The sequence below is a fragment of the Odocoileus virginianus genome, chromosome 11 (genome assembly GCF_023699985.2).
Source record: "Odocoileus virginianus isolate 20LAN1187 ecotype Illinois chromosome 11, Ovbor_1.2, whole genome shotgun sequence".
Lineage (NCBI taxonomy): Eukaryota > Metazoa > Chordata > Mammalia > Artiodactyla > Cervidae > Odocoileus > Odocoileus virginianus.
Window position 1 is genome coordinate 69,678,889 of NC_069684.1, and position 71,128 is coordinate 69,750,016.

General features: G+C 52.3%; 1 protein-coding gene and 1 long non-coding RNA gene across 2 annotated transcripts; one reads left to right on the forward strand and one right to left on the reverse strand.

Annotated features, from left to right (window-relative positions):
- Positions 1 to 7,638: 7,638 nt before the first annotated feature.
- On the reverse strand, positions 7,639 to 55,062 carry MAPKAPK2 (MAPK activated protein kinase 2). The gene is made up of 10 exons (XM_070474562.1): positions 54,407 to 55,062; positions 13,197 to 13,336; positions 12,943 to 13,007; positions 12,613 to 12,692; positions 12,020 to 12,146; positions 11,326 to 11,401; positions 10,841 to 10,965; positions 9,856 to 9,941; positions 9,675 to 9,755; positions 7,639 to 9,162 (listed from the first exon to the last, which is right to left on the reverse strand). The coding sequence occupies exons 1-10, from the start codon at positions 54,713 to 54,715 to the stop codon at positions 9,019 to 9,021; spliced, it is 1,233 nt and encodes a 410-aa protein (XP_070330663.1). The 5' UTR covers positions 54,716 to 55,062; the 3' UTR covers positions 7,639 to 9,018.
- A 123-nt stretch (positions 55,063 to 55,185) lies between these two features.
- Positions 55,186 to 59,613, forward strand: LOC139037547 (uncharacterized). Its single transcript, XR_011490430.1, has 2 exons — positions 55,186 to 57,292; positions 58,992 to 59,613. It is a non-coding gene; the product is annotated as an uncharacterized lncRNA (long non-coding RNA).
- The last annotated feature ends 11,515 nt before the right edge of the window (positions 59,614 to 71,128 follow it).

The window sequence follows — 71,128 nt, forward strand, 5'->3', positions numbered from 1 at the left end:
CACATCCAAAACCTATGCAAATAATCGTAATTGAGTGAGCAGAGCTGCTGTGGCAGGACGAGGTTTTAGGAATCCCCTTGCCCCTTCCAGATTTGATTTTTCCAGTCGCCCACAATGCAAGGTGGTAAGCATCTGTTTTTTGGAGAAGTGCTTCGAACGCTCTCTTATCAGCTGACTTACTCTAGCCCCAGATTGCTCCACTGCTGACAGCTAATTCTTTCATGGACTTCTCTTTCAGAAAGCAATGTGCCAAGTGCATTCATTCATAAATTGATACTGTCTTTTTGGCAGTGCTACCAAAACATAAAATGTGAATACCCACTGATGTAACTATTCCATTTCTAGGAATCTAGCCTATAGAACCCCTTACCATGTGCATATCGATATTGTACAATATATTTGCATCATTAATACTAACAGGTTTTTTTTTTAAAATAAGTTTTTTTTTAATCCATTAATAGCAGATAAATTATGGTACATCCACATTATGGAATAATCTCAGCTGTTAAAAATAAATATGATTGTTCTGAGTTCAGTCACAGGCACCCGCTAAGAGATGCTAAATTTAAAAAGCAAGTTGCATGATTAACGGGTATGAAAAAGTTCTGAAAAAAAATAAATAAATAAAATAAAGAAAAAGTTCTGGAGATGGGTTGCACAACAATGTGAATATACTTAACACTATTGAACTCTACACTTAAAGATGGTGGAAGCAGTAAATTTTATGTTATGTGTAGTGTATTGCACCACAATTTTTTTTTTTTTGGCAGCACTATGCGGCTTGTGGGATCTTAGTTCCCTGACCAAGGATCAAACTCGGGCCCCGCAGTGAAAGTGCTGAATCCTCACCACTGGACCACCAGGGAATTCCCTCACCGCAATTTTTCTTAAAAGGCAAATTGCTGAACAATATGCCTAGTGATTCCATTTTCAATTGCTATAGGCTTCATAGAAGTTTCTCACCTGTGTTTCTAAGCATATATATATGTAGACAAATAGACAAATCAAAATAAAATCAAGCCGTGGAAAGCAGCTACTTCAGGACTTCCCTGGTGGTCCCGTAGTTAAGACTTGGCGCTTCTACTGTGGTTCTGTCCCTGGTTGGCAAAACTTTACACACCAGGTGGTGCAGCCAAAAAAAAGGTAGAAAAAATAGTTATTTCTGAAGAGGGAGTTGGCATAGTTGGGTGAGACTATAAAGAGAAAACTTTCACATTTCACTCTGTATGTGTATGTAATTACATGTGTATATAATTTCTTTGGGCTTCCCAGGTGGTGCTAGTGATAAAGAACCCTCCTGCCAATGCAGGAGCTGTAAGAGATGTGGGTTCAGTCTCGCTGGGTCAGGAAGTTCCCCTGGAGGAGGAAATGACAACCCACTCCAGGATTCTTGCCTGGAGAATGCCATGGACAGAGGAGCCTGGCGGGCTACAGTCCATACAGTTGCAAAGAGTTGGACACGACTAAAGCGACTTAGCACACATAATTTATTTGAATGACTGGGCTTGCTTATGTTAATTGTTCTTTAGATGCACTCATCTGCACTGGGTGAGCTGCCATCCTCAGAACCTGGAATAGGAGGAAGAAACTTGATTCCTCATCTTCCTCTTCCTTGCAGACTCAGAAAATGGCCTGCCCTCGTCCGGCCGGCTGTGGCTGGGTGGGTGGAGTGAGAGGTCGTGTTAGAATCTCACTATGAGGACCGTTTCCGTAAAAGAGGTTTCTGATCGGAAAAAGAGACAGCTGAGTGCCAGAAAACGCTTGGCCGCTCTGGGTCTTACTACAGAAACCAGACCTCCTGCAGCACAGGCTCCAGTCACAACTAACCAAGGTCTGGTCTCAGAGTCAGATGAGATTGTGATTTCTTTGAAAAGTAAACCTCTGCCTGGCGAATTCAGAACCACAGGCCTCCAATCAGAGGCTAAGGGCTGGGAGAACTCAGCTCTTTCTGCTCTAACTATTTGAGGAACAAGAGACTAGCAGCTGCCGAAACTGAGGAAGGACCAGGATCACGTTTCACATAGTCCCAGACACCAGGGGCCTGAGCCAGCAACTTGGCCTGCGCTTGGGCCAGAGCCACCCAGTCTGACAGCTCATTTGCATGGCCTTCCAGTACTTTGCATCTCAGGGCCCAGGAACACTCCTCCCCTAGGATCAGAGAGGTCAAGACACACAGGACCCGGGGGACAGAAACTAAACTTGGGGGGGGTCGCTCACGAAGGAAGGGGGAAAGCCAGTCCCAGTATTTCACTTGCAAATCCTGGCAGGGGTGCTGGATAGGGTAGGAAACTTCACTGTCCCTTAGAGCAAGAAAGTTATGCAAATGAGTGCATTTGCATGGCAGCCTGCCCCCTAAAAATGACTTATCACATGCAGGTTCCCTGTTCTCAGGAGCAGTCACTCCCCCCAGAGTCCCACCAGAGATCCTGCAGGAAAAACAGACAAGACTTCCTGATTACCAGCTCTGACTTCCCTTCAGAGCAATCATTATTTCCTCCAAGGGGTGGATAGACATAAGGTAGACCCAGGCTCGAGATGCTGGTGTGTGCAAAATAAGAAGTATGGAAGCTTAGGTACATTAAACTGTGGATTTGTTACAAGGAAGCTCCTAAGGGCTTCAGGTTTAACATATCTGAAGCCCATGGTGTAGGGACGATGGTAAACAGGGATCGGAAAGACCTGAAAAGAACTCTAGATTTTCAGGGACACTCAGAGAGGCTTCCCAGGTGGCACTCGTGGGTAAAGACCCACCTGCCAGTGGGTCATAAGTGGGAAGACATAAGAGACATGGGTTCGATCCCTGGGTCAGAAAGATTCCCTGGAGAAGGAAATGGCTACCCACTCCAGTATTCTTGCCTGGAGAATCCCATGGACAGAGGAGCCTGGTGGGCTACAACCCATGGGGTCACACAGAGCCGGACGCAACTGAAGTGACTTCGCATGCAGCAGAGGGGAAAGAGCAGCGAAGCCCTTGAAAACCATTCACCCCAATTCTCCAGGGCCCCCCAGTCTCCTGTAACATTACCCTTTTCCATAATGATGTGTAGAATGCACAACTAAAAATGATCTAAGTTTAAGGTATAACCATGTAAGGATTATTGAAAAATTAAGGAACTTAAGAACAGGTGAGGTGGACCTCGCTAGTTGTCCAAGCTTTCACTGTGGGGCGGGGGGCACAAGCTCAATCCCTGGGAACTAAGATCCCGCACAAGGCACAGTGCAGCCAAACAAGAACAGATAAGGGCCTGGGTGGGGGTGAAGAGGGGGAAGGGCGTGGGGCAAGGTGGGGGATTAAGAGACACCAACTACTAAGTATAAAATAAGTCAGCGATATACTGCGCTGATAGAATAGAGCCAGAATTACTGTCGGAACAGAGCCGACATTATATAACTTACATGGAGCATAACATTTAACAAACACTGCACATCACTGTACTGTACGCCTGAAACATGGTACTGTAAACCACCTACATTGCAATTGCTTAAAAAATAAGTGGGGAAATCCCTGTCAGGCTATGTTTCCAAATTTGAGTTTGGGGGAGACAAATATGGTGAAGGAGGGGAATCCAAGTTGAAGGGGCTGAAACAAGAAAGCAGACAGAACACACGGAGGACGCCCCACTGTCGGGGCTAAGTCAGGTCTTCTGGGGCCACAGGTCCAGCTGAAGTGATGAGCAGACCAAAAGCCAGAGGGGTGAGCCCAGACTCGGGGAGAGGAAAAGCAGACTCTGACGATCAGAAACCAGAGCCAAAACCCGACGGGAACACCTCCACCGCGCCAGTCAAACCTGCCAGCTTCAGTGCTTCCGAGCCTGCAGGCAAGGCGCTCCCCCCTCCACCAGGGCCAGGGCGCTGACCATCCTTGACCGGCGCATGTTCACCCTCCCCTCCTCCAGGCCGAGCCAGGCTGGATGCCACCCCCCCCCCCCCCCCAAGTCAGCTGTGTCTCCCCAGGGCCCCAAGCACTGGGAGAGCCACAGGGCAGGGGGCGAGCTGCATCAGCACGTGGCCTTGCTGCTCCTGGAGGGAGTCTCCTCAGAGACTGGCTCCGAGCCTCTGAAGGGTGGCCCGGCCGGGGAGGGGCCGCCCCTGCAGCTGGTCAGCACTCCCCCACTCTTGAAGTCCGGGCTTGGCCATACTGCGCGCTCACGTGTCTAGGTCACGGAGGACCAACACCGTTCCCCCCCCCAGCGAGGCACGCAGGGAGAACTTCACCCAACAGAGGCTGAGGGTCCAGGCTCTTCCTTCTGACCTCACCCGTCCCGCCAGCCTCAAAACCTCAGGGGCCCACAGAGACCACTTGGGCTTGGGCTGCACCCCCTCACTGGGGCAGTCTTGACTGAACCGATTCAGACCACAAAGTTTGTGTGTCCGGGACTCCAGACGCAGAGAAAGGAAGGACAAGGTCTCTGAGGGTCGCACGCAGATTTTGTATCTTAAGGACTAGCAATCGGGCAGACACTGGGTCTTACACTTGGTTTTTGCACTAAAGCATCATGCAGGCAGGAAACGCCTGGGCATTCATTCAGTGGCTTAGCATGAAGACAAAGTCACTGAGAAGGCCCCGCCAGAGCCTGGGGCCCCTTCCAAAGAAAGACTACTCCCCAAGGCGGCCAGGCTCCCTCTGGGGGGCGGGGGGCGGGGGGTGGGCACTGCACGTGGGCTTCCAGAGACAGAGCCTGGGGGGGCTGTGCCCACAGGGCTGAGGGCACAGAGTGCCGTGTGTGCGCACGCTCAGTCATGTCCAACTCTTGGCAACCCTATGGGCTGCAGTCTGCCGGGGTCCTCGGTCCATGGGATTCTCCAGGCGAGAATACTGGAGTGGGTGGCCGTTTCTTCCTCCAAGGTATCTTCTTGCCCCAGGGATTGAACCTGTGTCTCCAGCATTACAGGCAGACTCTTGACCTCTGAGTCACTAGGGAAGTCTAGGGTTACAGAAGCCGCCCACCTAGGCTGCCTCCCGCCGCCTGGAGAAGGCCCAGCAGGTTTGCGGACATTCAGCTGGCGGGGGAGACAGCCACTTTCCCCGGCCTCACCAGCTCCACCCTCGTCCCTTGAATAGCTGTTTCCTCCACACCCTGAGCAGCCTGGGACCTGCTCAGCCCACCAGCTCTACCCACCCGTCGCTCACAGACCTCCGCGTTTCCTGTCTCCAACCCCTCAGAGGAAAACCCCACATTTTCTGTTATTGTTTACCAACCCAGCGGCCTCAAGCCGAGCAGGAACGTGGTCTCAGCCTAGACCACAGTCTCCGCTTCAAACCTGGGCTTTCCCAAGCCCTTCCGGCAGGGCAGCCCACCAGAGGGCGGGACACAGACGTGAGGAGAGCCGCCGGGCTGGATGAGACGTCCAAGTCCACTGTCTCATTGCACTCAATGCCCCCAAGGCCGAGGAGAGCCACCGCCATTCCCCAGAAACAGAAACGTGCCCGGGGGAGAGGAAGCCCGCTGTCTCCCTGCCTGACCTGGCTCTCCTGGCTCTCCCCTTATTTTGGTGGGGTTTTGTTTTTTTAAGAAGCTCTAAACTTGGAAGCAGGAGATCCAAATCAGATCGACCTCTGCTTAGTCATGAGGCCTTGGAGTCATTTCACTCCTCTGAGGCTGAGTTTTCTTCTTCATTTTACTCCTCTGAGGTCAGCTGGAGGCTAGACCAACTCCCCTGGAGGCCTTTTATGACAGTGAAGAGAGCCAGGGGATCGCCCAGCGCAGCACCAGGGCCTCCTAGGTGCCCAAGAGTGCCCACAGGCCTTCTCCACCTCTCACACCACTTGAGGGTGTTCGACAATAATATCCTATGTTGCTTCCTCCAACTCTGCCAGCCAGTATCTGCCTTTAGGTACAAAAGTTTCCCCACCACCCCACCTGGGAATTTAGCAGAAGGAGGTAACGTGCTTCCCAGAGGCAGAGAATCGCAGGGTGATGCCAGCATGGACCATCAGGGGCTTGGAGAGGGTAGAGAGGTGTGGTAAGGCCATTCTCATCAAGCCAGGCCCCTCCTGCCCTTCACCCTAGCCACCCTCCCCACATGTCAGGTCCAGTCTGTGAACCCGGCTGACCCGGGCGGAGGAGGAAGCAGAACGTGGGGCTAACGTGGGGCAGGTGGACAAGGTGACATGACACGGGCCTCAGGGACGGGGCAGCGGCCCCACGACGCTCACAGCCAACCCCGGGACCTGGGAACACGCCGCCTCACGGCAAAGGGGCTCTGCCGGTGGGACTGAGGCAAAGGGCCGCTGCAGTGTCTGCGGAGGCCTCCTCTGACTACACAGGTCCTTCAAAGCAGAAGCTCCTTCCTGGCGAGGTCAGAGCGATGGGACGTGGCTGGCTTTGAAGACGGAGGGAGAGGGCCTCAAGCCAAGAATGGAACCGTCTCTGGAAGCTGCAAAGGCTTCAGAGAGAAACGCAGCCCAGCCAGCCCCGTGTCGATCTCAGACAAGGGGACCATCATACTCCTGACCTCAGAAGTCTAACAATTAAACGTGTGGTATTAGAGCGGCAGCAGGAAACTAGCACGGCCTCCAAAGAGAGCAGCGCAGTGGGAAGCGTCCCCCTGCACCCCAACTCCCGCCCCATCACCCCTTAGTCTCTCTTTCCCTGGGTTCTTATCACCGCTGATACCCACTTTAAGTGCAGACAACATGACTGGAGTTCTCTGACAGGAAAACTTCCTGCTGGCTCATTTGAGCAGTGGTTCTAGGCATGGGCTGAGTTTCAAGGCAGGAGCCAACCACACTCAGGATTTCTGAGAGGTAGTTTGCGGGGGCCTTATCTCTGCCACGAGGCTGGGCAGAGGAGATGGGACCCCAGTGATGACTAGGGGTGAGCAGGCCTCTCCTCCAGGCAGGAGGAGGTCTTGGGACAAGAACACCCCAGGCCTCAGGATCCCTTCACTGTCTTTGCTTTTCTCACTCATAAAATAGGGATAGCCGTCCTGCCCTGCCCCTCTCCCTGACAGCTCTGAGGATCACATGAGAAAATGCAGGGAAACTCGGCAACAGCTCCTTTTCCACCTGACTGGGCGGGAGAGCAGTGAGGTCAGTAAGTCAATTTCTTCCTTAGGCGCTACCATGAGTCAATTCCCCGTGCGATCTCAAATACCCCGGGCCTCGGCCTTCGCATCTGCGGTCACGGGAGCGCTGAGGCCTCTTCCAGCCGATGGTTTGTTTTCTGCCTTCCGCCTGGCCCCCGGCACCCCCTACTGGAGCTTTCAGGAACTACGTCCACCTGCTCCTCCACACTCCCCGAGGATTTGGACCAATTCACCACCACCACCCTGTTTCTTCACAGTCCCCGAGCCAGCCCTGACCCCGACCCCGAACCCGATCCCGACCCCCGGATGACGGTGTCAGCGTCTGGGGTGGCTAAACAGGTCTAAGACCGGGCTGGAAGCGGCTGGGCTCCTGACTCAGTAACTGGCAAAGCGTGCGGGTTCATGCCCGCAGGGCCCATGCCCAGGCCAGAGACGTCCCCAAGGCCCCCGACAGGGCGGGCGCTGGCTCCCTTGGGCCGCAGGCTCGCCTCTCCGCCACAGGATACCCCGACTCTGCCCTCCCCACACACGGAACCCCTCAGCACACGTAGGAAGACGAGAGGTGGGGGGCGTCAAAGGGCTGAACCTCAGGAAGGAAGAGAGAAAGCCTTTCAACTATTAAATCTGTTTAGTAAAGACAATTTTGCTCATACAAAACGACAAGAGTTTACAACAGTCTGAGAGCTGGGCGCCGTCAGAGGCGGGGAGGCGCTGCGGGCATCGGCGCCCTGCCCTCGCACCCCGAGAAGGCCCCGGGCACCCCAGCCACGCCCGAGGGAGATGAGAGCTGGGGCATCACTGCCCCCTGCCCCGGGGCCCTCCCCACAGCGCTCCGGTTAACACGGGGCCTCCCCACCCCACACTGGCCTGGACACGTCGCTGAGTTGTTTGGGGCGGGGGGCGGGGGAGCGGCTGCTGGGAGAGGGGCAGAGTCGGGACATCTTTGGTGCGAAGCCTCCCCCACCCGCCTGCTGGGCCGCGCCACGGACACTTGCAGAGGCCACTGGGGGGCGCCCTCGCCCCCAAGGGGCTGCGGACTGACGCCCCGGAGCCCGGGAGGCACTCGCAAGCTCACCAACTTGGGCTGAGGGTGGGCCTGCTGCAAAACGGCTGCAGACGTGAGAGCGCACACCAGCAGGTTCAGGACGGCAGGAAGGGGGCGCAGAGGGGTAGCTAGGCGCCTCGGCGGAGGCCTAGGACCGGCACGAACGGGCGGAGGGTTCCGAGCAGGGCCCCCGTCTTCCTGGCGCTGCGCCAGTGGTTGGCGCGCCCTCGCCTGCGCCCGGAGCCGCCCACACAGGCGGCCGGGGCGGCCTGGCACAGGGCCCGGGCAGGCTCCCAGGCACTTGGGCAGGCCCAACGCGGGCAGGGTGGGCGCGGGGGCTCGGGGGTTCCGAGCACATCAGGGGCCCCTCGCGCACAGGCACTGATCCGGGCGCGCGCACACACACACGCACACACACACTCACTCCTATCCGCCTGGCACACCGGGAACATCCGAGGGCTCAGCAGAGCCTCCGGGGCCCGGCCCCCACGGCCTGCAGCTCCTGGCAGGCCTCAGCCAGTGGGGACCTGGGGCCGTAGTGGGGAAGTCAGGGTACCAGCGGGGCCACGCAGGGACACCCTCGACACACCCCAAACCCTTGCAGTCTCCAGACAGGACGGGGATTGGGGGACACGGGCGGGAGTAAGGGCAAGAATGATAAAAGAAGGTTCGTAAAAATTCTAAGTCAAATTACTGATAAAATTGCCAAATGAGCACAGGGTCGAGAGCATGGTGCTCCCTCTCCCCAGGGCCGCAGCCTCCCAGGCGCCCCCTCAGGCAGGTGGCCAGAACCGAAGGCAGAACGCTGCCTCTGAAGAGGTCCCGGCCCCACGCGGCGGAGGAGGATGCGGAGCGGGAGGAGGCGGCTCTGGGGTCTCTCTGTTTAAAAAATCCATCCCGGTCGAGAGTTATTGCTTGTCCTCCAGCGGAGCGGCAGGCCTGGCTCAGTGCGCGAGGGCCGCGGCCTCCAGGGCCCGCGCTTTCTTCCGCCTCTTCAGAAGCAGAGGGTTGGACGCATCTTCAATCTTTTTTATCTTGATCTGCTCATAGTCGACCCGCATCGTGGCCAAGGCACTGGTCATCTCCTCCTGGGGGTGGCGACCGGGAGAGACGTCAGAGACCACAGACAGGCGGGAATGGGGTGACGTACGGGAGCGGAGACCGAGGGCAAGCCGGCCGTGAGCTCGCAGCCGGCTCAGCAGAGCCCCTCTAGAGCCCAGAGCCCCCCAGCAAGCCTGGGGAAGCAAAACAGCACCAACTAGGAGCCGGGAGACCTGGACTCACATCTGCTCCAGCCAGTCATTAGCTGGGCATCCGTGAACAGGGCACCCCCCCACCCCAGGCCTCAGTTTCTCATCTGCAAAGTGAGGAGACTTTGCAGACGGCCTTGCAGGCCCTTTCAGAGGCAGAGTGTAACAACTGACAGGAAACAGCCACAGCCAATTTCAGACCACGCGGAAGCCTCTGCCCACAGACCGATCGGGGAAGCGGCTCAGAGCAGCCGTCCCTGCGGTACCAGACGACCCGGGGTGAGAGGACGCAGGGCCAGCCGCCTCCACGAGCGCCGCCGAGCCCCCCCGCCCGGCCAGGCGCCCCTCACCTTGACGTCCTCCCACCTCTCCTTGTCTTCCTTCAGGACCCGGCTGGTGTGCAGTGGGGTCTGAGGGACCTTCGTCGATTGCTGGGGGCAGAGGAAAGGGTCCGAGTGAAGACCTGGGGCGGGCTGGGGTCCGCAGGGACTGGCCCCATGGACCCAGGTGCCTCCAGCCCGCCGGGCTCACCATGATCCAGGGGTGGTTCATGAACTCGGTGATGGTCATCCTCTGGGTGGGCTCGGTCTTCAGCAGGTTCCGGATGAGCATCTTCACTGCGAGAGGAAAACAGGGTGCTCACAGGGGACAGAGACAGCTCAGGGGCCACCCTCCCCTCCTGCTCCTTCCCGTTTTCAGGGAGAAGCCAGACTCCAAGGGGGCGTGGACACAGACCACCCAAGATACTGGCCCCGAGACCATGACAGACAGTGCCACCAAGCCCTGGCCCTGCTGGGCCCTTCAGATAGGCTGGTGTGGGCTGGGTGAAGACCCACAGCCACATCACTGATGGGAGATCATCCCCACACACACACACAGAGGCAGGACATATCCAGCAGGTGCGGGCTTGGTGAAGACCCACAGCCACATCACTGATGGGAGATCATCTCTACACACACACACACACACACACACACACACACACACACACACACACACACGCTGGGTGAAGACCCACAGCCACATCACTGATGGGAGATCATCCCCACACACACACACAGAGGCAGGACATATCCAGCAGGTGCGGGCTTGGTGAAGACCCACAGCCACATCACTGATGGGAGATCATCTCTACACACACACACACACACACACACACACACACACACACACACACACACGCTGGGTGAAGACCCACAGCCACATCACTGATGGGAGATCATCCCCACACACACACACAGAGGCAGGACATATCCAGCAGGTGCGGGCTTGGTGAAGACCCACAGCCACATCACTGATGGGAGATCATCTCTACACACACACACACACACACACACACACACACGCTGGGTGAAGACCCACAGCCACGTCACTGAAGGGAGATCATCCCTACACACACACACACACACATACACACACACACACACAGAGGCAGGACATACCCAGCAGGTGCAGGCTCGGTGAAGACCCACAGCCACGTCCCTGATGGGGACACAGACACACACGGGCTCTTTACCTTCCTCTGATACTTCTGACCATTCTGGGTTGGGGAATTCATACTGGCCCATTCGGATGCGACTCTTCATGCCCGGAGAGATGGCAAGGCCGTGGTTGGAATAGAAGGGGGGGTACCCACATAGCCTGAGCCGAGAGGAAGTGGGAAGGGAAGAACAGAGCTGATGTTATTTAGGATCCTGCACCAGGATTTCTTGCGATGTTCACAGAGAAACCGGGACTCCCTGATTCAGGTACAAAGTCAGGGACAGGGCCTAGGAATCCAACATACTGAGTATCTAAACCACACATTTTCCTGCCCCTTAGCTAATCTATAGCACTGTGCTGTCAGAGTTCACTCAACACTGAGAGGGGACATGCAGGACCTCCAGGACACCCCCCATCCAGAAGGGGATGCTAACCGCGGCCTCCTCCTCTCTCCCCAGAGGTAGAGGCTTCCGTCCACGCCTGCCCAGCCCGCGTCCCCAGGCCCCTCCCCACACTCACAGGATGTACATGATGACACCCAAGGACCACATGTCACAGGACTTGTCGTACTTCTCTGGGCCCAGCACCTCTGGAGCTGTAAACAAAGACGGAGGCAGTGGGCCTGGTCCTCAGAACGCCAGGATCCACCCAGGCCCTCTGTGGGTGGTGTCTCCACCTGACCCTTCAGCCCCTCACAACGGGACCGCAGCGAGGCCCGGAACGAGGACAGTGGTAGCCCAGGCCCAGGGCTGGGTAAAGGAGACCCAAAGACGCTCCTCCTGGGGGAGCCCAAGGGCCAGAATATCAAGATAAAGCAAGTCTTGAACTGCAAGAGTCTTTCAGACTGCCTTTTGGTTTGACAAACACATTTTGAGAGTTTCCTCTGTGCAGTCGACTGGGGGTCCTGGACCAGAGGCACATCCCAGATCTCCCTGGGGGTCTGATGGGAACAGAGCTCTTCTCAGTCAAAGTGCACACATGCACAAAATTCCACCCGTAACCTCATGCACATAACTTCCTATACCACTTCAGGCCCAGCTGAGATCTGCTAAGCCTACTTCAGGTCAGGTCACCTCAGAACCGGGCTACAAAGGGCCAAGAGACACAACTCTCCTGGGCCCTGGGGCCCTGAGACCGAAAAGAGGAGGCTCTGGGAGAAGCTCCAGGCAAAGACAGGCTCTCCTAGGGCTCCGGAGGGTTTCTCCGGACTTACCCACGTAGTATGGTGTGTAACAAGGAGTGGTCAGAGAGTTGTGACTGGTGGTTTCCTTGGCAAAGCCAAAATCAGTGAGCTTGAGAATGGCGTTGGGCCTTTTGGAGGTGTATAAGAGGTTCTCAGGCTAGAGAGAGAGAGACAAGGAGCATCTCTGCTGAACTGGTGAGCGGCCGTCAGAAACCCGCAGAGAAACGACTCCTCCCTTCCTTCCCGCCCTCCTTCAGCAACCGTCTGTCCAGCCCCTCCTGTCCCATCAGCACACCATCGGGACCCCCAGACCCCGCCTCCTGAGGGCTCACAGTGGGCATGGGAGTGAGACACTGACGCAGAGACAGGGTGAGCACCACAGGGACACAGACCGGAGGAGGGGCTGTGGGGGTGACTGAGGAGCACGGCCTCAGAAGGCTTCCCGGCCGAGAGGGGGGTTTGCCCAGAGAGGGCACGGCCTGCGGGGCAGAGAGTGGCTCTCTGCCCACCCTCCCCCAGGAGCCAGGCCACGGGAACGCAGGATGACCCTGGGGACCCTGGCCTCCACGGCCTCCAGGCCCACTGGGTTGGGGGCTGGGGGCCGCAGTATAAATAGCTGGTACCTTGACATCCCGATGGGCAATGTTGATCGAGTGCAAATACTGGATGGCCTCGCCGATGCTCTTCATGATCTCTGAGGCCTCTGCAGAGGAGACGGGAGCAGGGAGACAGAGCAAGTCACAAGATGTGTCCTTAGGTTTGAAAAGCCAACACCAGAGCCCCCCGGGGAAGCTTAAGGCCCCCGACGCCCCCACCCACCCCAGAAGGCGAGGCGCAGGAGTGGGCAGAGCCCAGCAGTAGGCGGGGAGGCGGGCCTGAGCACCTCCCCAGAGCAGGCCCCTGGAGCCCTGCTGCCCCGCCGCCCGGCAGGGCCCACAACAGACCCTTTCTACCTCGTTCCGTGAAGGCCTGGTCTCCTCGGTCCTGGATTCGACTGAACAGTTCTCCGCCGTCCAAACTGAAACAAGGCCACAGTGAGACGGGGGCCGTGACATCGCACTAGCGCGCTCGCCACTGCCCCCCAAGAGGAACGAGGCGCTGGCGTTTTGAGTTTCAGCGCCCCCACCCGGCGGTCCTCAGGAGGAAAGGGGCGCAGGCAGGGAGCAGGGTCAGGCTGGGCAGGGAACCAGAGGGGAAGGCTGCTCACCACTCCATGACGATCAGCAGGCACTTCCGCCCCGCGTACAAGTTCTCGTAGACGTCCACGATGCGCACGATGTGCGGGCACTGTGAGGCGCGCCAGTGCAGCTCCACCTCGCGGCGGGCCTTGGGGCAGTCCTGCAGCATCTGCAAGCCAGACCTCCTGAGGGAGCGCGGGGGCATCCCCGCCTGGACCCCCCCTGGCCCGCCCGTGTGCCCGCCAGCCCCCACCGGCAGCTATCCACCCCCAACCCCCCGGCCCTTCCGCCCCCACCAACCCCGCCCCAGCCCAGCACCAGCCCTCTTGTCACGGCCCCGCACCCCCTCCCAAGCCTGACTTGGGGCTCTGCAGCTCTTATCTGCTCTAAAAGAAACGACAGGATGACCCCTTGTGAGGTCTCCACAGCCGACCAGAGACCACCCTTGACCACGCAGGGAAAGACGACTGGGCCTCTCCCCAGCTGAGGGCGTGAGGCCTACTCCAAAAGGCGGGCAGGGCTGAGCACTGGGAGGCAGAGGGTACAGGACACCTGGGTTGGAAGACAGACTGAGGAAAATCCAGACAACCATGGAAAGGGGCCTGGAGAGGGGAGCCTCCAGATCTGTTAGGGAAGGAAGCTCTAAGATGCCTAAAGCCAGCACACCAAATCCACAGCCATATATCCTCTCAACAGCAGACAGCCTAGGGAGCCAGCCAGTGTGATCTAACTCCTGGTTCTTAACAGATCCCCAATCTGGAGCAAGTCACTTACGTGAGGCCCATTCCTGTCCCCTCTTCTTTCGGGGACCAGGTGGCCAAGGTATTAAAGGAGCCCGGCTCCCTGACCTGCCTCAAAGGCCGAGACTTGACTAGTCTAAGCCGGTCTCATTAATCCCAAGGCCTTCAGTAAGACCTGACACTGGTCAGGTGGCACTGCAGGAGGCCGGCGCTCAGAGGGCACCACGTCCCCGCACATGGCTCCCAGCGCCAGGGCAGCCGCCCAAGGGGCCCCTCGCGGTGGGGGTGATACAGCGGAGCACTACGGCCCCTGCTGGGAAGCGCACGAGTCTGAGTGAGGATCAGATGGCCAGGAAGGAGCCAGATTACACAGGAAGGGAAGAGAAAACCAGGTACTTCCAACAGTAAGACTGACACTCAGTTACGCTGTGGTCTATGACATGCTGCGCTCTGCCTAACTGTGCAACAGCTGCCCTTTTACAGGCTCAGAGAAGCCTGTGTCCCAGGCTCATGTCCTGGGGAAAGCCAGGGTTGGAATCCAGGCCATGTGGATTCCGAAGCCTAAACCTTTTCCACAATACCATGCAACTTTTAGAGGAGGGGTGGGAGCCAAGACTTGTTAGTCTCAGATCACCAAATGCAAACTGGTTTCACAGACCCAACCCCCGACAGGTGCCCAGATAACTCGCTCTCCTAAGCAGTCACCGTGGGGTCACAGTGCCACCTGGTGGCAGTCTAGGCACACCACAGATCCTGAGTTTTGCTCCCCGCAACTTCATTCATTCAAAAAGGTTATTTTCCCCTCCCACACACTATGAAAAGCAGGAAGAGACGCTGGCCAATCTCATTTGCAAGTATTTCAATCCAACAACCATTTTTAGAGCTCCTACTATGGACCACACATTGTGCCAGATGTCAAAACCAAAAAGAAGAGTCCCAGTCTGAAAGAGACGGCTGGATGGCATCACTGGACATGAGTCTGACCAACTTCCGGGAGATGGTGAAGGACAGGGAAGCCTGATGGGCTGCAGTCCACAGGGCTGCAAAGAGTCAGACACAACAGACCGACTGAACAATACCTGAAAGAACTCAAACTGGGGGCGGGGGCTGCAGGGAGGTCGCCAGGTAGAAAATGCTGATAGCCCAGTGAGATAACCTGCCAGGAGACTGCGAGGTTCAAAGAGTTCAAGAGAAAAGTGCTCGGAACAGCCTAAAAAGAAAGACCTCTATCGCCCTCTACAGGCTCACCGTGCTGAAGCCCAAGCTGTCGCATTCAGTCAGAGGCAACAGGAGGTCAAGGATCTGCAGACAGGAGAGACTTGGGCCTGGGTCAGAAATCTGTCCATTTCCGGTTGCACAGCCTTGGAGAGGCCGTCACCTTTTGAGCCTACTCCACATCTACAAGTCAGGGGTTAGAATATCTGCCTCCCTCCTTCACAGAGCCACTGCAAGCTTCTAATGACCTCTGGGCACACTTTGTTATCAGGAAGGCGCTCCCCTCTGCAGACCATCAGCATAACTGCCACAGCACAGAGGCCCTCTCCGTCACCTCTAAGTGAGGCTGGAACACCCCGATATAACCGACAAACCCGGATGTTACCAGTCACCAGCAAGACCGTGGGCTGGGTTTGTGTCTGCAGCCCGGTGACCAGCGCCTAGAAACCAGCTCTGCTCAAACTTTCCACAGCTGTGCTAAGTGAGCACACTGCTGCTGCTGCTGCTAAGTCACTTCAGTCGTGTCCAACCCTGTGCGACCCCATGGACGGCAGCCCACCAGGCTCCTCCATCCACTTTCTAGGCAAGAACACTGGAGTGGGTTGCCATTTCCTTCTCCAAGTGAGCACCCACCGAGGCCCAAACCCACATGCACACCCCTCAGCCCCTCCTGAACTCAAAGCACACACCGCAGGTTCTGCCTGCTCTCTACCTTAGCACATCTGCGTGTGCGGCCAGGAAGCCTGGGTTCACATTCCACCTTCAGATGTGCACACAATTCATCCCCTATCTGGCAGAGGACCTGGACTGACGCAGGACAACAAACCTGGCTCTGCGAATCATACAATTTGCATCCCAGTTCTGCACTTCTCAGCTGGTCAAAACAAGAGAACTGGACAGAGCAGTGCTTTCAAATTCTAAGAGAAACAGCATAAGAATCCCCCATGAACACCAGTAACTGACAGCCAGGGATGTATTAGACATCCTTGAATGGATATAAATATCAGCCCACAGTGAAAGCAAGACCTGCGACCTGGTCAGGCTTCCAGGCTGGCTGATGTCACGGGGCAGAGCCGTGAAGAGCCAAAGAGGCCGTGTGGACAGCTGTGGGGTACAAGGCCGCGGAGAGGCAGGCAGGAATGTGCTAATCTGGAGGACTGGGCTAAGTAAAGACCCACAGGGGAGGTGCTGAGCTCTGGCCCCAGGAGCGTCGGGGAGAGAAAACAGGATTCTGGCGCACCGCCAGGGGCCACCAGCAGAGGAACGCAACGGGCTCGACCAGGAGCCAAGACAGTCACACGGGAAGGCTTCCACCTTCGGCCTGGACAAGGACAGGAGAGGCCAAGGGCCCAGGACCGCAGCCCCGAGGGCCCAGAGCTGAGGGAAGGAAGGGTCTTCCCACCAAAAAGCAGAGGCCCGAGACAAGGAATGCCTGAGGGGATCCTAAGGTATTTTAAGCCCATGCTAAGCCTGCAGTGGATACTGTGACTTGCTTCAGCCCCCTAGAGCTTGGCTCTGAAATCCCCTTCCCCGGTGGAGAAGGTTAACTATCACATGTGCTAAACCGCAATGCAACAGGCAAGGCCACCTGCCTATAGGTGTGCCAGGAGCCAGGGGCCAGCCCAGCACCCGCCACCTGGGGGGAGCCTCTCCCGAATGCCGGCCCATTACCACACAACCCAGAGATCCCCGTCTGGGTGTCTGTCCAGGAAAACCACAGTTCAAAAAGACACATGCATCCCAGTGTTCAGAGCAGCACTATTTACAACAGCCAAGACAGGGAAGATGTGGTGCATAAATACAATGGAATATTACTCAGCCATGAAAAGAATGACATAATGCCATTTGTAGCAACATGGATGGACAGAGAGATTATCACACTAAGTGAAGCAAAGACAAATATCATATGATATCATTTATATGTAGAATCTAAAAAAAATGATACAAATGAACTTATTTACAAAAGAGAAAAAGACTCACAGAAGACAAATTTATGATTACCAATGGGAAAAGGGGAAGGGGAGGGATAAATTAGGAATTTGGGATCAGCAGATATACACTGCTTTATATAAAGTAGATAATCAACAAGAACCCCCTGCATAGCACAGGGAACTCTACTCAATATTCTGGGATAAACAACGTGAGAGAAAAATCCACGAAGGAGTGAATACGCACACACCCAGAGCTGAGTCCCTCTGCTGTGCACCTGACACTACCACCACACTGTAAACCAACTATGTTCCAACTCAAAAAGCTTTAGTCCAAAACAAAACTGTTCCGTGCCTCTGTCTTTGCTGGACTCTGGAGGCAAAAAGGACAGTCTGCCTTACATCCCCCACCAAATAAATCTTCCACCGTGGGACCGCATGACAGTGCAGGGTGGTCAGCATCCTAAGCCTGAATGAGCCAGAGAAGCAGAAAGAAGCAGAGGCCGGGGCCTGAGCGCGGCTCACCAGCGAGGCCGAGCAGAGGAAGACAGCAAGAATGAGCCCGGGTGCCTGCAGACACTCCCGCAGAGGCTCCACCAGCCACCAAGCGCGCAAACTGTGCCTCAGGTTCCTTATCTATTAGCTCAGTTCAGTCGCTCCGTCGTGTCCGACTCTTTTCGACCCCATGAGCTGCAGCAGGCCAGGCCTCCCTGTCCATCACCAACTCCTGGAGCCTACCCAAACTCATGTCCATTAAATCAGTGATGCCATCCAACCATTTCATCCTCTGTCGTCCCCTTCTCCTTCTGCCCTCAATCTTTCCCAGCATCAGGGTCTTTTCCAATGAGTCGAGCTCTTCGCATCAGCTGGCCAAAGTATTGGAGTTTCAGCTTCAGCATTAGTCCTTCCAATGAACACCCAGGACAGATCTCCTTTAGGATGGACTGGCTGGATTCTCCTTGCAGTCCAAGGGACTCTCAAGAGTCTTCTCCAACACCACAGTTCAAAAGCATCAATTCTTTGGCACTCAGCTTTCTTCACAGTCCAACTCTCACATCCATACATGACCACTGGAAAAACCATAGCCTTGACTAGATGGACCTTTGTTGGCAAAGTAATGTCTCTGCTTTTTAACATGCTGTCCAGGCTTATCTACTAAATAGGATAATAGCAGTACCCACCTATACTAAGTAAATTAACAGGTGTACATTACGTGAATTACTGTACCAAGATTGGTGCTTGGCAGAGTAAGCACTGCATAGTGCCGCTATTATTGCTCTGCCCCAAACCTCTCCACAAGTCCCCCTGGGATGGGCAGCGGGGACCCCGCCCACATGCGTCTCATTTAAGGTGCTATTTATGGCTCCAGGCGCTGGGTAGAGTGGCACCCAGAACACCAGAAAGAAGTGGGCTTTGGCATGTTAGCCCCGGGTCGCCCTCTCCCTTCCCACCACCCAGACAGCTGGGGGCAGGGTGCACATGTCCAGAGAGAAGGAAGCCGTCCATCCTCCCCACGTCTGATTCGAGTGCCCAGAGGGAGGGATGAAAAAGCCTGACTCAGGCACAGAACGCGGTGCCCACGTGTGGGGCACCCTGGTGAGTAAGACCTTCTCTGCCCTCCCAGCAGAAGGGCGGCACCTCTGCCGTGGGCAGGCTCACCCACACGGAAGGAGGCTACCTGGGCGCTCAGCAGGCCAGAAGAAATGAGGAGGACTTGGGGAGAAAGACCGCTGTCACGGGCCGAGTCCCAGCAAGCACCTGAGCACAGAGCTGGCGGCCAGCAAGCAGCAGCCTCGGAGGAGCCGGGAAAGGGGAGCCCCCCGAGTCAGCAGGAGCCCACACACCCGCCCCACGAGGACGCATCCTGTTCTGTGAGTGAGAAAACAAGCGAGCAGAGAGACTAAGCTCCAGGTCGCAGTCTCTGAGCTGGCTGCTCCCAGCAGCGCTGGATTCTGAGCCCCATTCTCAATGCGCCCAGAGGCCCTTTCCCACCACCCTGAGGAAGGGCAAAGGGCAAAACATCTGCCCAAGAGTATCCATGATACCAACAGCCACCATCAGGAGCTGAAAACTACACAAGCCTGAAAGCGCAAAGCAACTCTTTAACCCTGAAATCCCAAAATTCAAGAATTTTACCTTATGGCACTAATCATAGGCGCTTTAACACTATATATATTCTAAGAATTGCTTACTTTAACCAGAAATGAGTAACAAACTGAATGCCCAGCAACACGCAACAGAGATGCTTTTTCAGGAGTTTATCTACATGATCTTCAATCATTAAAATAATGTTTCAGAAGAATATTTAAGGGGAAATGGATCTCTAAGTGCTTTAGTCACCTTGACACTGCCAACAGTAGCACTTTATTTTTTCTTTTGTAGCACAAATCTCCATCTGAAGTTTCCTTAAGTCTGTCTGACAGTCAGTGAAAAAAGCAATGACAACGAGGTGGGTGAACCGACAGCCTGTTATACAGAGTGAAGTTAAGTTAGAAAAAGAACAAGAAATATCGCCTAGTAAAGCACATATATGAAATCCAGAAAAACGGTGCCGATGAACCCTGCAGGACAGGAACGGAGTCGCAGACGTGAGAGCGGACCTGTGGCCACGGCGGGAACGGGACGGCGGGACGGGTGGAGGCTCAGGGCCGCGTGCGGTCAGAGCCGGTGGGGGCTGCAGCACAGGGCGCCCAGCCTGGGCTCCGCGTGTGGGTCAGAGCCGGTGGGGGCTGCAGCACAGGGCGCCCAGCCTGGGCTCCGCGTGTGGGTCAGAGCCGGTGGGGGCTGCAGCACAGGGCGCCCAGCCTGGGCTCCGCGTGCGGACAGAGCCGGTGGGGGCTGCAGCATAGGGCGCCCAGCCTGGGCTCCGTGGGAGGACAGAGCCGGTGGGGGCTGCAGCACAGGGCACCCAGCCTGGGCTCCGTGTGTGGGTCAGAGCCAGTGGGGGCTGCAGCACAGGGCGCCCAGCCTGGGCCCTGCAGTGAGCTGGGGAGGGCGCTCAGAGGGAGGGGCACCTGTGTGCTTTCAGCTGACTCGGCGTGCTATACACAGAAATCAACACGACACTGTAGGGCAGTGCTCCTCCAACTAAAAGCCTTAAAATGATCCTCTAAAAAAACTTTTAAGTGCAGTCCTATACGTATATTTATAAGTATAGTCCTATATGTATATTTGCATATGTATACATATGTATATTTATTTATATTTGTATGTATACATATCCAAATGTATAAATTAGCACACATATGTGTGTATATACACACATATACATGGAAAGGCAGTCACACTCAGTAAAACGTTAGTAACAATGTATCTGAAAGATATGATAACAGGTGCCTTAATTTTCTTTACTGTATCTTTATTCTCTAAGTGACTCATAAGTAGCATGTATACTTTTTAAGGAGCCAGAGAAGCTGAGTTGTCTGCATTTGACTTGGAGGCTGTCCCTCAAACCCCTGGGCCCGGTGGCCGGGGAACAGCGGCTGTGGGCGCCCAGGCGGCTCTGCCAGGGGCTGCGCTCTGGAGTCGTGAGCAAGGCAGTAGCTCATGCCCAGCGAGCACCCGCTGCCACGCAGGCCCCCGCGGAGAGGAGACAGCAGGCCTGCAGTGCGAGTCACCCGCTCCTGCTCACCCAGCATCCCCCTCGCCTCCCGAGCGTCCCGGCTGGGAGCGGGGCATCCGTGTCGGCTGAAAGATCACAGGACCGCTCCTCTCATTCAGCCTGAAACCGGGGGAACGGCCCCCACAGCCCTGGACGGCGAACAAGGAGGCCTGCGGAGTCACAAGGCTGCACGCTGTCCCAGTACCACGTGCGATCTCTGTGAAGAGCGGGGTCCCCCAGGGGCCCCCCTCCCTGGGTCTGCAGCCATCACGGGGGCGGGAGACACACGGCCCTCGCATCCCCTGACCGCCTCTCCCCCGGCGGCACGCGTCACATGCTGGCGTGGAAGCCGCTGGACACAACGGAGAACACGACAGCGTGAGCCTGTTCCCCACGGGGCTTACACCTAGTGCAGGAAGCACGCGAAGAACAAATGTTTTATTTTTTTTAAATTATACATTATGATTTGTGCTATAAAAGACATAAGTCATGTGCTGTCACAGAAGCAGCAGTGCTGCTGACCAGGAACCTCTTTTCCCCAGATTTCAGAGAGACAAAAGGCTGCAGAGGTGTCTCTAGTCTCTCTTCACTCAGCTCAGCTCAGGTCAGGAGACAGCAGACATGGACAAGTCTTGGGTGAAATGATGGTTTTCCTCTACATCCACAGAGGCAGAGAGTAGGATCCCCGTCTAGAACCTCTGCCCAGCTCAGAGAGGAGCAACTGATGGACCTCCCCTAGGAACTGATCGAAACAGAAATCGAACAGCACATTTTTTTTCAACCTTTGAAGGCGAGAAAGTCACTGAAATAAAAGACACATGGAAGGACATCATCAGGGTCCTACATGTTGGCACACATATTCCCAAACATTTGGTTGGGAGGTAAAAGTGATTTTCTATATTGTTTACTGATTTTCATTAATGTGATAGGGGAAAATCCCAACCCAAAGCAAAGCTAAAACTTACCGCGGGGAACCCAGGACCCAAAGCCTTCACAGCCCTGAGCCACTCTGCCTGGGAGGGCGTGACCTTCCCTGCGGTTCAGCCTCAGCCTCGCTCTTCCCTTCCTGGGCAGACAGAAAGGACCAGCCTCCAACCAAAAGGCAAGAGGCTTACAAGTTATGCTTATAAATGACACATTTTTAAAAATATCTGCAACACGTGCTAGCCAAAGGTTAACTTAACTCTGGCAAATCAATTGTAAAAGATTAACAATCCAACGTAAAATTGGCCAAAGAATAGACAGCTCAAAAGAAGAGAAAATCAAACGAAAGAAGGTTGCTGCAACTCATTGAAAGAGAAATATTTATAAAACATAACAATAATTTCACCAGAATGGCAAATTTTCTTTTTTTAATATTTGACCAATAACAAAACAAAAGAAGGAATTCTCTGGCAATCCAGTGGTTAGGACTCTGAGCTTCCACTGCAGACGGCGTAGGATCCGTGGCTGGTCAGGGAACTAAGACCCTGCAAGCCATCCAACGAAAAAACAAACTCCTGAACATGTGCAAAGATTCTTGAGGAAAAGGCACTCTCTCATACACACAACAGGGATATAAACCAGTATATTTTTGGCTATGTCTATCAAAATCGTAATGTTCAAACCTTAGGCCCATTAACTACTTAGCTAGGAAATCATTCAACAAATATGTTCCCAAAGCATCTTAATGGCAAAAAAACTGGTCATATCCTAAACTTCTACCACTAAGGAACTGATCAGAGAGATGGCACACAGGACCGAGGCAGGCACAGCCTGCTGCAGGGAGGGGCAGTGCCGCGTTCACCACTGGGAGGGGACTGAGTGTTAATGAGCCGGAAAGCAGAGGAGAACAGGAGGATCCTGTGTTTTCATCTATGTTCTATTTCTTTTTAATGGAGCTGAATTCACACTGCTTAGGTGACTTTTAATGCATGTTCACAAACACAAGCTGCGACCACACTGAAAGGTTCATCAGTGGCGGGCAGAGGAGCCGTCCTGAGCAGGGTGGATGCCATACTCGCCACCAATGGTCCCGCAAGCCAGAAGCATACATGGTGGTGCCACAGGCAACATTTTCTTTTTTGTGGTTTTTAAATTTCCAAAAATAAAAAAAGTTCTAAACAGAATATAAAATATACCACTTGGGTGGTTGTTTGCTTTGATTAATTAAGGCAGAGGGAGACGAGATACAGACTCGTGGATGTTTAACACCTTTCTGGAGGCTAAATAACCTCCCCCAAACACATCCACAGTGCTGACCAAAAGGGACAGGTTACTAGAAAGAAGCTTATATTTTTCCATCTTCCCCCCTTTTCATTTTATATTTTTCTGTATTGTTTGGATCTCTATCATCCGCATGTAGTTCTTCTTAAAAATTAAGTCTAGGCACTCTCAACAGGTGCAGTATGCTTTGGTCCTACATTTGACCACCAGCCTGAGTCCCCCAGAAGCAAGTCCACCCTCTTGTTAGAGCAGAGGAGCAGAGATGGGGACCCCTCGTGGACCACAGCCGGTGGGGGGAGCCCCGCTGGTACGCAGAGTCTGAGCGTACGCAGAGGGGAGCCCAGGTGATGAGACCTGCCGTCCTCTTGGAGAGCACATAACCCGAACATGGCTCTCCTGGTGGCTCAGCGGTGAAGAATCCGCTTGCCATTACAGGAGACGTAGGCTCAATTCCTGGAAGAGAAAATGGCAAACCGCTGCAGTATTCTTGCCTGGACAAGCACATGAACAGAGGAGCCTGGTGGGCTACAGTTCATAGGGTCGCAAAGAGTCGGACACGACTTGGCGACTAGAGAGCAACAACAATAACCCGAACATGATAAAGAGCAGGCGAGGCCCCGGACCACCACTGCTGGCCACTTCTGACTCATCTGGAAAAAAGCCCTGCAGCAGCGTGGGCGCCAACCACGAGGGGGTCTTGGGAAGGAACGGAAAAGCCACGGGACACAGAGAGTGCTGTTTCTTCCAGCAGACAGAAAGAGAAAGAAGAATCTTCATGGGCAGCGCACCGACCAGGCATCAGGTGTACTCTAACTACACAAAATACGCTGCATTTAAGCCTCCTCACACGCCTCTGCTGCTGCTGCTAGGTCACTTCAGTCGTGGCCGACTCTGTGCGACCCCATAGACGGCAGCCCACCAGGCTCCCGTCCCTGGGGTTCTCCAGGCAATAACACTGGAGTGGGTTGCCATCTCCTTCTCCAATGCATGAAAGTGAAAAGTGAAAGGGAAGTTGCTCAGTCGTGTCCGACTCTTAGACACCCCATGGACTGCAGCCCACCAGGCTCCTCCGTCCATGGGATTTTCCAGGCAAGAGTACTGGAGTGGGGTGCCATTGCCTTCTCCACACAGGCCTCTGGAAACAGTCAATTGCTGATTACATTTACAGGTGTGACAGGGCAGGTAAGGCAACTTGCCCCAGGTCACACAGCCAGTGACGACAGCCAGAATTCAACCCTATTCAGAGCCTAACCTCCAGGTCCCTGTTTTCCCGACACTTGAGGCTTTGACAAACAATACTAGTGCCTGTTCCCGTCTCCTTCCTCCCAAAGGCCTCCCCTCCCGGCTCATCTGGGGTCGACACTGGTCACGTCTGCGTCCCCCAGGCCCAGCACAGAGCTTGACGCCGAGGAGCTGCAACACTCACTCACCAACCAAACAAGGATCGCGGGTCCGGACGGCACACAGGCTGCGGCTTCCTGCACGAGGCACGGCATGCTTCCCCGGACACAGGTGGATGGGGCAGGGAGGCAACACATGGGACTATCCAAGTCTGCTGTAAGCTAAAGTCCGGGTGGCAGGGAGAGAAACGCCCTGTTCTTTGTAGTATGTAGGTATGATTTTACGAAATCCAGAGAAACTAAGACAAGAGGAGGTCGTGAACACCACTTCTGGTCCACACATGGCCCCCATCCGTCTGACCACACGCAGCTTAGAAAGCAAATATAAACCTTGAGTTGGAAGCAATAAATGCTGCTCATCTTCATCGTTAGCACGATTCAGCAGAATGAGATTCAAGGAATGTGTGCCTTAACCAACAGATCTGGGGGGACGTGGAGGGAGTTGAGAGAGAAAGTAGAAGAGAAGGGTCTTGTCAGACAGCTGGGTGAAGGCAGAACAAAAAAGAACAAGAAGTGGGCGCTGTGGTAACATGTGGGGCACGATGCGGTAAGAGATGTGAACTGCTCTTCCCTACACAGCTGAGGAAAATGGACCAGATGCAAGACAGAGCTCCAACCACCCACCACGAGTACCTGGACATCTGAGAGAGATGAAGTCCTTTTCTGCCAAGAGCAGGGTCCCTGACACATTCCTATCTTACCTCATTAAGGAGTTCACCTCTCACACAGCTGAAGATGCAAGAAGGGAACTGTTACCTAGAACTCGATTCTAACCAGAAAGCAAAGGCTACTAAACTACAATAAAAAAAAAAAAAAACCTCAATTAACAAAAACAATAACAACAACAAGAATACCACATTGGGGGATAACCTCATCAGTCTGGAGTTCAAAGGAGGGAACAAAAAGCCTGGAGACAAAAACAATTGTTTAGTCTAGACTTCCTGAAAAATCAATGTTTAGAAGTTGAGACAAAGGAACAGTATAAGCAGAGATCCCAGAAGGGAATGCAGCTGGAAAGACAAGTCCTGGTCTCCAACAAGTGGACTCTGAGCATCTACGGCATGATAATCCCCAGTTGCCAAAGGCAAGGTCGCAGCACAGGGCGCTGAGGAGGTGTCCAAAGACACGAGCAGCTGCCCGAACCCAGACAGCCCAACGAGAGCGGGATGAGCTCAAAGAGCAGATGAGCGGAGCTGATGAAAATGCAAGAGCTACTTGAAATAAGTCTTAAACCTACACACAAAGCTGCAAGAATCAGGGAGGAAGGGAGCCCCTCGTGGGGAGGGACAGAGGCTCTCATCCACCCAGGTGATAGCGGCTGTGCCCCCTCAGAATTTTCTGTCAAGGAGAAAGCTCTTCAAACTGGACCATATTTAAGGCAAACCTCAAATCCAAGCTCACCCAAGAACCAACTTATAAGCACCCAAAGATGACTGAGTTAAAAGACACGTCCCAGTCTCAGAAGAATCACCCCCCACGATCAGAAGGAGCCTGCAGGCGCGATGCCCACACCACCAGTGGCAATCACCGAGGGGCTGTGGGGAAAACGCGCAGTGCCCAGCTTTTTGGCAGCTGGCATTCCCCCAGTGCCCGCCCTGCTCCAGGCACCAGGGGGGTCAAGGAGTTCAGTCCAGTGAAGGAAACAGAGTCAAGGAGAAAGAAACAATATGCACCCATAATTGCTAATAAGAAGGACCATGTGACTTCACATCTGTCTCTGGCAAAGCTCTAGAGCAGGTGGTGAACTAGGCCGTCACAACCCGGGCTAGCTCCTGAGACGTCACGGCACACTAATCACGTCACCTTTTCCAGCAGGCTCACTAAATTACAGGCCAAACAAACAACAGATACTAATGCATGGGCCCTGGGCTTCTACAAAGGATGTGGACAAAGTCTCCTTCCAGACCTTTGGGATGATAAAGAGGCGGTGAGGTGACAAAGTACTTTGAGTTTATTTGTAATTGTTATCAATGACCAACACTAAAGTGTTATTTAGTGGATCTAGGACAGGCTAAGTGTCGTTGTTCAGTCGCTAAGTTGTGTCCGACTCTGCGACCCCATGAACTATAGCCCTCCAGGCTCCTCTGGAGTGGGCTTTCCTCCTCCAGGGGACCTTCCTGACCCAGGGATCGAACCCGTCCTTCCCGCATTAGCAGGCAGATTCTTTACTGCTGAGCCACTGGGGACAAGCTGAACATGCACCAAACTGAACTTGGCGCTCACTCTGTCTTGCTGCCCGGTCTCGGGCAATGACATGACATCACATGTAGCCAGGCTCCCCGATATAAATCCTGACTCAGTCATTGGCAGCGTCTCTCCACCCGCCCCCAGCAGAGCCATCCACCTTTGTCCACGCCAAGATCTCCCCAGTCCATCTTCTCTCTTCCGGTCTGCCTGCCACTTGCTTGGGCCCCTCTGCCCTTGTGTGCTCTCTAACCAGCTTCCAGACTTAGTCTGCTCTCCAACACATCCCACACCAACCTCTAAGAGGCAGATGTGAGAAGACACATGTTCTTCCTTCAAAGTCACCACTGGCTGAGAGGATAAAATCCCAGTTCCTTAGCTTGGTCCTCCCTAGCTCCTGCCCATAATACCTCTGTCTTCATCCTACGTAAGCTACGCTGAACCCCACGGTCCTCAAACACGCCACGCCTTGTCAGGATGCCACGTCTCCGCATCCTTCCAGCACCAGTGCAATGTCACCTCCTCTGTGCAGCCTCCCGAGTGACTTCCAGGCACAGTCAGCCCCTCTTTTCTCTCTGCTCCCACTAGATTCTTGTTAAATTCCTACTTCAACACACACAGTGGTGCTATTTACAAGACTGGTCCTCCTCCTGCTATACAGACCAGGTGCCTTTTGGAGACTAGGACCATGTCTTGTTCACTTTTTGATTCCTAATCCTGGGCCTAATACATGGATTCATGGATGTACTCAATAAATATTTGCTTGTTGACTAAACCCAGAGAACACCTCCAGTGACAAACCACAGAATGCCATCCTTGGCTTTGCCTACAATTTTACCAATACGCTGGCTAAAGACGTAGGAGACAGGAAGTTCATCAAACTTGCAGGTGACTCAAATATTGGGCACATGCTAGGTAACAGATTTTTTTAAAGATCACAATAAGTGAAAATACGGGCCAAAGTAACTCCCTGAAAATGTCATATGTAGGGGCTCAAAAAACATCTACTAAAATAACAGCACGTGATGAGAGACCTTTCTGAAGTCAGATCCACAAAACTCGATCAGTGAGAGTGAAGGCTCTGAAGGCGGGCTGCCTGTATGAGTCTCAGTTCTTACACCAACTAACCGTGAGATTCTGGAAGTTTCCTAACTTACACCTCCAGTTTCTTTCATTGCAATGCAGGGATAATAACAGTCCCTACTTCATAGGGCAATTCAATAAACTGTACTGTTGTTTCTTGATGACACTGCTGTTACTGTTGTTAAAAGCTACTTCTAAGAGAAACTATAAAGCATCGTTGTTAAAAGCAAGGGCCTTACAATTAGACTGTCCTAAATTCAAGCCAGCTCTGTTTAGTATTAATAGCTGCCTGACCTTAGGCAGTTATCTCACTTCCCTTTTTTTTTTTTAATGAGCTCCCTGACCAAGGATAGAACCTAGGTCCCCAGCAATGAAGTGCAGAGTCCTAAACACTGGACTGCCAGGAAATTCCCTTACTTTCTAATCTCCAAAGTTTCCATCCATTAAATGGGGCTAATGGCAGTTATCTGTCAGAGATATTCACTTTAGCATTACAATTAATTCTTGAACAACACGGGTTTAAACTGCACAGGCCCACTTACATGCGGGGTTTTATTAATAAATACATACTACAGGACAACAGCATCCCCAGTTGGCGGATTCCAAGGATACAGAACTGCAGGTGCAGAGGACCGACTGCAAAGTTATACGTGGATTTTTAACTGCACAAGGGTCCGTGCCCTGAACCTCACACTGTTCAAGAGTCAAGTGTATTAGTGTATTTCAAGTAGGTTAAAAAAAAATGATATAAACTAAATGCCCACTAATAGAAACTGGTCAAATAAATCATGGTATACCCATAATGGTACATTAAATAATAGGCGATTATAAAACAGGAGGTAGACCTAGATAAACTGAGATCAAAATTTCTCCAAAAAAAAATATTCTTCCATGAAAAAAGGCAAGCTGCAGATTGATACATACAGTCTGGTCCCAGTTTTGCAAAATGTTTTGAAAAAGAAAAGGCAGATGTGTGTGCGTATGTGTGTGTTTACCCACTTTCTTGTAAATATAGACAGCCTTTGCTTGTGTGTGTGTGTGTGTGTGTGTGTGTGTGTGTGTGTGTGTGTGTATGCTCAAGTCATGTCCAACTCTTTGCAACCCCATGGACTGCAGCCTGCCAGACTCCTCTGTCTATGGAATTTTCCAGGCAAGAATACTGAAATGGGTTGACATGCCCTCCTCCAGGGGATCTTCCAGACCCAGGGATTTGACCTGCATCTCTTGTGTCTCCTGAACTGGCAGGCGGATTCTTTAGCACTAGGGAAGTAATATGGAACCATACAAATGACCATACGAAATAATCTTAATCATCAATGGGAAAAACTGATTGTTCTATGACCTTTAGAAATTTTTGTCAAAACATTAAAAACTCTTTTACTGTCAGTTATAAATGAATAAAGAAGAAACTAGTATAAAACTAATATTGATTTAGCACACTGTAACTAAAAAATAGACACTGAGAAGGAGTGTTTTGTTTCTTTGTAAAAACTCATGCAGAGCAGGCTGAACAGGGCTTGCCTTCTCAAGGTTTAACACACAAGACAGAGCAAACATCTTTTCCAAGCCTTTACAAATTGCCACACTCTTTGTAAATTTGAATCAGTTTCCAACGTTTTATCCTTTGGGCTTTTAACGTTGCAAAATACCTCCAAGAGTCCCTTCCATGTGAAACTTTTTCCCAGTGTCACTTCCTCTGGCACTTCGGCCTCTGCGTCACAGTTGCTGGGTCAGGGAATCTGCCTTCACTTAACTCCTCGGGCCGCATACGCAGAGTCTAAAACCGTGGCAATGTCGACATCTCTGCAGTCAGCTGTTAATTCTATAATTCCACTTATGTTCAGTTATGGAATTTCACTTTCAGCATTACCATTTTTCATTTCTTTGCTGAAATTTCATCAATGTTGGGCAATTTCCTCTTTTGATTATCCATTTTTGTAAAACATCACATGAGTTTATTGCTAGGAGACAAGGAAGCAACACAACAGCTGCACACTTGCCCGTGCGAACTCAACAACAGATGGGCAGTGAACTCCACCAACAGAAGCAAAGAAGGGCTGTGACTGGTCAGTGAGCCTAACACACATCTGCTAGGTACACAGGGATCTGTGAACTGAAGAGCTAGCAGCAAAGCTTGTACTCTATACAATTACTCAGAGCCCACAGGTCACAACAACTCAGGCTGGAACTGTGTTGTTTTGGGACTGGTGCTATTTAACTAAGCTGTAGTAAATGAAATTCATGTATACTGGAACTGTGAAAAGCAAGGACTGCCTGCACAATGAATGAACATAATAGGGAAGTATACATGTAAAGAGCAACAGTGGTTACCTTTCAGGAAGAGCTCCATTATTTAAATTTTTTTCAATTACTAAGTTCTACACTGTGGGAATGGTTCTCAGCCTGACATGACTTTCCCCAAGAGACATATGAAAACTTCTGGAGACATTTCTGATTGCTGCAGCCCGTAACGGCAGGGAGGGCTGCATCTGGGATCTGGCAGGCAGAGCACCAGGATGCTAATTCCTAAGCAGCACCAGACAATTTCCACAACAGACTTATCTGGCCCAAAAAGTCAGCAGTACCCAAGCTGACAAATGCTGTTTTAAACCAGTTTTTATTAAGTTCGTTTTAATAGCACCTGTCTCATAAAGTGGTGGCAAAGATAAAAATGAGAAGATGGCAAGCAGAAGACACACGAGATGCTGTTACTATAAAAAGGTTCTAAATGACTTCAAGCTGCAGGAGTACCTTAACATCACCTTAGATTTGCGGTATTTTTTTTTTACAAATATCTGATCCTATGGCGTGATGTGGTCATGATGCAGCTGCCAAGGGTGAGCGTCGCCTTCAGCCCCTGGCAGACAAAGTACCTCGATCGAGACAGGCACGCAGACCCAGCCCCACTCGGCACGTCTCACATCACAAGAATCCACTGTCATGTCTAAGCAAAGGGAACCATTAAACTTCCAAAAAATAATGACCAGGGCGTAAAAGGTCTGAGAACAAAGTCACAGGACAATGGATCAATAAACTGGGACAATTATTCTGAGCAGTTGAGAGACTGGATGTGATAACAGTCCCAAAATTCTGTAGGGCTGTCACAGAGAAGAGGGCTATGTGACTCCCCATGGCAGAAATTACAAGGAGCCGTCCCCCAACAGTAGGGGCTTGCAAGGTGGTAAGCTCCTTACCCCGGAAACACTCAGGCAGAGGCTCTCAGGGGAATCGACAGAGTGAAAGAACAATGTAGATGAGCAACAAGGGGTTGTCTAATACTCACTATCTCGACTACAGAACACAGGGCATCATTTCAAGAACAAGAAGTAACTGCCTCCTTTGACCCAGCAATCCCACTCCTAGGTACTGACCCAAGAGAAATGAAGACATTATGCATTATGTCCACAAAAAGGCTTGTACAGGAACAATCACGGCCAAAAACTGGAAACGCTCCAGAGGAGGACGAGTAAGCAAGCTGTATCACATCCATACAATGGAAAACTACTCCGTATAAAAAGGAATAAGCTACCAATACAGGTAACCAGGTGGATGAACTTTACATGAGAGGTCATCGTGATTAATTTTCTTTTACATGACATTGTGGAACAGGCTAAACAAATCCCTAATGCAAAAACCACCAGAATTGTGATGGCCTGGGAAGGAGCATGAGGGAACTTATATATAGGGTAATAAAAATGTTTGTTCTCTATCTTGAAGGAGGTTTGGATTACATGGATGAAAGTCATCAAATGATACACTTAAAACCTGAGCACTTCACTGCTATATAAATTTTACCACAAAATAATTAGTTAAATGCATGAACAAATACTGAACTCCAGTGTGCATACATGCTAAAATGTTTAAGGGAAAAGGGTACTAATGTCTGCCACTTCCTATAAAATGCATTCCAAAATAAGACAGGCTGATAAACGAGTAGAGAGACAGACGAAAGGAAAGACAGAGAAAGCAAGTAGAGTCCAACGTTAAGGGTAGAATCTAGGTCGCTGGGTACACGGGTGCTCGCTGCACAATTCTCTCAAGTTCACCGCCTACTAAAGTGTTTCCTAATGGAGGGAGAATGCAGGAAGCAACAGCCAGTAAGACGCACGGGGGAAAGAAGAGTGGCCAGGAGGTCATGGCAGGACAGCAGCAAGGGGAAGGACAGGGACTGCTGCAGTCAACACAGGGGCCTCTCAAGGGCAGAACTGCAAAAGGCCCAGCCAACCTGGGGGCAGGACATCTCAGCCAAGATGGAGCATATGTAAGCGTGCTCAGACATTCACTGGCGTTACGTTCTTGTTACCATGCGACCGGCTCCATCGCTCTCTGACCCTAGCCCTGCTCCTCTCTGGCTGCAGTCCTTTCCCCTGGACAGTGAAGGAAGCAGTTCTGACAGTCAACTATTCACCCCATCTGTGCAAACCATGTTTCCAGACAGGAGCCAAGGAAGGCAGAGATGCAGTTACAGGTGCAGCGAGTGCCAGCCAGTTTCCTACAGCACAGAGATGGCTATCAAACCAGCATGTCCTCAAAAAAGGGACTGGTGCAACTAACTAGCTCTGTCTGCATGTGAGTTATCCACTTTGTAGACTATCCACAGCCAACACTCAACCAATACAAGAACCACTGTACCCTGCCCACAACACACGGCAGGTTTCTGGGACACAGAATATTATGGAAATTCAAGAGAATTAAGAAGATAAGATTTGCTGGAGCAAAAAATTAACTGATATTTTGAAAGGTCGAATTTCAACAATGTGAAAATTATCTACGTGACTATCCCTGTTGCCCCACCTGCAACAGCACAGACCATGTAAGCCTGACAGTACCCAAGACCGTCGGGTTTTCTGTGGTGTGATTTACCCACTGTGGCTCTCCACCCAAGGACACACGTCCTGGGGCTGGCCGAGAGGAAGGAGACGCCGGAAAGCTGGGCGGCCCGGTCCTCCTGGTCCTCGGCCCAGCTCTGGAGTCACCTTGCTGAGAACCTGAACTCGAGGCACCTGCGCCCAGCCTCCTCCTCTAGGATACGCCTAGACTACCTGAGACCAAGGTTTCTTCTGATGCTAAATTCTTCAACATGATTCTAAGTTAGGAAACACAACCCGAAAATGCGTTTAATTTTTATATATTCCATAGCCCTTTAAAGTCATAAACCATGTGCAGTGACATGATCTTCATTTCAAGTGCGTGGAAACTCGGGTGCAGAAAAACTAGGGTGCAGAGAGCTGAGCACATCCATCAGGGTCCACAGCCGGCTGCTGACCGAGTGAGGGCTACGACCCAGGGCGCCCTGAGGAGACCACTCACATTCCCAGAAAAGCACAGGAGAGCCCGGGAACCTCTCAGGAGTTCCAGTTCCCATAACCCATTCCTTCTTTCCCTGCCTGACCCATCTGGTTTCTCTGGAAACCAGAGAAGCTAGAGCTTCTGGCCTCAGATCTTCAAGGGGAGAGGTGTAAGTTCCATGCTTCTCAAGCCAAGGTTACCTCACAAACCAAAAACAACTTTGGGCAGGACTTCCTTCCTGCCATTCTCCTGAGGTGGGGCGTGAGGGCAGGCCGCTTAGAGGTCAAGACTCTCCCAGGAGACAGCATGCCTGCAGGTGGGGAAATCCCACTCCTCTCCTGGAATAACTGGCAGGTTTCCTAGGGGGAATCTGGAATCCTCATCAGGCCGGACAACAGGACACCCCGTCAAGGTCCAGAAGTGCCCCATCTACAAGGAGGGCCATGCAGGAGACACAGACCCAACAAGGCCAGCATGGGAGAGAGGACACGGGGGCGCGGGGCCACCTGCCCCCAACCCCTGCCTACTCCACCAGGCCAGAATCAAGCGGCGATGGGACAGGGGACGATGGGGCGGGGGTGGGCAACAGGGCAGGGGGCGACGGGAGTGGGGGCGACAGGGGGGGGGGACAATGGGAGAGGGGATGACAGGAGGGGACGACGGGGCTGGGGATGACGAGAGAGGGGACGACGGGGCAGGGGACGATGGGGTGGGGGACGACGACGGGGCGGGGGATGACGGGAGGGGGCATGACGCAGCGGGGGGGGACGACGGGGCAGGGGACAAAGGAGAGGGGACGACGGGATGGGACGAAGGGAGAGGGGACGACAGGACAGGGGATAAAGGGACAGGGGACGAAGGGAGAGGGGACGACGGGATGGGACGGGACGAAAGGAGAGAGGATGACAGGACGGGGGACAAAGGGAGAGGGGACAACAGGGCAGAGGACGACAGGGCGGGGGATGACGGGAGGGGGGCGACAGGAGAGGGGACGCGGCGGGGGACGACGACGGGGCGGGGGATGACGGGAGGGGGGCGACAGGAGAGGGGACGCGGCGGGGGGGGGACGACGACGGGGCGGGGGACGACGGGAGGGGGGCGACAGGGGCAGGGGACAATGGGAGAGGGGATGACGAGGAGGGGACGACGGGGCGGGGGATGACGAGAGAGGGGACGACGGGGCGGGGGACGAGGGGAGGGGGGCGACAGGAGAGGGGACGACGCAGCGGGGGATGACGACGGGGCAGGGGACGAAGGAGAGGGGACGACGGGGCAGGGGACGACGGGGTGGGGGACGACGACGGGGCGGGGGAGGGGGGCGACAGGAGAGGGGACGACACAGCGGGGGACGAAGGGAGAGGGGACGATGGGACGGGATGAAGGGAGAGAGGACGACAGGACGGGGGACAAAGGGAGAGGGGACAACAGGGCGGGGGACGACAGGGCGGGGGACGACAGGGCGGGGGACGACGGGACAGGTGAAGGGGAACCAGGGAGAAAGACCACAGGGTGGGGCTCAGACCCCGCCCTGCCTTCTAGCCTTGAGGGGGTCAACAGCTCTGTCCCTCAGTGCCAGGACCAGGAAAGAGCACAGCTGAAGGTTCTTCTAAATAAGGAAAGCTCCACCCCAAGGTCAGAAGAATTTCCATAATGACCGATTTGCCTACAAGTGGCCTGAGAGCATTCCCAGCAGCGGTGGTGATGCATTCCAGCTGCCGAGAGGGGGAGGGAGGAGTCACCCCTTCTCCCCTGCTGCCCAGCTCTCTGCGGCCCTTCTGGACGCCCACCTGGAGAAAGCTCAGAGCTTCCTGGCAAGGGCTCCCTTCCTAGGGGCCATCAGTCCTGGGGACTCAGAGTTACTGGTCCCTCTGGGGACACTGGAGCCTGGGAGTCTGCAAACACAGCCCCGGCTGGCGGCAGCACTAATGCTCCCGGCTTCCCGGGACTGGGGGGGCAGCTGCCCTTCCCCTCCTCCACTCACACAGCCGGGGGCTGGGCTGCCCCTCCCCACCTGAGCGGCAGGAAAGGCAGGGAGATGCCAGGGAAGCTGGTTGACGAGGGACAGGCACACTAGCTCCTGAGGACAGACTACCTCCCTTCCCTCTGGGAAGGTCAAAAGAGGAGACGTGACGCAAAAATACAAATACACAAACAGGAAGGAAGTCCGGGGCCTGCCTTCGGGACACAGAGCTCTACCTACATTGGCAGTGCACCATCTCCAGAAGTCACCAACATTTCCTTTGTCCCTCAGCTAGCCTCCTTGTAAACAACCATGACCCCCTAGCAAGCTGCCCCGGGAGGGCGCAGAGGCACGCAGCAGGCTCTGGTGTGGAGGGAGGCTCTTCTGTAAGAAGAGCCCGGCGGGGCCACCAAGGCCTTCCTCAGGAGCCGCCGCCAAGGAGACCGACCTTCACATCTGCCTCTGGTCACCAATGGTCTGAAAACAACCCTAGCTGGGACTCCTGAATTTTAAAATTCCACAAACTTTAGGAAGTCCACTTCCCAATCCTGAATCCTTAAAGCCAAAATGCCTTCACATCTCAGTTCCCCCAAGTGACGGAGGTTGCCTAGTGCCTTTCCACTCTGGCTGTGCGAAGGGAGAAAACACAGTCCATCTGCCTCTCCCACGACCCCCTCAAGGTGCAGAGACCCCATCAGACCAGGAGGGTGCGCAGAGGTAAGGGAGCCTCTCCCACGGCCCCCTCAAGGTGCAGAGACCCCATCAGACCAGGAGGGCGCGCAGAGGTAAGGGAGCCTCTCCCACGGCCCCCTCAAGGTGCAGAGACCCCATCAGACCAGGAGGGCGCGCAGAGGTAAGGGAGCCTCTCCCACGGCCCCCTCAAGGTGCAGAGACCCCTTCAGACCAGGAGGGTGCGCAGAGATAAGGGAGCCTCTCCCACGGCCCCCTCAAGGTGCAGAGACCCCTTCAGACCAGGAGGGCGCGCAGAGGTAAGGGAGCCTCTCCCACGGCCCCCTCAAGGTGCAGAGACCCCATCAGACCAGGAGGGCGCGCAGAGGTAAGGGAGCCTCTCCCACGGCCCCCTCAAGGTGCAGAGACCTCATCAGACCAGGAGGCCGCGCAGAGGTAAGGGAGCTAACTCTTGCGCCCCTGCACTTCAGACTTGGCAAGCAGCCGCCTCTGAATCACCAGGCCCTTTCTCCAAGGGCGAGGAGCTCTCAGTAGCCTGCGGCTCGAGCGGGGGTGACTGCCCACTGCTTGCTCCCCACCCCCCAACGCTGCACACTGCTGCTTCTCAGGCATGACAGATGTAACTGCTATTCACTGTGTTCAAGACAGGACAAAAGCCTTCTCCAGAAGCAGAAAGCCAGCAGGAATGCAGACAGGCCAACGTCAATGGAAGCCACCTGCCAGGGGGCCCTTCTCTGCCACACCCCCGGCATGCACACATACAATTTCTCAAGCCTCTCAAACGTGTGTGAACATACAGTCAGGTGAATTTTTCTCTGAATCACTGGACAGTTCTCCCGGAGCAGGGAGACCTCACCGCCGTTTCTCAAATAGTATTCTGCAGGATGTTAGTAAGTGACAGGTATCAAGAAAAAGGGGCCCAACATACGTCAGAAGCACCAGCTTATACAATGCAGAACAGAGTCTTCTACTATGGGACTTCTCAGCACCTTTAGAACATTAATGTGTGCTGAAGACTGTCTCCCAGCTTCACTTGATCACAGGTGTCTCAGGACCGGCGTCCACCACCACAATCCAAGATGTCTGGTGTCTGGGGAAATGGGTGTCTCAGGACCAGCATCCACCACCACAATCCAAGATGTCTGGTGTCTGGGGAGATGGGCGTCTCGGGACCGGCATCCACCACCACAACCCAGGCTGTCTGGTGTCTGGGGAGACAGGCGTCTCAGGGCTGGCGTCCACCACCACAACCCAAGATGTCTGGTGTCTGGAGAAATGGGCGACTCTGCTCCATGCTCTGTCCCCTCGTGCAGCGATTCTACTACGTGAAATACGAGAAATATTCTGCCACGTGCCTCCTTCTCAGTAAGCTGCCAGTGAGCAGATGAAGAGATCCACGAGCGTGCTGTGGCACCTTCCCAGTTCGCTTCAACCAGTGACGAAGCTTCCGCAAAGACCACTAAAACTTCATCCAAGACTGAACCTCTACATCCGCTCAAGCCAGCACTGGCTCCGAATCACCTGTGCTCATGCCACCAAGGACCAGAGTTCAGTTGCAGATGAACCGGCTGGTTTTACTCCCTGACCAAATCTCTCCCTAGACTTCCTCAGCTGTTTTGCAGTTGGTCATAAAAGTAACTGGGTGCCTGCACTGAACGTACACACCTGTGGTCAGTGAGATGCTGCCACCACAAGTATCACACGTGGTCGGGGGAACCTCAGCCTCTGGCACCACCGATCCCACTGGCAACAACGGAAAGGGACAGCGGGCTAACCAGGCTGGACCAGAAAGGTTCTCACCCAACCTTCCTCCCATCACACTCAGAAATGACAGGAACCGTCAACATCTCCCAGAAAGTTCAGTATTTTTATATTCAAACTATGTATTTCATGTTGTCTCTTGGATCTGGAAGTAGTCCCCCTACTAAAAAAAAACTTGTTTTTCAGACAGACCCTTCCTTCGGCTGGGAAAATTAGAGGCTGTGTGTGTCGGGGTAGCTTTGAAGAAAAGCCCCTTCGGGAGCCCTCTGGTACCCTGGTGCGGGCTTCCTGCTTCATTCACAGTAAAGCGCACCTTGGAGGGGCGCCTCCCGCTGACCTCCGCAGCTGAGCATCAGGCGGGGCCCTCAGCCCCCGCCCCGCACCCAGGAGACCTCTGCCTCTTACAGCCTCTGCCCTTGTTCTGAAGCCACAGGCTATTCCCGCCGTGCACATTTCTGAGAACACCTTCGGCAGAGATGGAGATTGTGGTTCTTCTCTGGGCAACACTAAGAGGTTGGGAAACTCTGAGGGCTCTGGTTCTGACCTAAGAAGGGGGGAGGCCCTATGTCAGCTGTCCCCTCCCAACCCTGGAAACATCAGAAGGAAAAATAAGGTAAGATCCCACGAGGTAACACTGAACAGTCTCCATTCATAACCAAATACAAAAGTGCATGTTTTATCACCTTAGAAAAAAGTTCAGTTTATTTCTATCCTATTTCCCCAAATTTCTCTTCTTGCCCCCCCAGCAAAACTAGTTCAACCTCTCTACAGTGGGAGTGAAGGGCACACTGACAGTCCTCTCCCGTGAAGCACCCCCCAATCTCCCCGAGCGACCCCAGACCCCAGGCCCCCGTTCCTCGAGAACAGAGGCAGAAAAGCGCCTTCCCAGCTCCTGCCAGCCCCCCAACCTTCCCACCGGGCCTCCTGCCCCTGGACTCCTGCTCAAGGCTACAGAGAACTCCTCGGCTCCATTATTCCACTTATCTTCTCTAACTGGGCGGGCTTGTGTTTGGATGTAGTTCTTCTGAAGCTGACACTTTAATTCTTGATCTTAGCAACTTTATTGTTTAAATACCAGTTTTGCCTCTAAGGCAGCCAAGGCTCCGCTCAGCTTGTTAATTATCAGCTGCTAAGCAGTAGTTTCTTCACTGAAGCTGATGTGGTCTGAGGACACCAGTGATAAAAAAGCAGGTTAGAAAAAGGGCCCCAACTCCCCGGTGACCACCTCATCAGAATCCAAATGAAGACAAACAGGTGAGAGGCTCAGCCATCCCCTGGGTCTGACGCAGCTCAGCCAAGTGCCGAGCACGGTGCTTACCCTGGGGGGACCGAACAGATGACACGTACCTTGTCCTAAGGCACTCAGAGGCCAGGACACGCGAGTGACTATCAGTCAAATCCAGAGCAGTAGTGAGTGTGAACTACCACTAATATAGGGCCGAAAGTTATTCTGCCTGGAACTGGGGGTGGGGGGGGCAGGTGAAATCTCAGCTTCCAAGTAGAAAGAAACTTCTACCAGGAGTGCAAGGGTGAAGAAGAGAAAGGCAGAGAAGACCAGGAAGCAGAAGAAACACGCTGCAGGGTGGGATGGAGTCCTCTCCTGGGAGGGAAAGACAATGAGTGTGTGCGCGCGTGCACGCATGGGTGTGCGTGCGTATGTGCACATGTGTGTGTGTCCGTGTGTGCACACGCTCACACAGGTGTGTTGGGGGTAGAAGTAGGGGAAGAAAGGTTGCCTGAACACCATATTTAGGAGTTTAAGTGTCACATTAGAGGTCTCTAAACAGACGTAATTGTGGTCATACCTGGCTAGATGGCTGTCCCTGAAAGCCTCTGAAGAACACAGAACAGTGGCCTCAAAAAGCAGGTGTGAACCATGCAGAGAAACATGGAGCAGGATGGAGAGTGGGGATGACCAGCTCGACGGCCCTTGGGACCCTCCACCATCAGGGTCCCCCGGGATGCGCACCTCTCCACGATCTCTCAGCAAGGCCTGACGATCGGCAGGATCCTAGGAATGACATCGCGGCCTGCATCTCTCGGGGGCCCTCGGCAGGTTGGGTACTCGGAAACCCTGCCGCGCCGAGGGGGTGGCAGACACAGCCGTGCACAGGTGTCTGCAGAAGGCCGGGTGGGGATGGGCTGATGCGTTCCATGCGGCTCTGGAAAACGCCACTAGCGCCAAGGGATAATGCACTTTCAGGGCACCAAACTTTCATAAAACTTTAAAAAAACATAAAACCAGAACGTTTTTAAGAGTAAGATTTTCTTCAAAAGAGGTAAGCTCCCCATCACTGGAGGAATTTAAGAAAAGGTTCAACAGGATGCCAAACAGAGGTATTGATCATAGACAAAAACACACATTCCTGAACACCACTCCACAATCTTAGACTCAGTAAAACACACAACGTGGGGCCCAGGAATCTGTCTTTTCAGATGTTACCCACACAGGTGACTTTGACAGTCGACTTGGCTGGGAGCCACTGAGCTAGACAACCATTTGCGGGGAGGCAGTCCTAAAAAAACAAACAGCAGCTCCCTTTCTAAAGAGCACCTTCTCTGTACTCTCTCCCCTGGACCCCAAAACCTCTCCTCATGTTCTTACACAAATTCCCTCCCAGCTCTGCTAAGTCTTTGCTGGGGTGCAGAACAATGACCTCAGAGTCTGGCACTGTACAAGAGCATCTGCAATGATGAAACGTCCTCTGTCTGCGCTGCCCAACACGGCAGCCACTAGCCCTGTGTGACTCTGGAGCACTTGACATGTGGCTGCTGCTGCGGTACGGAGAAACTAATTTTTAACTTTATTTAAGTATTTAAATTTAAATAGTCACATGTGGCTACTGCACCAGCAGTACAACGAGCTGTGTGAAACAGGGCTTATGCATTCACCCTGAGATCCACACAAACAAGTCAATTCTGACTGCTCCTTTCACCACCACCTTGTGGAGCTCAGCTCCAGCCCAAAGAGACCGACCTGTGACAGGGAGATGAAATTCAGAGAAAACAGCAGGAAAGGAGGAGCCCTGCGTCAGCTGCACCGCAGACAACAGGTACAAAGAACAAAAAGTCTGAACAACAATCCTCACCCTGCAGGGTTGTGCCCTTCTCTGCCCAAGAGAGCAATTAACACTAGCAGCCATCACCCCATCCAAGACAAGCCCCCAGCTCCCCCAGAGCAAGCGGACCCCGGTCTCAAGGATGACCTGGAACGTCCCTCAGCTGTCCGAAGCGTGAGTCTCAAATCTGATCTGTACTGGAACTTTTTGGCTATTCTAGAGTATAGATCTCCCGTAGTATATCAGCAGTATACTACAGGCATACAGGATAGCATACCTGGAGTATAGATACTGGGCATCTAATACACATGCTCAGTTCAATTCAGTCCAGTCGCTCAGTCGTGTCCGACTTAGTCACGTCCACCTCTTCGTGACCCCATGGACTGTGGAATTCTCCAGGCCAGAACACTGGAGCCCTTCCCTTCTCCAGGGGATCTTCCCAACCCAGGGATTGAGCCCAGGTCTCCCACTTTGCAGGCAGATTCTTTACCAGCTGAGCCACAAGGAAAGGCCAAGAATACTGGAGTGGGAAGCCTATCGGTTCTCCAGAGGATCTTCCTGACCCAGGAACTGAACTAGGGTCTCCTGCATTGAAGGCAGATACTTTCCCATCTGAGCTATCAGGGAAGCCCCACGGAAATCCAAGGGAAAAGAAATAAACCTCACCAAAAAAAAGTTGCACTACTTTTCCAGCCTCAATAGTCTTCATCAGGAATATGTATCAACTGCATACTAAAAAAGACAACCGGATTCCTGCCCAAGTACAGTTGCTGCTGCTGTTTAATCACTAAGTTGAGTCCAACTCCTTGTGACCCCATGGTTGTAGTCCGCCAGGCTCCTCTGTCCATAGGATTTCCCAGGCAAGAACACTGGAAAGGGTTGCCATTACCTTCTCCAGGGGATCTTCCCGACCCAGAGGTCGAACCTGCAACTTCGGCATTGGCAGGCAGATTCTTTACGACTGACCCACCTGGAAAGCCCCACCCAGGCGCAGCACAAAGGCCAGATTCAACCTGACCAAGGACTCCAGCTTCACATGTGCGGTCTTTCAGCTTGCTTCTTGCTCCCACGTTTGGGCCTCTTTCCCCAGCATCTGACTGGACATACACTCTATCAAAGCGGGTGGTTATCTGAGCCAAGAAACAGGTACCACCTCAACCTTCTGGGGCACCAAGTGAACACAGACCACAGCCGCACTGAGAGAGGCCAGGTGGGCGTCTGCAAACACCTGTCGTATTTAAATAATTCCCAGCATGTGGAGAGGACAATGGACATGACGCTCCCTCAAGGCTCCCGCAGACCAAGTTGCTGACTGTCTCCTCTTGGGAGAGGTACTTATCCTGCTTCAGGGACATGGGCCCTCAGAGAAGAGGGAGGCCGGCAGGGATGGAGGGAGGAGGCAGGATGGGAGAAAGACCACATACTAAAAAAGCACTGTGGGGGAGGGGAGAACCATCCAGCAAAGGCTAGATCTTTTTCTGAAGTTTACTGGAAGACTGTTTTTTTTCCCCTTCTTGTTCTATAAAAAGAAAGAAAGAAAGGAAAAAAAAAATGTTGCAACTTCCTTTGTCACAGCACATGCTCAGGAAGAAGCAACCGAGACCATTGCTTCACTTTCCCATCCGCACCAACGGCCCGTTCCATCCCGGGCCCGGACTTCCGCTCACCCAGCGCCTGAGAGGCAGGAGGCAAGGCGGCCAGACCGAGGGCACAGAAAGCCTCCTGGCACCCCGGTCCACCTGGAGGCCCCCGCAGGAAGGACGTGACTCCTCCGGGGAAGGGAGGAGCCCTGTGAGGGCCCAGAGGACCGCAGCCCGTTCTCATCACCCTGTCCTCCCAGCTCCGTGGATGGCCGGCCAGCGTGATCCCAAGCACCTCCTGTTACAGAAAGCCCAGGGGAGACCTCGGCCAGCGGAAGATGGGAGCCCCAGGGGAGTCCCAGCTGCAGCCTCGCACTCGCCCTCCTGCTGCCCCGCTGCCTGTGTGCACTGGTCCCTGGGAGGGTCACAGGTGCGAGTCTGCACCAGGCACAAAGGACCACCCCCCTCCACCCGCCGTCCTGGAGGAGCCCACCCGACTCTGTTTCCTTTGAGGCTCGGATCCTACCACTTTCCCCCCAGCCAGCTCCCTGAACCTCTTCTGTGTAAAACCTGGAATCGCACCACCTGGAGGCACTGCTTCTGTTGGAGAGCATCGAGAGGAAATACCTGTGAACGGGCACAGTAGAGTGCGGGGTCAGGCTATTCGCACGCCTTTATACACGTAGGCGTCCGCTCTTCCTCTAGACTCTAAGTTCCCAAAGGCAGGGCCCCCGTCTGATCACTGTAGCAGTTTGCACGCAATAAGCATTCCGTAAATATTTGATGAAGAAACAAAGCTGAATCAACTAAGTACTGAATCTCCGTGGAGTCAGAGCAGAACTGTCAAGGCAGTACTGGAAGCTCTACGGAGCCAGGTCTGAAGGCCAGACACACCCAGCATTAGTAGCCTAAGGGCTCCACGCTTGTATTCCTTCTGTCTTCCTCTCCCCCAAATATTTCTAGGGCTCACTCAAATGTCACTTTTGCAGTGAAGCCTTCTCTGAGCCCCTATTTGAAATTTCAACACCACACACACATTCCCAGCATTCCAGGGTCTCCTCCCCTCCTTTATTTTCTCCTTACTGCCATCTGACAAGCTGTGTCATTTATCTCACTGTATTTTGTCTGTCTCCCCATGCCAGAATGCAAGCTCCACACAAGCAGGATTTTGTTTCTTTTTTTCCCTTTGGTCTTTTTGGTACACTTAGGTATCCCTAGAGCCTGAAATAACATTAGCACTTAGTAAGTGCTCAATAAAGAACTGCTAGGGACTGAATGATTCTGAACATGTTTCCTCTTCTATAAAACGGGGACTCCTACTTTGCAATATTAAGGATTAACCAGAATGTAAGTGAAACACTTAATACAATGCCTGATATATAATATCTGCTCCATAAAGACTTGCTATTAATCTGGAAAACCTTCACAGTGTTGCTAAGCTTTGGACAGTGATCTGAAGGAGACAGAATACTGTTGTATGTATCACTCATTCTTCTGTTCTGATCTATCCTTAGCAGGATGGCAAAAGTCATCCGTGGCAGTGCTCATTTTCTTGAGTAGTGAGTTGCTTTGGATCTCAGAGGGCTAGAAGGTACCCTGGGGCAAATTCCACTTAGAAAGGAAGGGGTCCAGTCTAAGTTGCTAAAAAAGAATCAACCCTCCTTGTTCTAAACCCCTCTCTTCTCACATAGCAGAGGTATTAAAGGAGTCTAAACCCAAGAGGATGACCCAGAGTGGTGGCCCCTCCAGACTAATCCTGCCATCTGGGCCTCCTAATGGCCACTCAGCAGGGAAGACAGGAGGCAGGCACATTTACAAACATAAGCAGAACGGCTGATGAATATAACTACTACAGCCCGGGGAGGGATGAAAGAACAGTGGCCTGCAGAGCGTGAGGGCGGAGAGGGTGGCTCCCAATCCCTGGAGCCTGGGCTGACCACCTCTTTCCCAGCAGAGGGGCGTCAGCAGCAGTGACGAAGAGAGACCCCCAGGACAGGAGAGCCTGGATTTACGACGAAGAAGCTAAGCGAGGCCCCGACAGGCTGAAGAACTTGCCAAGACCCACACGGCCAGGTGGGTGCCGCAGAGGCCAGGCGGGCGCTTTTCTGCTTGCCTGGAGCTCAGGGGTTCCCTGAGGTTCAAACCTCTAACCCCAGTCCCGGCAGCATGGTGCCCAATGCTGGTCCCCTTGCAACACACAGGGCGAGGCCAGGAGACAGGAGACCGCCTCGGACTGCATCCAGGTGTCTCTGTGCGTCCGGCGCTGACTCGAAGACGCCAGGAACTGTGGGGGAGCTGGCAAGCTCCACACCTGTCCCTCCCTCAGCTAAAGGTCTCCAAAGGGCAGGAGGGTCATCTCCACAGCGCAACAGGAAACGGAGGAGCTCTGAAACAAGGAGGAGAGGCATCAGTGGGAAACTGTGGTCAGGGCCCTTACAAGAAAGAGAACTCCGTTAGCAGAAATGCCGGGCGCCAGCTTGAGTCAGCAGACCCCCGTGGGTGAGGGGAAGACCTCCCAGAGGCTGTCCTGAATGGCCTGTTAATAGACAGGAGGGAGAGCGGGGAGAGACCCTTAGGGAGACCCTCACCAGGCCCCCAACTCATTCTCAGAGCCCAGGCCAACCCTGCCCCTCACCCAGTCACCCCCTGAAACCCTGAGGACCACCGCCAGCACGTGACACTCGCACAGGCAGCACCCACTACTCCTCAGTAATCACGTCTCCGTGAGGCAGCTGGGCATAATGCACAAGGCCAAAATACTCTGAAACTTTTTAATGATGGTGTACAGTCACTATGTAGAAATAAGAGAATACGAAAATAATGGAGATGTAGATCTTCAAGGAACTTACAATCCAACATCTGCACTTTGCACATGGAGAATTACACTTAAAACCGGAAAGAAAAGGTAACAGCGTCTTGGCAAGTGTGCCGGGGAGGAATGGGAAGACCTGCTTCTGGCCTGAGAGGGGTCAGAAAGGAAGGAGCAGCGCGTGCACAGGGCGGAAGAGGCAGACCCAGACAAGGGCTGGGGCGAGGCGGGCTCCAGGGCGGCCAGGAGGCCAGGACCAGCGGGAGACAGACCCTGGGTAAAGGAGCGGGGGCTGGAAAGCAGGGTCCCGTGAGCAAACAGGAGACATACGTCCCTGAGGCTGAAGCGCAGCATACATTCAGAAAAAAACAGAGTGAGGTCAGATCTGAGAAGGATGTGGAAACCTCCTGAGCTCTGCAGTCAAAACGAATCCACCGTTTAAGCTGGGAATCGACACGATCAGAGCTGTGCTTCAGGCAAACTAATCCCCACGCACGCCAAAGAACCGAGGGGCCAAGACTTCATCCCACGGCCAGCCCTCTAACTACACCTCAAACTCATTTTTATTTTCCTTTTAAACATCTAAAGCAAGGAAACCAAACGAGCCTGTGACAGCAGCAGAGCTGAGCACAGGCGAAGGGCGCTCGCGGTCCCTCCTCCCCCCCACCGACAGCACCGGTGACCGAGGGCCACGGGGGCGGCACACAGAGGCGGGAAGTCCTAAGGACCCCGCTGAGGTCCAGCAGGAGGGATACGCTGCTGGGGAGCGGCAGCCAAGGGGAGGAACAAAACGGTGCTTCTGTAAGCCTGAGAGGTGATGCTCTTCCTCAAGAGCCGGGCGCCTGTGAGGAGCAAAGCACAGAAAAGATACAGACGGCCTCGCTCCCCACAGCCGGACTGCAGCAAGCTCCAGGGCACGAGAGCTCTTCCCCTGTCCACCTGCATTCCTCAGATGCTCTGAGTTCCATACACGTGGCTTTAAGTGCCCTGGGCTCCCCGTCTTCCTCCCCCCCCTCACCCTCCACCCTTTGAACTCTGCAGAAATCAGACAGGACAAGCAATCTACAGATTCCTCCCTCGGAAAGACCTCCCTCACCTAAGGCTCCTGGAAGCCTGCCTTTAAAATTCTTCCTCATCTTCCTCTAAGAATTACAGAAGCCATTCCTCTAAGAATTACAGAAGCCAGGCCCGGAGGCCCAGGATCGGGGGAGGAGAGGGAGGGCACGGCTCCCCCAAGGACAGGGACTCCTGTCAGAGTTAAAAATAAACCCTTAGCAATCTACACCCAGCTCCTCCCCTCCAGAGGCCAGTGGGCCTTGGCAGAGAAATCCCTCCCTGTGGAGCAAACCAGGCCCCAGAGGACAGCAGGAGCAGGCAGTCACGGAGACAGGCTCAGGATGGGACTCCAGCTGCAGGCGGAGGGTCCCCCAAGGCACCCTTCTCCCAAATAAGCCCCCACACCAGAAAACAGACACAGAAGCCCCCTATCCGATGGGGTCAGCACCGACACCCTCCAGGGATTCGGAAAAAGAAGAAAATGTCGAAGCTAGCTAAAGAGAACACTCTGCCCAGCATCTATCCTGTAACCAGGAACATCAGTTACCTGAGCCCACGTCCTCACACAGTTCTATGGTACTGGGGTACCAGGACCCACGGGCAGCAGGAGAAGAGGGGGCCTCGGTGGGCCTCAAGAGACGCAGATCACCAAGACCCCTGCCCCCCAGTCAGGAGGGAGAAGAGACCCAGCTCTCGGTGACATCCTGCAGGTGGCCCAGGGGGAGGCCGGGGGGGGGCGTGCCTGACTCAAGACAGAGGCTATTCTTGGAAGCCAAAGGGATGAGGTCACACTGTGGATGCGGTAACCCGAAGCCCCAGGCTGCCAAGCCCTGCAGGGGCAGGTAGCTGCTCAGTGCCAGGGCAGCTGGAGTGAGGGCCTGGCAGCTGCCCTGGTCTCTGCAACCCCCCACCCAGGGAAGCCCCCTGCAGACAAGGCTGGAGGAAGGCGGAGCTGGAGGCCAGCACACGGCACCTCAGCCCCCAGCACCTCAGCCCCTGCCCCGGCTGACGGACCCTCCCCCCGGCCCCACAGAGCCTCCGGACACACATCTCAACACCTGGAGACCAGCATCCGCAGCTCACTCTGGGCACTCGGCACTCCGCAAAGATGGCTGGCCCGAGCCACCCACCAAGCTCGGGCTGGAAGAAGGGAGCGAATGGGGAGGGGGCACCAGTGAGTGTGAGAAACAGCTCGGCGGTGCGGCAGGAAGACCGAGGCCGGCGGCAGGCCGAGCTGTGATGGGAGACGGCAGCAGGGCAGGTTTATTTTTAGCGCTGAGACAAGAGGGGCTGAGTGACAGTTCTGGGCCCCGGGTGGGACGCCAGGTGACAAACATCCAGTGCGGGCTGGGAGCCTCACGACAACATGAAGAATCAAAATGGCAGCAAAGCGGTCAACTCGATGACCTGCCTGGGTGGGGGGGTGTTGGGGGAAGCGGGGAGGAGCCCCCCAGGAACATGAGGGGGTAGGAGCTGGTGCGGGCGCATCAAGAGGTCCCCTCCCAGGTCCCCATACCTGGGACTAGAGAGATTTTGCTTTTGTTTCACGTTCCAAAGAACCACCCCAGAGATAAGCCACCCAGAGATGTTCCCGTCATCTTCTCTGAGACAGAAAAGGCTTCTGCCTTTGCTCACTGCTCGTCACCTCCCAGCAAGAGTGCTGGAAGGCCACTGACCACGGAGGGCCCTGCAAACATCCCTCAAGTGGAAGGTACCCTTTCATGTGACCCTTCTGGACAGCTCAGGTTCCGGGCGGAACACACACACACAGCCCGGCTGGTCCTAGAAGGGAACATCGCTTCCGATAAAGGGTGACCTTGGGGCCACGTCCCAGCCTCTCCTCCCTGCCAGATAGCACACAAAGGTGTTTACCAGGTCAGAGAAGAGAGACTCTCAAGAACTCTACACTGCCAGAGGCTGAGCACAACCATACCCCCCTTGATGCTGAGTCTTCCCTTCCTTCAACCGAATCGCCCGGCCTGGCACCGAGGACCCTGGTCCAAAGTTCGGGGCTGAAACCACTGCAGTAGCCCTGAGCGGGCGGGAAGAAGAGAAGAGAAAGCGCGTATCACCAGGCACCTCCCTCTCCGGTGGCCTCCTCAGCCCCTCACATTCCCACGGGTAAGAAGGGGTACCCAGGCGTACCTGGTATGTACCCTAACTTCCCATCAGCTCTGGAAGTCAGTTCCCAGTTCTCACCTCGGAACAGCCCCAAACCCACACCATCCCTTCAGGTGAACTAGAAGGTGCCCATCTGGATGGACACAGACACACACCACGGCAGAGCCTGCCAACTGCAGGCACGGCCAACCTCAGCGGCCGCATCAGGCCCCACAGCGTCGGACGGGAAGGAGGTTCAGAGTGAGAGTTCCCGGCTTTACCCTGAGCCACACAGCACTGGTTCTTCCAATTTCTAAGGAAGGAGAGGATTCACAGCCCACGGAGTTACAAAGCCCATCCTCTCCGCTGAGGCTGTTGCTGGAACACAGACCAAGTCTTCACGCGAGAGAAGGAACAGCTGGTCCATGATGGTTATTAATTAACTGGACGGGGCCTGCCCTGGAACCCAGCAGGGAGCCTGTCAAAAGGGCATCCACGTTAGATGGTACTGCTGATGGTCAGACGTGGAGCATGGCAGCCAGCTCTCCTGCCTCTTGCCTCCAGCACGGCCCACCTACCCTACACTGCTGTGCCCAGGAGCCACCGGTAGCCTGACCCTCCAACATGTACCCTAAGGCCTGGGAAGCTTAACTAACCTATTCAACATCACACAACTAGTTAGCAGGGCACCGACACTAGATCGATCTTTCCTTCTCTTTTGTTTCTAATCTAGCACATAACCCATGATAATAGGGTCATCCCTAGGTATTTGTATCCATACATATCTTAAAACACAAAGTATCAATACTTCCCGAAAGACTAGAAAAGGCACAAAATCTGATTTTGGTTTCATATCTGGTACACATCAAGATGCTCGGCGGCATGACCTTATCTCCTTACCAGCGTCCCCATTTCGAAGCCACCTGATGAAGACAGAGCCCAGTGACTGGCTAATGGAGACTGAGGTTGGCACTGCGAGGTCCACAGTCCCCACATTCCCTCCAGCAACCAAACAATACAGGAACCCAGACCCAGAGAAGGTCCCGGGGAACTGGGTCCCAAGACATGGCTCTGATGCTGACACCAGGTAAGATCCTGGATGTGTGGCTGAACCTTTCCAGAACGGCCCAGCCTCTTCCTCGGTGAGGTGGAAAAGGTCAGGAAAGAGGAACAGGGAGTGCTGTGAGCTCTAAGCTATGAACTGTGGGTCCCTTCAAGACAGGTCCCTGAGCCTTTCATCAGGACCAAGAGTAGCTGACGCCTCTTCAGACACAGAGGGCAGCTCTGCCCAGGTCACGGCAGCTACGAGACAGGTGCAGCACAGGGCAGAGGGGAAAGGAGCCCAGAGAAGGCCTGAAGCAGAGGAGGAGCAGGCAGTAAGGTACGAATCCGATGCCGCAGACATCAAACCGCCAGGCGCGTCCTGCACCAGGGCACAGAAGGGCCCTGGGAATCATGAAGGAACTCAGACGCAGAGGCTGACGCCCCGACCTTCCTCCAGGCTCTGTGAGTGGGGAGGATGGCCCAGCTCAGATTCCAAGCAACCAAGACACCTTAATCAGGAACACCAATACCCTCATCCCCTAAAAAGGAGCCCCGCCCCTAAGGGCTTCCTTGGTGGCTCAGTGGTAAAGAATCCACCTGCTAATGCAGGAGACACGGGTTTGCTCCCTGGTCTGGGAAGACCCCACATGCCGTGGAGCAACTAAGCCGGGGCCGCAGCTGCTGAGTTTGTGCCCTAGAGCCCGTGCTCAGCAAGAGAGGCCACGATGAGAGTCGGAGCAGGTCAACCAGAGCCCCCCACCCACCATCGGAGGAGAGCCCCGTGCTCAGCAAGAGAGAACCAGCCAAAAATAAAAAGTAAATAAGATCATAAAAATAAATAAATAAAAGCCACAACCATGATACAAACTGAAAAAAGAATCTGGTTGTATTTTAGTCTACCAGACAGTAAATTGATTTTTTAAAAAGGTGGGGGGAGCCCCTTTATTTCCCAGACACCCATCAATATTTGGTCCTAAGGCTGCCCTTCTCCCCGTTTCTGTCAGCCGCTGACCCCACATCTTAGCTGGAGATTATTTTCAAGCTCTGTCAGAGCCCAGAACTCTTAAATGAAAAAAAAACACGCGCTGGCCCAGCTCTGACCCTGTGTCAGTGGGTGTCAAGAGCCCTGTTGCAACAGGCAGAGCCCAAAGTAAGGCGCAGGGTCTCTGAACCCAGAAGCCAGACCTTCCCCCAAAAAACCACAGGCCCCAACCTCAGAGATTTGCAACTTTTCTTTATAACATCCTGTTAGTTTACTTCATGCTCCTCAAACAATTAACATCCGCTTTTAACACAAAGATCCCTTAGGCTCCACACTGAGCCCCCAGCCCCGCGTGCTCCTCACCAGCATGACCCCCATCCCCTCCCGCAGGTAGCTGCGTGCACCCCTCAGGAGCCAAGCAACACACTGTCCTCGGCACCTTCAGTCCTCACCAACGCCCTCTCCCAAGTTCCTCTAGTTCCAATCACACAGCTTAGCCCAGACCAGCAAAGCCCAGAGAATATTTTACCAGTTCAAAGACGTTCCTCTCCACTGTTCACTGCAGTAGCCATTAACCACATCTAGCTGCTGACACTTGACATGTGGCTAGCAGCTGGCTTTTAAATTTAACTTAGCTTAATTTAATTCATCAATTTTAACTAATTTTAATTTAAACAGCTCTGCATGGGCACTGGCTACCATAGTGGACAGTACCGCCTTAAGATTACATTTGTTAACTGCATAATTTCACCTTCTCCAAAAAAGTTTCTGGACCTCCAAACTTTAAGGCCACTTGCAATCCTCCATACAACACAAAGCATATGGGAGGATGCTCAGAGAACTGTTAACTACCTGTAATGACAGTGGAGATAAAAGAGGCTGGCCAGTCAGTGGACCTTGCATCACCCTGTGATTCCATGCAGCAAACCCCCACCTGGAACACTGCCCCTCACTCAGCTACGCTAACTCTGCTTGCTCCTCGACAGGCACACAGCAGAGGACGCTGCCTGCCGTGCGGGGATGAGGCGGCCCCGCTTTCTCTCTACCAGTGTCCAGACCAACCCTGAGAGGTTCTGATCCGCGGCCCTTAGTATCAGCAGACACCAAGGAAGCCTCCTGGCAGCAACACGAGTCACCTGGGGAGGCAGGACTGGAGAAAGGGAAGGAGAGGAGCAGGGCTTTGCTTCCTCTAATTCATACAATGGAAAGACAAACAGCGATAAGTGACGACAACATTCTATACTCTGTAAAGCAGTAACATGCTTCGCCGAATCAGTCACACAGCAGAGGGGGACAGCGGGTGCTGGCTTTAATTAAATTTGTTCAGCTAATACCTAGGAGTCACCATGACACCATGAAGCAGGAAGCAGCAGGGAACAGGACCAATTAATGCACGAGTGGGTTGAGACTAGGTGTCCCTACCAAAGAAAGAGTGAACAGAACTCTCATGTTCTTACACACAAAAAAACAGTAACAGTAAATAAGATTTCTAGCAAACACTTGCAAAAAGTGGAGGGGGTGGTATAAAAAAAAAAAAAACTTGTTACTCCAGATTTAAAACTTACGGAGCTGCTGAGTTGGTTTATAAGCTGCCCCTCCAACTCTGGGGATCACTGCTGGGAGTTGATAAACCGCCCCCCCCAGCAACCCCTGACCCAACAGTCAAGGAGGGGCCCGCAGTGGGAGTAGTTCCGGGGGCTTGAGGGGCTCTGGAGCAGCAGCCAGGACCAAGCCCGCCGATGTCACTGCAGTTACCAAGTGGGAAGAGGTCAGACATCCCGGGTTCTGATCCTGATTCAGCCAAGGGCATGGCTGTCTCACCTCAAGAAAGCCTTTACTCTGGGCCTTGGCTTTCTCATCTGCAAAATGAGAGAGATAGATGAGATGACCTCTACCGTCCTTCCAACTCAGAGTGAAGTATCAGTGTGACTCAGGCCTTAGCAAAAGCAGCCAGGAGAGACCATGAGCCACGGTCATCACACCGACCAAGAAGCATTTAAATGCTGCATCTCTCAGGAAGATGGAGAGAAACAGCAGGGTGGGTTGAGGCTATTTTTAAAAGCACTGATTACATTTAATAGGACTAAGAGGTCACCAGACCACAGACAGAGGAGCAGGCCATCACGGCAGCTGCCACCTCTCATCAAGTCGCAGGGCTGTGAGATAGCAGTGACTAGAACCCCGTCAGAGGCCCTGCAGCTCTCTGCCCTAAACCCCAGGAACGGCCTCACGCTCTACATGGAGCAGAGGCCTCCTCCCTTTCTCTTCAGGCACCTTTCCGATGAGGCAATCCCCACATCTTCCTCCCTTGCTTCATAATCAAAACACTCCTGGTTTTGAAAATCATTTCACTACTCAGCACCTACAGTTAGGTTAGTCAAGATTCAAGATCTGGAAATCTCTTTGGTATGTCTCTGGAACAGCTGTTTGAGGCAGGCGTCCCCCACAGCTGTAATTACGTCTTACCCAATATTGGACGTGGAGGCACTGTTGATACCGCTGTCAGTCTCTGAATGCCTCATCCCTTCTTTCTTCCTCTATTATTAAGTTTTTATTCAAAGATGTGTGGGAAATCTACAATTTAACAGTTGAGTCAACTTGTGAGATCTGGGAGCAGGTTGCCTGTCAAAACACACTCTGACTTCAATCATCACCTGCTTCTAACCTGAGAAGGGCAAACTAGGAGTGTTACTTAAAATACTGCCGGATCTTCCCTTTCAAAATTATTTAAAGGGGAAAAAAATCCAAATCTCTCTCCTATTAATTACAATAGAAATCTGAATTGCCACCCAAAAACATTTTAGGGGGTAGTTTTGAGTGTCTATCAAATAGAGTAAGGAGCAGAAATTGAGAGCTTTTGTTCTGAGTCTTTATACTATATTCCAACTATCCAAGAAAATGAGCAGCCAGTGTCCCCAAACTGCTGGTGGGTGAAGGCAGATGGCGTCTCAGAGGGGACAGAAAACTCTCCTGGAAAGAACATCTGTCACTTCCTCAATGGTACAGGTTAACTGTGGTCCACCAGTGTTCACTCAACTCCACTCCCCAAGGTCAGAGCAACGGTCAAACCACCACTCTCCCTCCCTTCCCCAGTTTTCAGTATGGAAAGAACAGTCTAAGGCACAAATATTAAAGAGTTCAGGATACTGATGCATTCCTTCTCCAAAAGTCCAAAGCAATAGCTTGTAGTAAAAAACCAAAGAAATCTGACAGTGTTGAGGCTAGCTGAAGTTCTCCTGGGAATGGAAGAATGAAAGCTGCAAGAAATCAGTTTTAGAGGTCTTAAAATCTATAAATCAAACATGCATGCCTTCTACAACCTCAAGTACCAGAGTTTTATTATATCTAATTATATATTCCAACAGTCCCACCCATGACACATATCTGAGTTGTGCTTTAATAGCTGAAACACAGCTAACCATAGGGGTTGAGGAGGAAGAGAAAATGTAACACAGGAAGTATTTTTCTCCTCCTCCAATCATTACAGACACCTCAAGGGAAACAGGCATTATGTGTCACCTTTAGAGATGTGGTTTGATCTGAAACCCCTCTTAGGGGAAAACCTTTTCAGTGACCCTAGACACTTGCTCACACTGCACTAGGGACTCATCAGACCTCCAAGTTCATTATTTTTAACTTCGAAGTAGATATTCCCACTGAAATCCCTCTTCTCCCCACAGCAGGCTCCTTAAAAAAAAAAAAAAAAAAAAAAAAAAATAAAAAGAGGTTGGCTTTTCCCAACTCCAGGAAAACGCTCCCTCCTACTGTCCACCAATCGTCCAAGTCCAAGACTCAAGTGGCCATCTCCGATTTGTGGATTCAGCCCGGATCCACGCCGTGGTTTTCCAGATCCTGTTTACCATGATCAATGGAACTATGGAAACAACAGACACCGCGCTGGAGCCTGCTGGCCTCCCATCTGGAGCTTCGCGGGCACCGAAGGTAGGAGGGGGCCAACTCCCGATCAAAACAATCCCTGCCCCCGCGCCCGGAATCTCCAGCCTTGCACCTCCTCAGCCGGCGCGCGCCCCGAGGCGGCACAGCCGCTCTCACGAGGCCCAGGGAAGTGAAATCACACATTCCGGCTCCCAAATAAGGAGCGAGGCTAAATAAACCTTTCGAGATCCGACTTCTCCAAACCAACCCACCAACCAGCTCAATGAGTAATGGGCCTTTTGTGCCCGCGGAAAGAAGAGAGGCGGGAGGAGAGGACCGGGAACCACAAGCCCCCCGAAAACCGCTTCCTGAGACGGAGAGACGAGCCCAAGTGGTCCCAGAAGCCAACCGGGGCGACTTGGATGGAGGGCGCTCAAACCCCAAACGCCCGAGTCCTCACGAGTCCCCGTGAGTCCCTGCAGGTGACCGGAAACCCGGCCCGCTCGGCCGCGACCCTCCCGCGGCGCCCGCAGCCCCCGCCGCCCGCGGGGCACACGCGGGACGAGCGGGGCGGGGAGGGCGGCCCGGCCGCGGCCACTGCTCAGCCGCCCGGACGCGGGTCCGGGGAGCGCGCCGGCGCCGCCCTGGGAGCCCCCCACCCGCCCCGCGCCACCTACTTTCAGGGCGAATTTCTCCTGCGTCCTCTTGCTGAAGATCTGCAGAACTTTGCCGTTGATGCCCAGCCCCAGGACCTGCGTGGTGACCTTGTAGTCGTCGATGATTGCATTCTTCTTGATCTGCAGGCTCGACCTGACGTGGAACTGGGGGAACTGCGGCGGCGGCGGCTGCGCCGGGGCGGGGGGCGGCGGCGGGCCGGGGCACAGCGCGGGCGGCGGGCCGGGGCACGGCGCGGGCGGCGGGCAGCACGGCGCGGCGGCCGCCGCGGCGGTGGCGGGCGGGGGCGCGGCGCCCGCGCCGGACAGCATGGTGCCCGCGGGCGCGGGCGCGGCGGCCGGCCCCGCCTCCGGCTCCGGACGCGGGCCCCGCCGCCCCCCGCCCGGCCGCGAAGTTTGCTCCGGGCGGGAGCCGGCTTCCCCGCCCCGGCCCGGCTCCAGGCTCGGCGGGTCGCGCGGCTCCGTGGGTCCCCGCTGCGCGCCGCTGGCGCCCGCCGGCCCTGCTGCCTGCCTGCCTGCCTGCCGCCCTCCCCCCGGGGGCCGGGCGCTCGGCGGGACGCGGGGGACGGCGCGCGGGGCCCGGCCGGGGGGGAAGCGGCCGCGCAACAGAGTACCCAGCCCGGGGGCCGGCGGCCGCGTCACAGCCGCGTCTGCGTCCGGGGCCGGGCCTTAAAGGGGAGGGCCGAGGGGGCGGGGCCGGGGCTGTGGGGGCGGGGGGGCGGGGCTGGCCTTAAAGGGGAGGGCGGCGGCGTCCCGAGAGCCGAGGGCCGCCGAGAGCTGGGAACCGGGCGTGAGGACCGAGAAGTCCTAGTTGTCCGTTAGTGAGGACCGCCGTACCGAGAAACCCTCAGATCAGTTCAGTCGCGCAGTTGTGTCCGACTCTTTGCGACCCCACGGAACGCAGCACGCCAAGCCTCCCTGTCCATCACCAACTCCCGGAGTTTACTCAAACTCATGTCCATCGAGTCGGGGATGCCATCCAACCATCTCCATCCAAAACTCTAGTTGTCCATTAGTGAGGGCCGCGCAAAGGGAAACAGGGGGTGCATGAAAGTGCATTATCAGAAAATCCACCTTCTCCAATTGTCTACCTCAAGACAGCAGCCGCTGCGGGTGTCTTTTCAAGGCGAGGCATGACTCGTGAGTATGAGCCAGGGTGAGACCGCCGGGGATGAGCTGGAATTACAGAAGCCGTTCATCCCCGGAATAGGGTGAGGCAAACACGGACTATTTTCTTAACTTGAACACTTTCCTCTGAGTTTTACATTTCTTTTCCCACAAATTTGTTTTTCAGTAAAGATCTGTAACTGTATGAACACTGGTAATTATACTTTTGAACATTTTTTTTTTCCAGGTCAATTAGATAAAAGGGGATACAGAGCAGGAAGAGGACGGAGTTCAGACTGCCTGAATTCAGGCGGCCTTTTCCTTTGGCTAGTCGGTGCACCGCTCCCAGCGGCAAAACAGGGTGTGGAGAGAATTCCCTGAGACAGTGTACCGAAAAGAGACAATGTACCTCATCTCCAACATGGAAAAGTTAGCCCCTGAACCTAGAGCCACAAGAAATGGGTGTTTTTAGACAGAAAAAGAGACACAGATGTTTAGAACAGACTTTTTGACTCTATGGGAGAAGGCGAGGGTGGGATGATCTGAGAGAATAGCATCGAAACATGTATATTATCAAGTGTGAAACAGATCGCCAGCCCAGGTTGGATGCATGAGACAAGTGCTCGGGGCTGGTGCACTGGAATGACCCAGAGGGATGGGGTGGGGAGGGAGGTGGAAGGGGGGTTCAGGATGGAGAACACATGTAAATCCATGGCTGATTCATGTCAATGTATGGCAAAAACCACTACAATATTGTAAAGTAATTAGCCTCCAACTAAAAAAAAAAAAAAAAGAATTGCATGGAAAAAGATAAAAAAAAGAAATGGGTGTTTTTGAAGAAGCCAAATTCTGGTCCAGTTTAGCCTCAAGTCTGAGGAAGACACCAAGGAAAGTGAAAGTCACTCACTCAGTCGTGTCCAACTCTTTGGGACCCCGTAGACTATACAGTCCATGGAATTCTCCAGGCCAGAATACTGGAGTGGGTAGCCTTTCCCTTCTCCAGGGGATCTTCCCAACCCAGGGATCCAACTCAGGTCTCTGGCATTGCAGGCGGATTCTTTACCAGCTGAGCCACAAGGGAAGCCCACCAAGGGTCTAGCTAGACCTAGACACGTGGCCCACATTAGGGGAGGAGGTTGGAGAGGCCCTAAATATACACTGACAGAGGGTCTCTGTACATATTCTGATGGAGGTTTGGGGATGATCATGAAATACATCCCTGCTGACCTCCTCCCCACTGACTGGTAAAACAGTTCAGAAATAAGATAAAGGAACCACACAGGTGAAGACAAAACCTCAGCTTAATAACTGAGAGGGCTGAATTAGAGAGAGTGACTTGACCTAGGGCCACACATGGCTCCTCACGTGTGCCCCCGACATTCTGGAGTCCCCTTGTCCAGGACGACCCTGCTTGGGGAGAAGCAGAGCAGAGCGGGAAACATCCTAAGGACAGGTGCCCTGGGGCCTGAGCCCGGGCAGGGAAGGTGTGAAGGGTAGCTGGGACAGGAGCACGGTCCCCTCCAGGACTCACTCCAGGGTCAAGGAGAAGTACGGTTCCCCTAACACCAATACCCGCTCTTTCTCAGCAGTTAATTTAGTGAACACCTTGACTTTGGACAAGATGCCATGCTCAGACCTGCAGTGGTGGATGGTGTTGAGCTGTGGGGAAGAAGCAGACAGCGTCAAGAGAGTGGCACTCACACAAGTCTTGGAGGGGAAGACGGAGGGATCCTCCTCTGTCTACGAGACTGGGAGCTTCCTCTCATGCTGGAGGGCAGACAGGTTAGACGTTTCCCCATTCCTCTAACTCCTCAAAGACGGGCACAGAGGTTGGAAGACACCTCACCCATTCTGCAGTACCGCTGTCCCCTCCCTGGGGCACACGAGGAAGATGCCCACAGACCAAGAGAAGGATGCAGGCATGGGGAGGTGGAAACACCAGCTTCTTGGTCTCATCTCAGCTGGGGCTGGGGCTGTGCAGGGCTGGGAGTTGGTCTTTCTCCCTCTGCAGAGAGTCACTGGGGCCTTCCTACTGCCTGGCACTGAGTTTTTACCTGCTTCTCTCCACAAAGCTAGAAAGAGGATAAGCTCTTTATGCTCTTTCAGAGACAGAGGCACAGTGGAAAGAGAATAGAATTTAGAGACAAATGACCTAAATTCAAGTCTCTCCTCTTTGTATCTGGAAAAAAAAAAGAGAAAAATAATACATTCGAATATCAAGGTTGAATGAGAATTAAATGAGATAGTGTTCATGAAAACTCCCCATAAACTAGAAATGATCGTGAAATAGTGAATCTTATCACGGCTGAAGCTTTGTTGACTTGCTTTTCTGCTCTGTGCCCACTACCTGGGGATCTGTCCCTGATACGAGAGCTACCTTCCTATCTAGCTGGGACTCTAGGGAGATGCTGCAGCCCAGTGACCTAGGAATAACTAGACAACTGAAACCCCAGCTGGGGCTTCCTCCTGGAATTACAAAGACCAGTTAGGCATAAGGGGCACACAAGAACTCAGTTCATAGAAATTACATAAAGTGCACACACAGCATGCAGAAAACAGACACATGTATGAACGCAAACACATAAGTGCAATGTGCCTGGCATGTAGCGGAAACAGAAAAAATGCCTGATGGATGGAGAGTAACTAGGGAGAGAGATGGGCTAAGAGAAGAACCTTAGATGGGCAAGAGATGCAGTGCATTAAGTTCCAGTCCAGTCCTAACCAGTTGTGTAATCTCATGCAGGTCCCATGCCTCTCAGTTCTGTCTTTCTCATCTGTCAAACAGTGATTATAAGATCTGCCCTGCCTCCCTTTAGAGCTACTGGAAGAATAAAATATTTTTTTAGGACATAGAAACCCAGAGTTCAACCATCTGTAATGAACTACTTAGACAATTTTTATGGCTATGTAGAAGCACATAAAAAGTTAAAAGTCTCTGCAAATAGAAAGTACTACTTTTGTTGACATGCAAACACATATGCCATGCAATACTGTATACACAAAGACCATTTAAAGACCTCAGGTACAAAGAATTGGGTTAATTATAATCCTTGATTCATGGCACATCCTCATCATTGAATCATTGTTCCTTGAATCTCTGCTTTTATTTAATTAGTTATTAGGTTTTTGTCTTTTTGGTTTTGGGGGGTGGGGGGAGGTTGGGGCCTCGTCTTGTAGCTTACAGGACCTTAGTTCCTTGACCAGAAATTGAATCCAGGCCATGGTGGTGAAAGTGTCAAATCCTACCCACTGGACCACCAGGTAATTCCCTAGTTGTTTTTAATAATGCAGTCGGCACCTGTGAATCCACTACCCAAAGTGAAAACTAGGACTTTGACAAAAAGCACGCATCTAACTAGGTGGTTGCTCTATTCACCCCCAACCCAACTCTGTTTTCTCTGGACAAAATAACCATTATCTTGAATCCAATGTTCGTCATTCTTTGGCTTTCCATTTATGTAGTTTTGCTTCATCCGTTCAGCTCAGTCGTGTCCGACTCCTTGTGACCCCATGGACTGCAGCACCCAGGCCTCCCGGTCCATCACCAACTCCCGGAGCTTGCTCAAACTCATGTCCATCGAGTGGATGATGCCATGCAGCCATCTCATCCTCTGTCATCCCTTTCTCCTCCCTCCTTCAATCTTTCCCAGCATCAGGGTCTTTTCCAATGAGTCAGCTCTTTGCATCAGGTGACCAGAGTATTGGAGCTTCAGTTTCAGCATCACTCCTTCTGGTGAATATTCAGGACAGGTGTCTGACCTTCAAAAAAGGTGAAGCTCATTGTGTCTTAAAAGGGAGATGGATATGGTGACTTTATCAGAAAGATGAGGTTAAAATAAGGAAACATCTTGTCATAGTTCCAGAGTATTCCCCACCTCCTCATGGTGAGATGGTGATGGTGATGGTGATTAATGAATGCATACTGTATGTCCAAGACTGTGCTCAACCCTCCAGCGTTTCATTCAAATCTCAGGAGGATCTGTGGTAGAGACTGCTGGTTGTCTCTGCCAGTATCCATTTCCCCCTCTTTGATAGTAAAGAATCTTGAATATTTAGTGAAGCACATGACTGCCTGGAATAAAAACTACACTTCCTAGCCTCCATTACAGCTGGTTGTGTTCATGACTTGTAAATGAAAGCTATTAAGGGAAGCAGCAGCCTCCTTTCCTCCTTCTCCTCCTCTTTCCTCCTCTTCCTCTTTCCTCCTTCCTGGTGGTTAGAATAAAAATGTAATGGCTAGGGCTTCCCTAGTGGCCCAGTGGTTAAGAATTCACCTGCCAGTGCAGGGGACACAGGTTTGATCCCCGGTCCAGGAAGATCCAACATGACTGGAGCAACTAAGCCCATGCATCATAACCGCTGAGCCTGTGTGCTTAGAACCGGGTGCCCTGCAACAGGAGAAGCCCCTGAAACCCCGTGCACCACAACTAGACAAAGCCTGCTGGTCGAGATGAAGACCAAGCACAGCCAAAATTAAATAAATAGTAAATAATTTTCTAAAGTAATTGCTGGAGTTTGAGCAGCTGCCTTGAATCACAAAGTGGAGGCTACAGTTGAGGATGACAGAGTAAAAAGATCGAAGGGGCCTGGCTGGAAGATGGAGTCTGGATCTGTTGTATCAACCCTGAACAACTCACCCAGCCCTCACAGGAGATAGAAGTAGGTGTCCTTCTGATCACAGTAACTGGTGTTCTAAGTCTTCTTCCACTGACATTCTAATCCCATTCTATTACATGGCTCTCTGAGGTATGTGCTGTTGTCCTCATGTATCTGTTTTAAAATGAGGAAATTGAGTCCTTGAGAAATTGAATAATTTTCCAAGGGTTTTTCTAACCCAAAGTCCATTTTCACAGCCCCCACTGTAAATCCTGAGAAGACACACACCCACACATCTTTCTCCATCTCAGAAATATGATATCTGCCATTTCCGGGCAGAAATGGACTAAAGAGGTATGACCTATACTTTCCATTTTAGATTAACTTTAAGTCTCCCACACCTCAATTTCCTTCCATGTTGGCCTAATCTGTTTCAGAGTGTAGGTCTGTGTTAATTTGCATGGCTGGGTTATTATCATAGGATTAATCATGATTCTGTGACAGTCTGTCTTCTCCAGCTTCCCCTGCCATGCCTTCGCACCATCAGAGAGTAAAAATTTCCTATTTTACTGTGATGTGGCATTATGAATGGATGACAGGGGGTGAAAATCTATGGCTGTGAACTTCCTGCAGATTTTCAGATGACACGCTTTTGATGAGATAGGATTATCCACAAGCTGTTGGACAGATATATGCACACGGATATGGATCTTTGTGTCTACTGCTGGGACAAACAAACTACTTCAGAGGGAGCATGATTCACGGGAAAAGGTCTCTTCATTGAAAACTCTCTCTTGGAAAAGAAATGACTTGAGGCCAGGGAGAGAGAAAGCAGTCTTCATGTTGTAGTCCAGTCTTTCTTTGAGAAACTGAGAAATTCTCCAAAGCAAAAATGACAGATATATAAGAATCATTAGTCACAAAAATTTCCGAACTCTCTGAAAGTGCTAGGGACTGACCCACAGAAATTTTACCCAAAGCAAATGTTGTGGGCATTGCCCTCTGTGAGGACATCTCAGACGGGAAGAAATGCTCTGCTCCCCCACCCCAATGCCCTTATCTGCACCCCATCCTTTGAGTGTTTCATGCCACAGCAGGGAACAGCAGGAGCCGAGGTGGGGAATGGGAACGGGAAGAGAAAGAAGGAAGTACCCAAGGGGGAATAGAAACTTGGCTTCTGCACATCAGCAAACAAAACCTGGTCCAAGGGGACTGCAGATGGGACTACTTAAGACTACAGGATGCCTAATTGTAAATTCTGTGCCTTAGTATAGGAAATGAAGAGGAAAGAGGGAATTCTTCCACCATAGTCAAGACAGCCCAAGGCTGTTGTCCTGTATTAAAAGCTGTGCCCCTCCAGTCTAGTCTATGTCTGGTGTGTCAGTTGCAATTCAGATGCTCATTCAGCCTGGAGAGTGAAATGGGGAAGGGAGAGGGGTAAAGGGGATTTGTCATCCAGGAACACAACCAGGGTGTGTCAACCCAAAGGGTCACTAGTCTTCGTCTGGTGACCTGCTAACCCTTGGGATTTTTCTCCATCCCTCACTTAAGATGAGTAAATGCAGGTGGGCAAGGAGGAAAGGTAGGAAGAGATGTGAGTGTGTGTGTGTGTGTGTGTGTGTGTGCGTGTGTGTATTGGGTAGTGATCTTCAAAAGGTATAAAAATAAGCAGCTTCCCACAAGACCATAATTTTGAGGCCAGTGGAGCATGGTAGAATGAAGTCTGGGTTCAAATTCTACCTCCACCACTTACCACTACAGTAACTGTGGCTCTGCATTCTTTTTGTATAATGCCAGGGGTGAGAATATCCCTTAGATTAAATACCCAGGCAACATTTTGAGCTGTTACTGACACTCACTAATTGGCCTCTATAAATGGGACCTGTTATTATGCAGCGGGTGCCTTCAACACCCATCATCTCCTTCAGTCCTCTCAACAAGGCTGTACTTAGGATTGTTTCCGCTATTTCAGTCACTGAAAACTGAAGTCACCACACGAGACAGGAAAATTGGAGTTCAGGCCCTTGCTTTTTCCACACATCAGGGTCCATGTTACTAAATGCTCCCATAGGTGGTCCAGCCCCCTGACACCTGCAAGGCCACTCTGGGGAAGCCATCCCAGGCTGTGTTCATGGCTCACAAGAAGGAAACAGTCTGCAATCATCAGATTCCAGAGACTCTCTGCCTCCAAGACCAAGAGTTAAAGGCAATGAAGAAAGTCATTTAAACAGCAATGAATTTGGGGTCTTGGGATATACAAGCTTTTGAGAAAGGACCTAAATGTATGAAGTATGTGGTATATCCCACATTTCATTTTGTTTTTTGCTTCTTAAGTGACAGAGGTAGGAGCTAACCTTTCTCCCCACATTTCTCTTTAGGTTACAAAAACGATAATATTGTAGAGAGGAAAAGGACCTGATCTGTCAGCTTTCAGATTGTCTACACCTGTGTGTAGACAAGTAGGGGTGTGACCCGAGAAACTCTAGGCTCAGAACTTCCGGTGCCTCTCTGTACCACAAGAGGAAGTTCTTTCTTCTGCATGACCTATATAGTATACATTGTGGGCAAGTCCCTCTCATTCCTGGAAGCTCACTCACTGATGCTGGTGAGGGGTCTCCCTACACCTCTGGACAGAGGTCCAGAGCCCCTGCCCCTTCTTTGGAGCGGTGGGTGCAAGAGAAAATTGGATATGCTGAAAGAGAGAAGTTGGCGTGTGGGCTGTCCTGACACCTGCCCCTGCCCTCACCATCAGTTCTGCAGCCCCTTTCATAGCCACGAACACTGACAGAGCACCACTCAGGACCAAGTATTGTACTAGACGTAGGAATGCCCAGGACCCCGACAGACCTTGAGTGCCTTGAAAAGTTACATGCATATACACACGTGTATATACATATGATGGTTATACATACGTAATGTAAAATTTGTCATTTTAACTAGTTCAGAGGCATTAAGTACATTCATGTTGTGCAGCCATCACCGTCATCCACCTCTAGAACTCTTCAGCTTCCCAAGTTGTTTCTCTGTTCCGATTAAATAATAACTCCCCACTCCCATCCTCCTCCCGGCCCCTGGCGACCACTACTCTACTTGCTGTCTCTATGGATTTGACTATTCTAGGAAACTCATATATGTGAAATCATGTAGTATTTCTCTTCTTGAATGGCTTGTTTTACTTACCACAAAGTATTTAAATTCATGTTGTAGCATGTGTCAGAATGTCTTTTTTTTTTTTTTTTTTTTTGGCAGGGCTGTGCCATCATATACATTGGGCTTCCCTGGTGGCTCAGATGGTGAAGAATCTGCCTGCAATGTGGGAGACCCGGGTTCAATTCCTAGGTTGGGAAGATCCCCTGGAGAAGGAACTATCAACCCACTCCAGTATTCTTGCCTGGAGAATCCCATGGACAGAGGAACTTTGTGCATCCTGGGGTCACAAAGAGTCAGACACAACTGAGTGACTAGATGATTTGAGTATATATATATACACCAACTTTTATTTATTTGTTCATCCCTCTTGATAGACACTCAGTTTGCTTTCACCCTTTGGATAGCGTGAACAATAATGCAATGAACATCAACATCACTGCTCATTCGCTCAGTTGTGTCTGATTCTCTGTGACCCCGTGGACCACAGCCCGCCAGCCCTCCCTGTCCATCACCAACTCCCAGAGCCTGCTTAAACTCATGTGCATTGAGTCCAGGATGCCGTCCAACCATCTCATCTTCTGTTGTCCCTTCTCCTGTTACCTTCAATCTTGCCCAGCATCAAGGTCTTTTCCAGTGAGCTGGCTCTTCACCCCAGGTGGCCAAAGTATTGGCACTTCAGCTTCAGCATCAGTCCTTCCAATGAATATTCAGGACTGATTTCCTTTAGGATAGACTGGTTGGATCTCCTTGCAGTCCAAGGGACTCTCAAGAGTCTTCTCCAACACCACAGTTCAAAAACATCAGTTTCTTGGCGCTCAGGCTTCTTTATAGTCCAACTCTCACATCCATACATGAGCACTGGAAAACTATAGCTCTAACTGTATGGACCTTTGTCAGCAAAGTAATGTCACTGCTTTTTAATACATTGTCTAGATTTGTCATAGTTTTTCTTCCAAGGAGCAAGCGTCTTTTAATTTCATGACTGCAGTCACTGTCCACAGTGATTTTGCAGCCTAAGAAAATAAAGTCTGTCACTATTTCCATTGTTTCCCTATCTATTTGCCATGAAATGATGGGACTGGATGCCATGATCTTAGTTTTCTGAATGTTGAGCTTTAAGCCAGCTTTTTCACCCTCCTCTTTTACTTTCATCAAGAAGCACTTTAGTTCCTTTTTGCTTTCTGCCATAAGGGTGGTGTCATCTGCATATCTGAGGTTATTGATATTTCTCTAGGCAACCTTGATTCCAGCTTGTGCTCCATCCAGCTTGGCACTTCTCATGATGTACTCTGCATGTAAGTTAAATAAGCAGGGTGACAATATACAACCTTGACGTACTCCTTTCCTTATTTGGAACCTGTCCGTTGTATCATGTCTGGTTCTGACTGTTGCTTCCTGACCTACGTACAGGTTTCTCAAGAGGCAGGTAAGGTGGTCTGGTATTCCCATCTCTCTAACAATTTTCCATAGTTTGTTGTGATCCACACAGTTGAAGGCTTTAGCGTAGTCAATGAAGCAGAAGTAGGTGTTTTACTGAAATTCTCTTGCTTTTTCTATGATCCAATGGATGAGGAAGTGGCAACCCACTCCAGTATTCTTTTTTTTTTTCATTTATTTTTATTAGTTGGAGGCTAAGTACTTTACAATATTGTAGTGGTTTTTGTCATAAGTTGACATGAATCAGCCATGGATTTACATGTATTCCCCATCCTGATCCCCCATCCCGATCCCCGCTCCCACCTCCCTCTCCACCCGATTCCTCTGGGTCTTTCCAGTACACCAGGCCCGAGCACTTGTCTCATGCATCCAGCCTGGGCTGGTGATCTGTTTTACCCTGGATAATATACATGTTTCAATGCTGTTCTCTCTAAACATCCCACCCTCACCTTCTCCCACAGAGTCCAAAATTCTGTTCTGTACATCTGTGTCTCTTTTCCTGTTTTGCATATAGGGTTATCATTACCATCTTTCTAAATTCCATATATATGCGTTAGTATACTGTATTGGTCTTTATCTTTCTGGCTTACTTCACTCTGTATAATGGGCTCCAGTTTCATCCATCTCATTGGAACTGATTCAAATGAATTCTTTTTAATGGCTGAGTGATATTCCATTGTGTATATGTACCATAGCTTCCTTATCCATTCGTCTGCTGATGGGCATCTAGGTTGCTTCCATGTCCTGGCTATTATAGATAGTGCTGCGATGAACATTGGGGTGCACGTGTCTCTTTCAGATCTGGTTTCCTCAGTGTGTATGCCCAGAAGTGGGATTGCTGGGTCATATGGCAGTTCTATTTCCAGTTTTTTAAGGAATCTCCACACTGTTCTCCATAGTGGCTATACTAGTTTGCATTCCCACCAACAGTATAAGAGGGCTCCCTTTTCTCCACGCCCTCTCCAGCATTTGTTGCTTGTAGACTTTTGGATAGCAGCCATCCTGACTGGCGTGTAATGGTACCTCATTGTGGTTTTGATTTGCATTTCTCTGATGAGTGATGTTGAGCATCTTTTCATGTGTATGTTAGCCATCTGTATGTCTTCTTTGGAGAAATGTCTGTTTAGTTCTTTGGCCCATTTTTTGATTGGGTCATTTATTTTTCTGGAATTGAGCTGCAGGAGTTGCTTGTATATTTTTGAGATTAATCATTTGTCTGTTTCTTCATTTGCTATTATTTTCTCCCATTCTGAGGGCTGTCTTTTCACCTTGCTTATAGTTTCCTTTGTTGTGCAAAAGCTTTTAAGTTTCATTAGATCCCATTTGTTTATTTTTGCTTTTATTTCCAATATTCTGGGAGGTGGGTCATAGAGGATCCTGCTGTGATTTATGTCGGAGAGTGTTTTGCCTATGTTCTCCTCTAGGAGTTTTATAGTTTCTGGTCTTACATTTAGATCTTTAATCCATTTTGAGTTTATTTTTGTGTATGGTGTTAGAAAGTGTTCTAGTTTCATTCTTTACAAGTGGTTGACCAGTTTTCCCAGCACCACTTGTTAAAGAGGTTGTCTTTTTTCCATTGTATATTCTTGCCTCCTTTGTCGAAAATAAGGTGTCCATAGGTTCGTGGATTTATCTCTGGGCTTTCTATTCTGTTGCATTGATGTATATTTCTGTCTTTGTGCCAGTACCATACTGTCTTGATGACTGTGGCTTTGTAGTATAGTCTGAAGTCAGGCAGGTTGATTCCTCCAGTTCCATTCTTCTTTCTCAAGGTTACTTTGGCTATTTGAGGTTTTTTGTATTTCCATACAAATAAAAAAATAATTGTGAAATTATTTGTTCTAGTTCTGTGAAAAGTACTGTTGGTAGCTTGATAGGGATTGCATTGAATCTATAGAGCTTTGGGTAGTATAGCCATTTTGACAATATTGATTCTTCCAATCCATGAACATAGTATATTTCTCCATCTGTTTGTGTCCTCTTTGATTTCTTTCATCAGTGTTTTATAGTTTTCCATGTATAAGTCTTTTGTTTCTTTAGGTAGATATACTCCTAAGTATTTTATTCTTTTTGTTGCAATGGTGAATGGTATTGTTTCCTTAATTTCTCTTTCTGTTTTCTCACTGTTAGTGTATAGGAATGCAAGGGATTTCTGTGTGTTAATTTTATATCCTGCAACTTTACTATATTCGTTGATTAGCTCTAGTAATTTTCTGGTAGAGTCTTTGGGGTTTTCTATGTAGAAGATCATGTCATCTGTGAACAGCGAGAGTTTCACTTCTTCTTTTCCTATCTGGATTCCTTTTACTTCTTTTTCTGCTCTGATTGCTGTGGCCAAAAATTCCAAAACTATGTTGAATAGTAGTGGTGACAGTGGACACCCTTGTCTTGTTCCTGATTTCAGGGGAAATGCTTTCAATTTTTCACCATTGCCACTCCAGTATTCTTGCCTGGAGAATCCCATGAACAGAGGAGCCTGGCGGGCTACAGTCTATGGAGTTGCAAGAGTCGGACACAACTGAGCGACTCAGCACACACACACAACGGATGTTGACAATTTGATCTCTGGTTCCTCTGCCTTTTCTAAATCCAATTTGTACATCTGGAAGTCTTCATTTCACATACTGTTGAAGCCTAGCTTGAAGGATTTTGAGCATTACCTTGCTAGCTATGAACATGGGTGTACAGATATCTGTTTGAGTCCCTGCTTACAGTTCTTTTAGGTATATACCCAGAAGTTGAATTGCTAGGTTTTGTGGTAGTTCTACATGAAATTCTTTAAGAACTGTCAAGCTATTTTCCATAGCAGTTGCATCATTTTACATTCCATCAGCAAGGTATAAGAGTTCCAATTTCTCTACTTAGCTAACACTTGTTATTTTCTTGCTGTTTTGTTTTTGCATTTTGGTAATAGCCATCCTAATTGGTGTGGCATTGAGAGGGTTTAAGCATGAGTCTTCTGGACTCACTAACAAGAGAGAATCATCTGAAAGTTCTCACCAAAGAAATGGCATTTGACCTAGGAATCTAAAGAAGGGCAAGAATTCTCCTGGCAAAGGAGGAGAAAAGGAAAACATCTAACAGTGGAGCAAAGGGAGAGAAGAAATTGCACAGCCTCTTCCGAAGCATCAGGTGGTCAGCATGGGGTGTGTAGGGGAGGGTGCCAAGGTGTGAGGTGACAGGCGGGCTTAGGGGCTAACACTCCACTAAGGCTTTGGACTTTGGCCGACGGGATCCATAAGTGATATTACGTGAAAGTGCTGTACAAGCTTCAACACAGGGTATAAATGCAAGAGCCTGGGATGAAAAAGAAAGAAATGTTTTTAAAGAAACAAATGTAATAAGTGAAGTCACTCAGTCGTGTCCAACTCTTTGCGACCCCACGGACTGTAGCTCACCAGGCTCCTCTGTCCATGGGATTTTCCAGGCAAGAGTACTGGAGTGGGTTGCCATTTCCTTCTCCAGAGGATCTTCCCAACCCAGGGGTCGAACACAGGTCTTCCGCATTGCAGGCTGACGCTTTACCATCTGAGCCACCAGGGAAGCCCCTCCTGGCAATTAGAGGCAGCTTCTGGCATCTACCAGGATGGGTCCCGAGGGTGCTAGCTCTGGCCAACCCCACCACGTTGGCTCTGAGTGCAAAGGCGCCCGAATGGCTCCCCTCTGTCACCCTCTCCTCTCCTCTCAACTGTCCACTGGTCCATTAGATAGGAGAGCGGCCTTCCAGGCCAGGATGGACCACTGCATTTAGCAATGTGTCGCCTCATAGTTCAAGATTCCAAGTGGTTCACATGCCCAGAAAATCTTCCCAAGCAGCCACCTGCCTCTGAAAGCCCCTTCTGAGCCTGAAGTCGGGTCCAGATGTGGCCTCCCCGGTGCGACAGCATCAGTATCCCTTCTGCCCTGAAGAGAGGACCAAAGGGCTCTTCTCTATATTCAACACGTAGAAGATTTACAAAAGTACAGAATACTCGCTCTCTCTCTTTTGGAAACTTTAACACATCTGCATGGTACCCAGTGCAGGGACCCTGAAGGCCATGTAATAAACAGCTCTGTCCTGCTCGAAGCCCTCAGCCACTCAACTGTCCACCCCGTTCGTTGGTGCATCCTTCCAGCGGTAGCTGAGCCAGGCCAACCTTTCACTTAGGAACTGGCATGGATTGGGTTTGGCCTGAATCTCGGTACATCAGATCCTAAACTCCAAAGTCAAGCAGGCAGCCCTGGACCCACCGTGTCACCCAAGTCCAGAGGCCTGGACAGCACAGAACCTTCACTCGGAGCTTCCTGGGACCAGGTCATCCTTTTCCCTCTGAGCTTCTCCTAGCTTCTGTAGGGAAGGGATAGGAAGCAGGCGGGGACGGCCTGGGTGGGAGTGGATATACAGCGGGGGGACGGGCAGAGTGAGGCCAGGCCCGCAAGAGGAGAGATGGGCTGAGCTCTGGTCCCAAGAGGAGAAGCCTCTGAGGCTGGCCCCCGGCCGCTCCCCTGTTGTCTGCAGAGCCATCTGGGGCCAAGGCCCCAGTCACTCAGACAGAGCCCAGTCGTGCGGGCAGCCGTCCTCTAGGCCTGCCCCGGACAGGCCGGGCCAAGCAGAGGTGTTTCTTCCAGCCCTGGTGTCATCACAGCTGCCCTGGCCAGCATCACTCCCCAGGCAATCCGGTTCTCGTTCACACCGAGAAGTGTGCCGATGGAGCCACAGAATGTGGGGGGACCTGGGGCCTGGAAGGAGACAGGGGCTGCGTGGGGAGACCGGTGGGCGTCCTCATTGGGACGCGTCAGGGGTGGACCCAACAGGACTCCAGGGCAGCCTGCTCCAGGACATGGGGGACCGTCTTCCGCAGAGCTGGGAAAAAGGGAGCGGGCAAGAAGGGAATGAAGGCATACAAGGGGGACCCAGGGCGAGGAGCCAGGAGGAACTGGAGGCAAGGTGACACCCCCTGTTTCATGCGCCACTCCGTGTTAGGGTCAGAGACCCGGGGGAAAGTGCAGCCTCCGGGGAGACGCGTGTCCCACAGGCTCAGATCCACCCCCAGTGATGTGCCCACTGCCGACCCCGGAACACAACAGTCACTCGTGCTGGGCAGACAGAATGCAGGATGGTGCCTGCCACTCAGAGAAAGACCAACATCGTAACGATCACGCCCATTGATCAAGTGCTTACTGTGTTCCTGATGTGGTTCTAAGTGCCCACCGTGTGTTGACTCAAACAGTTCTCACAAGAGCCCTACAAGGTGAGCATTACTAATACCCTTTCAGGGGCCCAGTGTACCTAAGTGACTTGAAGTAAGGCCTGGAGTCGGGATCGGAAGGCGGGAAGCTGGGACCCAACCCAAGATAGGGAGTGGGGAGAGGGGCCATCCAAAGGCAGGCGAGCCTGGGGCGTGAGACTCTTTGCTAGAGTTTCCTCTCCGATCAGGAGCCTGGCTCTGATCTCACCCCCACCCCAGACCCAAGTGGGCGCCACTGGACCCCGTCCTGGACTTGGAAAAAGTCACGATGAGACAGTTACGCTTTTCCCACACCGTAATTCCAACAATCCATTCATTTGGATCAAGATCTTGGTCCATTAAAGGTGTTGGGAGGAGAAGCAGAGCCCAGCATGCTGCTTGCTCTCTCTTCCCTCCACTGCTCCCCGTCCTGACGCTTTTTCTCTGCTGCTCCTTCTGCGTTTTGGGGAACACTGTCCAGGTGCAGGGGTATTTCCGAAACACCAGCTTGCTTCATATGCGCCCCACGCAGCTGCCGGCTCTTTTCCCCCTGGGAAGTGGAGTTACCAAGGCAGTCAGAGAATCAGGTCATTTCTACTGTTACTCAGAGTTTCCAGGGGCGCTGGTGCTGCCAATGGAAATGTCAACGTGGGGCCAGTACATTGCCCCATGCCCTGTTCTATGACTACCGTTTATCCTCAATCGATTCCTGAGAACAACAGAGGATGTGAATAATCAGCCTTGGGATGGAGTGTGGGGCAGCCAGGCCAGAGGAGGAGACAGAGGAGGAGACGCTCTCCCTTCAGAAAGACCTCTGGCTCAGGGAACATCTGCTCTGGGGACGAAACGGGCTCCCGGGGAAGGCACCCAGCTCCGACCTGGCCTCAGCAGATAAGGTGTGTGTGCAGAGGGACCAATTAATCGCCAATTAAGGACGGGTCCTTTACCACCTGACAGTTGTGGGAAGCTCTGTCTAGGAAATGGGGAAGGAAGTCGTAAGAAAGGATCCTGAGGGTATCACATGAAGTGGGAAGCATGGGCATTAGAATAAGGTTGAAAGATCGCAAGTCCTGGAAACCAGTTATTTAAAGACACTCCTTGTCTCACTCACACACACGCACACACACCTGCACACACACGCACTGGAGGCTGATAGAGCCAGCAGCAGAGCCAGTTTTCTTGGCTTCTTGGCCTTTAGGTCTGGCTGAGAAGACAGGGCTAGGCATGT

Bases quoted from the DNA above. Each gene is read 5' to 3' on its own strand.
- MAPKAPK2 (XM_070474562.1), bottom strand. From the start codon at position 54,715: ATGCTGTCCGGCGCGGGCGCCGCGCCCCCGCCCGCCACCGCCGCGGCG. The intron at 13,337-54,406 runs GTAGGTGGCGCG...TCTGGCTTGCAG, and splicing joins AGGAGAAATTCGCCCTGAAA to ATGCTGCAGGACTGCCCCAA. The intron at 12,693-12,942 runs GTAGAAAGGGTC...TCTCCTCTGCAG, and splicing joins CCAGGCCTTCACGGAACGAG to AGGCCTCAGAGATCATGAAG.